This window comes from Haemorhous mexicanus, chromosome 1 (genome assembly GCF_027477595.1).
Source record: "Haemorhous mexicanus isolate bHaeMex1 chromosome 1, bHaeMex1.pri, whole genome shotgun sequence".
Taxonomy (NCBI): Eukaryota; Metazoa; Chordata; class Aves; order Passeriformes; family Fringillidae; genus Haemorhous; species Haemorhous mexicanus.
The window spans coordinates 85,383,836-85,448,966 of record NC_082341.1 but is presented as its reverse complement, the minus strand read 5'-3'; the positions used below and the strand labels follow the sequence as shown (position 1 = coordinate 85,448,966).

General features: G+C 37.7%; 1 protein-coding gene across 1 annotated transcript; it reads right to left on the bottom strand.

The window, feature by feature from the left end:
* Positions 1–25,331: 25,331 nt before the first annotated feature.
* SPMIP7 (sperm microtubule inner protein 7) lies at positions 25,332–49,446 on the bottom strand. The gene is given in 13 exon segments (XM_059842100.1): positions 25,332–25,356; positions 28,646–28,753; positions 38,918–39,022; positions 39,554–39,592; positions 40,700–40,767; positions 41,221–41,332; positions 41,334–41,357; positions 41,942–41,961; positions 46,898–46,985; positions 46,987–47,185; positions 47,188–47,277; positions 47,280–47,338; positions 49,304–49,446. Coding segments are annotated over 13 exon segments (1,080 nt in total).
* Positions 49,447–65,131: the final 15,685 nt, after the last annotated feature.

Genomic DNA, 65,131 nt, shown 5'->3' with positions numbered 1-65,131 from the left:
AGCAACAGGAATCCACATTCTTTTCCTTTTTTTAAACTACTTTCCCCAAAATTATTTTTTCATTTTGTAAATCCTCCAGTTCCCCTGGAAACAGCCTTGGCTAACAGACATTACTCCTAAACTGCCTGTCTCATACATCACATATGTTGTCAGAAAAAGGATTGCAGTGGCTGCTTGCAGCACCTGGCAGGTGTATGTGGCACTGCTGGAGTTAGTTTCTCACCCTTAACTAATGTGGCGATATTGGTAATTTTGGCGGTGATGGCTTTGTCAGCTAAAAAATGCTCCCATTGAAACAGAGTTCTGCACTAACTTGGCTGAGTCTTTTCCCACCTAAGAGTCTTCCTCTCTGCACATGGACCTTTAAGCCCCCTACTTCATCCATACACACTTAAGTGAGGTGACAACAAGGAATAAGGAGCTGTAGACTTGGGTTCTAAGAGTAACGAACCTATGTAGCTTGAGACTAAACCTTTGCCTCTGAATTCAACTCTTTTTCCTGAAAGCAAAAGCCTATATATAGAGTGTCCTGCAGACCAGAGGCATTCAGGCACAGACTTTCTCTGGAACACAGATACGCTCGGGGTATGAGAACAAGCACCTTGGTAGCATCACCTCAGTGAGCCGTGTGACAAAAGTGATCTAATACATAGGTTATGAAGCCTCATCCTTTAAAATCCAGCCCTTCCACTATTGACTGCAATAGCATTCTGGCTTCTTTAGGGAATGAATGCAAGCTATAAAATATCACTCTGGGTCAAAACTAAACTTTTTAAAGAAATAAAAAGAAAAAAATCTAATCAGAAATCATGATCAGCTATCCTCTTATAAGCTGATCTTATCAGGGTTGAGTCACACCAAGTATAAACTAATCTCCAGGAAACAAGCCCCCCCTACACTGTTGCTCTGAAAATTCTTTGCAGACACCTATTTTTTGCCTCTCTGAAAATTCTTTGCAGACACCTATTTTTTGCCTCTCTAAGTGTCACACAGAGACAATGTGAAACAGTAAGGAAAGCAAAAGCAACAGTGAGGCATTAGCCAAAGTGAGATTCTGAATTACCACCATGTTATTCTTCAAACAGATATTCCACCAACAAGATAAAATTTGCTTGGGCTCTCCACCAATCCTTTGCTTCTGCTTGTGCAGCACAGGTGGAGCCACAAGAGCTCTCTCTCCCATTTTTTGACTCAGAGAATTCCCCTCCTCGTGGGGATCCTCCACACCTGGTAGCAACTTTTCCTGTTTCTACAGCAGCTTTAATGCCTCCTGCACTGGATTGAATGCTACAAGGCATAGTGGGAGATTATAGACCAGAGAGGTGGGGAGGAAACCTCTTTAGGACGAAGCAGAAGCAGAAGCTTTTCAAGGGATGAGAAATTAAAAGGCCAGGTATCAGATCACTAGAGGAGAAAATGCACTCTATCTTTAGGTCTTTAGATGATAAAAACAAAGTTCAGAAGTCACACAGCTGTAACTAACAGTTTTCAAGGCACAGACTCACAAGAAAAGAAAATAAATTTAAAAACCTCAGGCTTTAGCTGATGTTCAGAGCTGTTTCTGACAGCTAGTAGATTTAGAAGCACTTCAAGAACCTCAACAGACTCACATATTTAAAGGGATAATACTGAAATGTTGCATGATGAGTACAGAACATTATCAATAAATAAATTTTCCATAAGAAGAGAAGACCAAGGGCATGGTGCAAAAAACTCCATTATAGCCATACACCTGAGGAATTGGCTACAGGTCAGATTTGAAAATCAGTGCTTAATAATTTTTCTCAAAATAAATTATGGCAAGAGGACATGGATGTGCCTACAAATCAATCTTACTCCCCTTGTGAAAAAAAAGCCCAGATATAATCACTATGCTATAGGTTTAAACTAGATTCATATTTTTGTGACTCTCCTGAGTATGGAGAGGAGGGCTATGATTCCCCCTTGTTTTGTCTCTTGTAAACCCCATGCAAACCAAATGCAGAGGAGACTGACTGCACCACTGTATCTGTATTACCAAATACTCGACTCTGAAACTCTTCCAGTGGACACTGTTTTGTGCCTGTGTATTTCCTGTAGTGTCATGCAGCTCTGTAGTGCCATACAGTTATAGTACAATTATGGATCCTATACACACTCATAGGAAAGTATGCATTTTTTTTTAATTAAAATCCTTCTCCAATGAATTTGCTGTCCAAGTTTCTTCCAGTTTCAATGGAGATTTTTTAAATGCAATATTTTGTGGTAATTCTCATTTCTAGCTGTACAAGTCTTCAGGAATGTGCAACGCAGGCTACTTTTAATTCTTCAGTTGCAAAGTCAGACATTGGGGGCATGTGCAAAGAAAAGTCAATACATAAAACTAAGCTGCCTTTAGTGTTAAGCCTCACTAGATGTGTGAATTTGGGCAAATATCTGCTTTTTTTTGCCTTAGATTCTCTAAAACTAAGGTTAGGCACTATTGATGAAAAGTCCTGTAAAAACAAAAAGTAATTATTTTTATTGCTATATACTAATTAACCCTTCAGGGATCTGTAAGAAAAAGCATAAGATGTGGCCTAGCTTCTCATCTGCCAGCTGGACAGACTTGAGGCACTTTGGCAGGGCAGTACAGGAAAGCTTTGGGCTAGATTCACGAGAGGCACCAGGGCACACAGTTCCAGCATGTATGTGCTACTGGTATCCTTTTAACTCAACACCAAACTCTAACCCTACTGATACTTCTGCTTCTTCCAGGCAAACCCCTGATCTCCAGGCATATCTTACAATTGCTAGAGTCCAGATCCCTCTGAGCAACTATGCACAGTCCTGCCAGTCCATGGTGGGATTCATATTACTTTATGTCAGCAGCTTTTAATACAGCCAGTCCTATGAAAAAGTAAAAATGGCAGAAGTAGGCTCATTTTACACAATGAATAAATTAAATAAATTGCTCAGCTAAAATATAGAAAATGCGAGTTTAGATCTTACCCTGAGAGATGCAGAGCAAGCACTTTGAATCCATTGCCAGGTCTGCTGAGGAGACAGTTTCCCTGGGTGTGATCTAGAGGAAGAATGAGAATGACATTTACAAATTGATCATTGCTCATGGTTTCCATACCTGCCTTACCATGGTTTAACTTACAAGAAGAGAAGAGATTTTATTAAACTCTTGAAAAAGGAGCATGGGATAGTTTCACCATGTGTTTCCATCTGGAGAGATTTGAGAAGGTTATATCAATACTAGTTTGATCTGGGTCTACAATGCTGCTTTGGCATCCATTCCAGTAAATTCTCTAGTAAAAGACAGGTAGATTGCATGAGGACTTCAAAATTACTGAAAAGTTATTTAATATGTGAGGAAGTGTGAAATCAGGAAGCAAGGCACAGTAGATGGAGGACTCCATAGCACTGCTTTTTAACTTGAATGAAGCTCAAAACTTCTAGGAATATTGTGTGTTCACTCAGTGCAGTATTTTTCCATATGACATCTCACATTACTGGAGCTGGAGTCAATTTGGACGTGTGTGGAAGCAACAGGAGGTTTGCAGTATGGGTGGTCATATGCTGCATGGGGGCAACATCACTTCTGCTGGATAAAATCAGAGAGCAGTGCTGAATGCTACATCGTCTGGGATTGACTATCCAGGTACTAATGACTGCTTAACTGGCATTTCCTAGATTTTTAGGGCAGTTGCTGTTAGGAAATCTGAACAAAATTAATTTACAGTTAGTATGTTATTTTTTTTGAAAAAGGCCTCACAAGAAAAACTTTACCGAATAAATTGTTATTAACATTTACCAAATTCTTTGCAGGGACAGTCTTTATCTCCTTGCTGCTGTGAAAAAATAAAAAAGGAAGAAAAATCTGATCATTCACCTAACCTTGCCTTAAAAAGCATGAAACAGCAGAAAGAATAACTTTGTAAATGTTTCTGACTGCCTTCTCACTGTCTCTATCAGTTCCTTTGACAGCATTCAAAGTTTGATCAATCCCTTTCCTTCCTCATCCCACCACAAGAGAACAAGCTTCTAGAACCAGAGGTGAATAAGCATGTCTCTTGTGGCCAGCAATCAGATTTGTTCCTGAAAGCTGTCCATAATTCCCAACATGGGCTGATCAGCTTTGGCAAGTGTGGAATCATTTGCCTTCCCATAAGCCATTCCTGGTCATCCTTTGCTCATTACTGATTGCAATCCTATGCCACTTGCTCTGGGATGACCTTGCTTGGACAGGGAGGTTGGACCAGATAATCCACTGCAGTCCATTCCATCCTGACCCCTTCTGTGAATTGTGATTGCTACTGATAGTAATGTGTAAATTTTTTCTGGAGAAAAAGAGTGGCACTTCTAGACTGTTTTGCAGTTAGTAAATGAGTCAGCACCTTCTTGTAAAACAGTAGTAACTTCAAGTGTGCTGAGTCACAGTTTCAAGGTACTCTAAGGTTCTCTTATCTGCACAGGCAACACATTTTCTGTTTGCTTCAGCAGGGAGGCTATTATTCTGAGACTGAAAAAAAAGGGTTTGAGGTCTTATGTCTTATTCTGAGATCAGCATTTAACTGTTTCAGTGCATTGCATCTGCATCTTCTCTTGAGAGTTTTAATATATTCTTCTGACCAAGGGCTAAAATCTTCCAGAGCTAAATGTACAGGCCACTCCACATTGTCACAAGCTTTGTTAATGAGTGTGGGGAGGGAAAAAAAAAATTGTGAAAAAGAAACAGAATGCTGAATATATATTAAAAAATCAATAATTCTTTGAAAATGAAGCATTATTTCTTTTGGAATGAAATTTCCCATTTTTCAAATGTTCCACTCCTGCAAAACCCCTCCCCTCCTATGCCACCCTGACTTTCCCATGTGTCTCTCTGTCACTCTCCCCTCCTCTTCCTCTCTTCCCACATCCTTTGCACACTTAGCTGACAAAGAGGCAGTGTACTCAGTGGCTGCCTCTGGGTGACACTTCTCGGCGGCCTGGCAATAAGCACAGGTTTCTTGGTCACCTGCCCTCTGCCATTAGTTGAAGCACAGGTCAACCTCTGTTTTCTCTCAGTTCTAACTCTTTTCTACATACAGGTACGGATTCCCTAAAATGTCTGTTAGGAACTTGTTATATCTTGTGATTCGTACAACACATCCACTTTAGCTGAAAGTCATTAAACAGTTTACCTGCTGTCTAAGGTGGTATAGGAGCACAGTCCCATAACTTTCATGTTCTTAAGAAAGAGGCCAAGAATAAAGGAAGATTGACAATAAACTTACTGCAATGGTAAACTTAGGTGCTAGAAAAAATTAGATTAAAGTTCAGCAAATGTGGTAATCTTATGTGTGCTAAACCTGCACTTAACAGTCTCTCATAATTTCCCTGATTTTCCTGATGAGATAGGGGCAGCATCACTCCACAGGAACCAAAAACAATAAGTGCATGGGCTGGATTTTTCCTCCCTCTCTACAAACTGTCCTGTTCCAAATGAAAACAAATCCAGGTTTTTTTCACCGTATGATGGGACTTCGTTATATCACAATTTGTCCTATATGAGCCAAACTCTCTTTGTTTTGTAACCACTGGCAGGAGTGACTTCACTGGGAGAAAGACATCCATACTGCCAAGTGAGTTCAGAGTTAGGGCTGTGAAGTTGTTCTCAACACCAGGGCTCATTTCCAAACTCGTGAAATCAATCCCATGCAATTTTCCCACAAGCGCATGTGTGGAAAGCACAAACGTATTTCCCTATAGAGGTAAAAGTATGCAATCACCCTAACTACTTTAAAGATATAATAAAGCCTGCACTTTAGCATTCATTCTATAGTCCAGTGCTGTGGTATTAATCATTTTGTTGTTTGCTTTTTACTCAGGGATTACTTTGGTAAAATCTTTCCTTCATATCCTCAGAGGAAATCAGAACAAACGATTGCCAAATGCCACATTTCCCATTGGGAAACAGCATTCTCAGCCATCTGAACACTTGGTGTACCACTGAACAGCAAGGCTGTGCTGCAGATAGTATTTATAGTACATTTTATGAGACCAAAAGTTGTCAGTTAAACCACTAGAAACTAATAAGTGGGCCTAGTGTCATTTGAGTTGTCAACAGGATATAAGCTGATGTAAGAGGAACACCTACATTTTTTTAGGCTTCTTTTCACGAATAAATGTACCATTGATAGTCATGCTTGACTTTGTAGGAATGTTTTGAGTAAGGAATATAGTAATTTCCTCCGTTGCAGCAGTAATGATCATCAGACCACTAAAAGACACTCACTCTATGGGCATGCCTAATTCTTGAATGTGATCTTGCTGGGAAACCTCTGTTTTATGGTAAAAATTCTCTATTACTCTAGTTTTTTTCTTCAGGGAGAGAGCTAGCAGTAGAAGAATCACAACACAGAAAACTGTTCCTATGATGGAAAGGGTGAATACTAAAGCACACAGAAGAGGGAAATATTATTTCATTTAATAAACAGAAATGTCCTCTGAACTAACTCACATTTTAAAATACATTAAAGCCAATTCATGCCATTGTCCAAAGTGTTGTGAAATTGCATTTGTGTATATGCATATATATACAGATTTATACAGAATACATATATATGTATAAAATGTATATGTACATGTGCATGTATATGTACATGTACATGTGTATGTATATGTATATGTATAGCAGAAATGTATATGTATAGCAAAGCTTTCTCTCAATAAAATAAATCAAATTCTCAATTGATGAGATTACATTCTTTGTCCCTTCACCCCTCCCCAGATCATGTGCTGTGAAAGAAACTACTTTACCCAGCTGCTTTGAAGAAGTAGGTAAGTGTCCAGAGGCAGAGGTTCTCATCGCCCTGCTATCAAAAATACAGAGTGCCAAGAAACTATGGATGAAATATAAGTAAGTCCACAAGGTTTGAATCTGCCAGTTTCAGATCAAGTACTCTAAGAATAGATATGAATCTACTTCTTTGTTGATTCTACTTCTGGTTATTATTAATACTTATCTGCATGATCAAAGAAAATCAAACTGGTTACAAATCCCTAGGACAAAATCAAGTTCAGTCAGTTCCTGTAAGTTGAAAAGTCTCAAATTTTTACTGACAGAACAGCCTGACACTCTTGTAAGTTAAAGTTTTGAAAGTTTAACACCAACACTTAAGTGTACTTCATCCCATCCTAGAATTACAAGATAATGTGCAGATGGCATCCCAAAAATGTAAATTACTATCTGCTCAGAGAACATGTGCTTTTAAACAAAGGCAGAGATTTCCCTGAAAAGGGAGGCTAAGGAACTTGCCTGTGCACACACTTATCAAGAAGAAATCTGTGCCGTGTTCTTTTCAGTTTGGAATAGGAAGTATATGTGAAAAATATGGTGGGAAAGATTTTTCCAGAAATATATCAGCCTGCTTGAAAAAAGGAAGTAGTGAGACTCTCAATAAGCAGCAGAATTTTTAATGATTTCTGCTATTAAAATTTAGATAGGGTTCTGATAAATTTTGATAGGATTCCAGTGAGCCTTTCAGCTATGCCTTTCCTCATTAATTGTCTCTTTAACAGAGAGAAAACACTGCACTGTTCAGTATGAGCTCTGAACTCATGTCAAGTTGATCTTAAAAAGACAGGCAGTTTTAAGAAACTTGTGTTTAAAGCTAGGAAGGACAAGTTCATCGTCAAGAGCCTCTACTTGCCTATAGTTTGCCAAAACAACGCACAGTGACAAAAAAGAAAGCCAAATCTCAGAGATGAAACAGAAATTTTAGATTTCTTCCACCCAGGACTTGAGATAATAAAGAAAATAATAAAAAAAGAAAACACAAGGAGTACGCTTCTTTTGAATATAGCAATGTTTCCAGCACACCTGAGATTTTGCAGTGGTATTTATCAGAGTATGGCTGGGAGCAACAGCTGGCATTAAGTCAGAATTTCTGGTAGGACAGAGCCCCTGTAATAACTCACAGGTCCTGTTTGCATTTGCATATGGAGAGGGAGCCCTCTAGCACGGACTGACTTAGCCAAGACAGCTTCAGGCCGGCAGTGCTGCAATAACAGCAGAGACTCCAGCGCAGGCTCGCTCTGGCTGCCCCTGGTGCTCCGGGCAGATCCAGCCCACAGCGACTGGCGTTTGGCTGGCTTGGTTACAGTGGCACTAGGTACTTGAGCTCACTGCAGAGCTGTGATCATGAGCAGCATGCCCCAGCTGCTGTGCACACAGTCCATACAGCTTGCTGTGGTCTTGACTGATCCTGCTGGTAGGGAGAATCTTCTTTATAAAGCACATCTCTGGCCGTGGCCCCTCTTTCACCAGACAGACAGTACAACAGAGCTACTATACTGGCTTCAATTCAACCTAGGACTCCTCTGATGTGAAGGGAACTGTTGAGATGCAGGCTTTTTTTGGCAGTCTGATATGCAGGGATGCAAACTTGATTCCATGTGATCCCTTCCTGCATCCCATGTTAAAGCAAGGTGCTTGATGAAACACCTTTATGGGGAGCCCTGTTTAGAAGTTTAGATCAGCTGTGAAGCCAGGTGGCCCTGGACTTTTGTGCTTGGCATAAATATGCAATTTTTCCACAGGCAAATGCACACAATTAGTTATCACTAAATATATTTTTTTTCTTGTCCTTTCATATTTCTTGGATTCTCTTTGCCATAAGAGGAAACACAGATGCCTTTTTGCTAGTCATCTTGAAACTAGAAATGTTCATTACTAGACACAAATTACTGATATTTAAAACTGTGTGCTATTCCTCATTGTGTACCAAACTAGAATTAGTCACTCTCTGGGATATTTATCCTACATCCATAGTCTAGTTCCTGCTTGAAAGCATGCAGCAAGCAGGAATCAGGATCACTCCAAAAACTACCTGATACCAGAAGGTATTTCTGTCCCAAGATGAAAACTTAGGATATTCAGGCAGAAAGCTGCATTTGTAGAACAAAGGCAGTGATATGTTCCCCTTGTTACCTAGCTGAGCTCACTGCTCTGACTGAGGCACTTAAATCCTTACACCATGCATGGAGAGAAGTCTGTGCATAACACAGCATCCCACAAGAATTGCTGTCTGCCAAGGAGGAGAGTACAGCTGCAGACCCAGCAAGGAGAGCAGGAGGCATTTTTCCTGCAAGGAAAAGCCTCTCCCCTTGCCCCAGAAACACACTACAGAGATGTGGACCAGGGATTTGAGACAAGCACCTTGTCAGAAGGAGTGCATCCTCACTGGTAACTAAATGCTTACAGGGCTTTTCTGAATGCAGATTTTTTTTAATCTGTGAGGTCTTACAGAATAACAGAATGGGTGAGGGAGAAGAACCACAGTGAGTCATCCTGTCCAACCTCCCTCCTCAAGCAGGGTCATCCTACAGCACATTTTACAGGATTGCATCCAGACAGTTCTCAAGTATCTCCAGATATACAACTCAAACCTCCTTCTCTGGAAAAAGTCCCTTGGTGATAAGATGCAGGTCAATTTGTATATAAATCAGTCTTAATTTCATGTTCTATTTAATGGGTTAAGGAAATACTTGTGGATCAAAAGATGGCTCCCAAACGTGGAGCCTCTGCTTCCAAACTGGAGAGAAATCTCAGTGGCTACTAAATATTAAATGTCTAAATTTACTTCTACTAGATCTTGTCTTATCAAGCTCTAAAATATCCACTTGATTTCACAGCAGAAATATTTTCATGTGCTATTAGACATCTTCAAACTGAAGACTATGATGATTCATTTTTATTTCTTCACTTGCAGGAAACTTCTTTGGAATTACAACAGATAACCACTCGTATATCTCATTTCTGCTGTAAGCAGAAGAAAGTGAATCTAAGTGTGAGTGAATTGCCATATAAAAAGGAAGTAGTAGCAGAAATAGAAAGCAAAGATAATTTCAGTAATTTTTAAAATATTTTCCTTTCTTTAGTTACAAGGATGGATTTAGTTTAAAAATAACTAATTTCCAATGGAATAACTATCCTAAGCAGTTATCTATCTGCTTTCTAGCATCTAGCTACATATCCACTAGTTTGATTCTTTTTTCACTTACTTGCACAGCTTGCAGCAGACTGAATGCTCCAGGGATTTCACTGCCTGAATTCTGTGACTTTAGTGAGAAACCAGCTCAGCAGTCGTCTTTATCAATTGGTATCATAGTGTGATATTATACCTTTGGCTCTGTTTTCAGTGCAGACATGGTTCAAGTATATGATCTATCTGCCAGCAAAACGGCCTGTTCCAAGCCCACAGAAGTCAGAAACAGCCTTTCTGTTGGCTGGCCACATCACAATTAAATAAAATTTTAACACAAAGAAATCAGAATATTTAATGGCATGTAAGAATGCTAAATTGAGACAGATATTTATTGAGGGGATTTCTTTTTGTTGTCATTTTAAAGTCATGTCTTTGAAAGAAGAGGTCAGGCTTTAGGCCACAGCATTGTATGTCTACCTTACATCCAAGTAAATGATGCATTAGTCACACAGTTTATCTGAAAAATTATTATTCCTAACTACAATACTGTAGTATTGTACACCTTAAGAAAACTGTACACCTTAAAGAAAACTCAGCTCCTTATAGACTTCCATGAGAAAGAATTAAAGAACACTTAAGAATAGCAAGGTTGTACTCAACCTACTGCTCATTCCAGCTGCCAGAGTTCAGAACACAGTAAACATGCAAGTTACTCCAGATGTGCACACCAAACAGTATGATTGTTACTGGGGCAGATGCATTCCCTCCCAGTTTTAGTCCTTATATGTATGATATCCTTTTCCTCTACCTCTTGAAGCTAATGTCCAAAGCAGAAACAAAACCCAAAACTCCAAACCAGTTCCTGTGTCTAGCTTCATAGCATTTTAGACAGCTTAGTGAGGTTGGGGCTGTTCTCTTATTCCTTTTCTCTTTTAGTTTGGGGACTGGGGGATGGACAACACACTCTTAGCATTTTCAGTAGGGCTGTCCCTAGATAATGTGTGGGGGATTTTCAGGTGGTCAGTATTTGCTTGACTCTGCAATCACTGGTTATCAATGAATTCAGTAGTAGCAACATTTCTCCATAGATTTTTCTTGGTTTTCTGCAAACCCAATACCATCTGCCATGGGAATTTTCCCTTTGCCCTTAGTAGAAAGAAACTTTTACATAATATGTCTATACACCTATCCTTTCCTAGCTGTTTACTCACCCAGACACTTGCTTCTTGTCTTTGACAAAGTGATATTTGTGGTCTGCCCATTAACTCACATTCACATCTACATCCCTTCCTTTTACCTTCCTGCTGTCACCAGTCATTTTACCCGCATTTCCATTTCCCCCAGTCATTGTATTTTCCAGCCGCATCTCCCTCTTTCTCAAAGTTTTCAAGGTTGACCACTTTAGTTGCACTCTTTCTCTCACTGTCAGCTTACTCCTTTCCTGCACTTCACCAAACCTTGATCATCCCTTACTGCTTCAATGGTATGGTGTGGAAGAGGTTTTACAGCTACTTCTGTGAGCCAGAGAGAAGTTTGATAAGAGGGTCCATCTTTACCCCTGAAAGAATTTTCTACCAAGGTCATTAATGAAGAAACCAAGAAACAAAGAAGGATAAATAAGAGAAACCTGCAATTGTCTCTTCCAATCAGCACTTTGTTTGTTTTTTGTGACCAATGAGTAAAGTGTAAACTTACGAGTTTTGTAAGACTGTATAAAAAGCATGCATGCTCTAATAAAAACAGTTTGAAGTCTTCTGAAAATGGAGTGTGTTACTTTGTATTGTCTCCGTCTCAACTACGACAGTATGGCAAGGAAAAGCTTGTCAGCCTGGCTGTGGTGATAATGCCATGAAGGAAAGCAGCAATATGTCCCAGTCTTGAGCTTTCCCAGCACTCGGGAAAGCTTCCTTCCCTCAGGCCGCCCTGCAGTCTCATTGAGACCGCCTCTCTCCCTGACCTCTTTCTCTCCAACAAAGTTAAAATAGCTGGAAAATATTCTAGCAATTTGGTAGCCCTCCTTATGTACGCATTTACTGGGAAAAGCAAATAGCAGAAAGTCTAAAGTGATGAAGTTAGGTGCATGTGTAATTATTCACAGAACAAGGCCCAGCGACTGCTGCCCCTCTGGAAAATGGCGGCGCTGCCCGACACTTCCTGGTCAAGACTACTGTGGGAGGCTCCAGGGAACAAACTCGGTTCACAGCCAAAGAGAAAAACTCAACCCACCCCTCTACTGTATTAGACACCCTCAGCTATAATAAAACATACTTATTAAATTAAACTCGTTTACTTAATGACAAGAAAACCAAAATCGAAATGGGTATCACTCGGAGAAAGCCTTAAGGAAGAATCCGTTACAGGGTAATATTTTTTAAGACTAACTTAATAGAAACTTTCAAGCAAGCTTTCCACAAGCCCATACTTTTAAAAAACCACAGAAGCAAAACAATTTAAAGCACGTACCCTTGAGCAGCTGGGAGAGCTGTGCTGCTTGGGACGGAGCCTGTGGCCCGCTGCTTCCCGGAGTCACCGCACCCCAGCAGAGACAGCCGGGGCTCGCCTGCTGCCCCACAGGGCAAGGTCACCGAGGGCCCAATGGCGGCCGGGGCTGCCCGGGTGCCTACACTGGAGCCCTGGCCTGCTGGTGTGGGGATGGACGAAGCCCATAAAGAGGCATCAGTGCTCTGACATCATTTTACAGGAACTCCCTGAGGAGGGAAATGATTTATCAGCACAGGGTTGGTCACCGCTGCAAAATGGCTGCCCCTCGGGAGAGCGGGAGAGCCCAGGGAAGGCCGCGGCGCCCCGTCAGGTGCGGGCCCAGAGGTGGTGACACGGCACTGTCATGGCACTGTCATGGCACTGTCACGGCACTGTCATGGCACTGTCATGGCACTGTCAGGGCTGCGTGCTTGTCCCAACACCTCCCAGGAGCCGTGGCCCTGTGGGTGGGATGTATGGCTGTGGCATGGCAGGAGGGTGGCCTGCCATTTTCAGGAGCTTATCCTAGAGCAAATTTGTTGTCTCCTTATAAAGAAACAAGATGAGATGCTGTCTGCCCTTCTCTCCTGAGGGGGAGATAACTCTCTCGAAGTTTCCGAAACTGCATTTAAACTCCATTTTCCATGTAAAACAGTGCTCCCTTCAGACATGCCCATGGCTGCCCACAGTGTGCAGTGACAGGCTCAGTCACATGCAGCTCTAGTCAAAGAGTATCCCGGACCACATGTTTTTATTTTGTGGGAATGTTTTCTGAACTATATCCTGATGTCTTCTAAATACCTCAGGTCTTCAAAAACCTGAGAAGTGAGGCTCAGATCTCCTAGGGAAATCCCTGGTGGTCTGGTCCCAGCTCTGCACAGGTGTAGAGGATGTCATCTTTCCTTCTCTGACTAAAAATAGTGACACCAAACTGCTCATTCATAAGAAAAAAAAAAAAAAAAAACAAATAAAAAGGAAGAAAAAATTACAAGAGCACCTACCAGTTTAAAAAATGGTCTCTGATGATGTCTCAATGGAAGTTAGGGTTTTTGCTAAATGCCAAAAGGATATGGCATATCCTGCTACATGCTTTCATTAATAAACGTGTCTATGACAGAAGTGGTACCCCCCTACGTGTCTCTGTCAACGTTGTGCAATAATTTCCACTCTAACCCACTTTTCTCAGTCACCCCCCTAAAAGGCTCGTGCAAATTTTACCCTTCAGGGTAAAAATTTCCATGCCTGACTTCTGCATGAAGCAACATATTTTTGGAATTATGAGGTAAAACTGTCTTCTGAGAATAAGAGAAAAGGCAAACACATATCTCTGTGTAAAAAAAACCAACAAACCTCGCCCCAAAACAGAATAAAAAAAACTTTGCTGCTTTTTCACAGCTCTGGGGTTGGTGTAAAACAATCATTATAAAAAGAGTCTTGTAAAAGAGCAGAATATTGCTTATGCTCAAAGGCCACTGGGTTGGACTTGACAGCACCATGCATCTGCATGCTACAGTAAACAGCTGAAATGTGGCTTTATAGGCTTTTGTATATATGTAGCATACAAAGTACATACTTTTGACACTATGTATCCTTTATGTACATGTTTATACATATATATAATAAAAATGAGCATGACTATGTGTGCACTGCTCTCCATACAGAGGCTGTAAATGTAAGTTTGAAAAGTACCTACTGCGAATCAGGTTTTTTGAGGGGAGGAGATGCAGTTCCAGGTAAAGGCACAGCTGGGATGTGTCTGTCACTCATCAGTCGAGTTCCTGTCTAGACTGCTTAAGGTAGGCAATGGTTCAGAAAGTACTGTCAGGGTCACTGACTGAGGGCCCATTGAATTTTATAATTTTTCCTCTACTTATTTTGAAAGTTTTAGGACTGTGATTTCTCAAAGACTGCAAACACCTATGAGAGGAAGGCCTTGTGTTGGCATAGATGATAAATGCAGCTTCCCCAGCTGCTTATCTCTTCAGATGCCAATGCCCCCCTTAATCACAGGAAAGCCAAGCTCAGGCAAATATCGACCAGGCAAGATATTTTCTTTCTTTTCTCAGAGGAAGGAATTTTTATACAAGCTGGTGAATCTTTGGCAAGTTTCAGAAAGGGAAACAATTCCTTTTAAACAATTGTTTTTCTATTTTAATTTTCTAAGAAATTCTGTAGAGGGATTTTGCCAGCAGAAACTTGATCATGGTTAAAAACTGAAAAAATATTTTACCTTCTAAATGCATCTAACCTCTTGGAAAATAAATTGCTCAAGACAGCATGCCAGCAGGCAATGTCTGCTATAGCCACTGCTGCTCCCTCTTGCTTCCTTGCTGTCACCCTCAGGTAAGCCATGACCTGGAGAGATGTTGACTTCAGTGACATGCAGTCCCTTCAGAGTCATCATACCCACTGTGCTTCCGGTGTTATTGACTGGCTCTTCTCTGCATTCTGGTGCATTCTTATAAGCACAGTTCTTCCTAAAAACAGCTAATTTGAAGTTAGGAGTGATGTCATTACTGACATTATGCTCTTTCCGTTTTACATCGTGTATCTCTGGTTGTAACTAAAAATGGCTCAGTTTTACATTTAATTTTAGAAATAATACTGAGTCACATAATTCTCTCCTATTTGCAGTTTCTTACCTTCTCTTCTGCGAATACAAAAAGCATGCCTTTGACAAAGCTGTTTCAAGAAAAGACTGACAGAATTTATTTTTAAGTAGATTATCTGAAGCGCCAACGACTGGTCTTAGTCTATCCTTACTAAAATAATTCTTTCTTTGGCTGTATTGTCTTTTATTTAAATAACAAAGAATAAGAGAAAATGCTATCTGAGCAGAAGTTCTCTGTACCATGCCATCAGACCAAGGGTGGTTAGGAGCCCATGAGTTTTCTCCAGTTTCAGGAGGAAGGAAAGATCCTATGTCCTGTCTGTGCCCCTAGTAGGTGTCAGTCAAAGTTCTGACCAGCATAATTCCTAGAACATCATGTGATAGGAGTTTCCTATCTTTGGAGAAGGCATTTCAATCCAGAATGAAAAGAGTGTCATAAGAGAATATTTTAAATCAGCATTAGCTTTGTTTGTACAACAGTTATGCACATGCTATTCAAATTCAATTGGCAGATCTGGCATTTTACAAGTATTTGTCAAACACCCTTGACAGTTTTGTATTTTTTGTTCTCTGACTGTACAGCCTCATGACAAAAGGAAACACAGAAAAGTTGTCTTATAATATTTAGCAAAACTTCAAACAAACAAATAAGAAAAAGAGAAGGCTTATAAAATTCCATTGCTCTAATTCTCTGGTTCAGTATTACTAATACGGAAGTTTAGTGAACAAGCAAAGCTTCTGGACTTCATATGAGAATGATTTTCAAGATTAAAAAAAAATTGTCTTTTGAAAGACTCAACCATTTGGGCCTTCCAGGCTGTGCTTTGTGTGTTCTGCTTACAAGGTACACACGCTGTATGTCAGAAATAATGCTTTCTAATGAAGAGCAAATAGTTTAATAGAGATTAATTAAATTAATCTAATTCTAAATCAAATGAGTTTCAATTAAAGTAATCAAACGCCTCAAATTAAACATAAATTAATCACCTTGTTTAATTGGAATATCCACAACTCTTTCATGGTTCTATCATTTTGAAACATTATAAGCAATTTGTATTTGTGAATAGAACTAAAGAGTTTCCTGACCGCTGGAGTTGATGTGGAGTGGGCTGATAATAAAGTATCTATTAAAACATCATTGGAAAAAGCTCTATAGTTCATACATTGGCTCAGTTAATCTCTATAGATTTTTTAATGCTGCTGCTGGAAGGCTGGTTTTGGAGAGGGAGAGAGAAAGAATGCAACCTTCTTTTCTGTACTTCATGGATCCTTAACCCTTATTTAAAGACAACTTTGGATTTTAGACCACATAACTGCTCTTGTAATTATATCAAACAGTTAAAAAAAAAGCTAGTTAATGATGTTCAACATAAGTAATCATGTTAAATAGTGAAATTTAATTTCTTAAAAACTTAAATCCTCATATCTTTTGGAATGCATTGTACTGTAGGATGTCTGAGTAAATTAAATTCTCCCCTGCACACTAAAACATCAATTTCCTTATGGTAATTATCTGCTAGATTGGATCTGTCAGTCGCAGGGAAGCATGCCTGACATTATACCCTTTTTACAAAAAATGATTACAAAAAATTAAGACGAATGAGTAAAATTAAGGCTGCGGCTGGTAAGCCAATATAAAGCTCTCATAGATCACTTTACATAAGCTGCCATTGTACTGGATACTAAGCTTTTAATGACTAGTTGCATAATGAGGTGAAGGCCATTGAAGAACAGCAGGGGTAACCGATCACAGAGATAAGAGCTAAAAATGATTTTCAGCCAACTAGAAGCAATTTATTATACACAAAAACACAGGTCTAAATGAAATGTCTGGATAGACAAGGAACTTTTGAAAATTGACAGGATTTCCTTCCTAGGAAAGTTTTACAAATATGATAGGAGTCTGTCTCTGTCATATTAGATTCTTTTTCCTCTCCTATTCTGTGATGCAAAATTGGGGTAGTGAGTTGGTTTTTTTTATTTTTAAAGACAGACGGACTGTAGTAATGCATTTCATTAGCCCACTTGAAAGGTAAATTAGAGTGAGGAGTAGCTGATATAAAGGAAATTCATAGCTCTCTGCCAGCAAGTGTTATATGGAGGCAGGTTAGTTGTTGCAAGTCAACTGACACCCTGTCTGTGCTGAAAAAAACCTCATCCATGCTACAGAACTGCCTCTAAGAAAGGTTTAGGGTTGTAAAGTATCATATTGCTCTCAGGGCAGTGCAAAAATCAGTATATAAGTAAATTCTCTTATAATGAGCAGTCACTTGGGACCAAAAGAGAAAAAGAACCCAAGTGCCTTGAAGTTAGTGGAAGGTCAAATTTTGAGGTAACCTCCTCTCATAGGGAAAGCCATATCCCTAATTTAAACAAAAGGAATGTGAGGAAGGGTGCCTAAAGAGAGGCAGGAATGGCATGTGAAGGTGAAAACCTGAAGCTGGGCTGTTTGAGGCACTTGGTGTGTAGCCACTTTAAGCTAGACAGTGAGAGATACACACATTCATATCTATATGTTAATACAGGCACACACACAAATTAGAAGATTTACCATGTCTGTATAGAACCCTATTATTTATACTGGTATAGCCTTCACAACAGGAAAAAAAAAAACATCTACAAGATGTTCTTCTAATAAAAAATAATCTGGGAAACTACTTTCCTTTCTTTCCTCCCCCCTTCTGATATGTCCTGTATGTGGTATGGGAGTTCATTAGTCTCCTGCCTTAAAGGATTCAAGTAGGCTGTAAAAACCCAAGGATGCCTGGAGACAGGGGAGGTGACTACTGACAAAGAGGGGTCTTGAGAGGAGGGCCACGGAGATGGTTCTGGGGCTGGATCACGTCATCTAAGGAATTGGTAATTGGGTTACTCTACCCCAAAGGAAAGGATGGGAAGGTGAGTAAATTACAGAATAGACAATGCCAGAGGTTTCTGTGAGGTTCAATGCCAAGTGACAGGAGGCAATGGTCACAAATGGGAATGAAGGCACTACAAGGAAAATAAGCTCAAAAGGAGAGTTGGGAAACATTGAAGCATGTTGCCCAGAGAGGTTGTGGAGTCTCCATTTTTTGAGAATTTCCATAATCCAGCTGGGCAAGGCCCTGAACAAAATGCTTTGTCTTCACCATTGGTCTCATTGTGAATTTGGAGTTTATACAGATGCTCTTCTTGAAACCATCTTATTCCCACCATAGTTGTGAGCTCTATCCATATTTCCTCTTTCCAAGGATATATCTTAATTCTCAGGGGACATGCTGCTTGGAGAAAAAGATTTTTTTATTGCTGCTCATTTCTGGAACTCCATCTGGCTTATGTATGTACATTATCAGGTAACTGTGCAAGCTCTGAAGAAAATTTCTGACATTTTGTCTATATCAGCTAATTAAACGCCACCGGCGACTGTTACTAGCTAGACAGCAGGTCTAGCTATACTATTAGACTTTTAGTCTGGTGTTCAACGTATTTTTGCTCCAAGCTGAACAGTATTCTTTTTCACATATCCAAAAATTTCTGAAAATGAATTTCAAAATACACAGAAATTATCAGTTCTTCTTATCTGTGGCACCTTTGTTTTGGAGTCTTGTCAACAGTATGGATATTGGCTTTTCCTTGACCCAAGTGCCATCAAATGGCTCTTGGTGTATTTTAATTCACCAGTATGGTCACATCCTCAGTGTTTAGGCAACTTTCAGGCCAAAGCAGCAGCTTCAGGATTTACTGGCAGTTGTGCAGCTTGATGTATATTGTGGGGAGGAGAATTAACCTCAGTTTTTCATTTGAATAGTTAAATCCCATCTGATTTCTGATTTAGGCATATATTGCCTTCCATGCACTGAATTTTTAGCCATTGGAAAGCTGCAGCCTGATTTACATAGCATTGAAGCCATTGGACACTGTCATTAAAGCTTTTCTTTTTAATCACTTGCATTTGTGTTGTGGCTTGCCTTCTACAAAATCTTCAGTAATTTCAATCATTTCTCCTTTATTCTTTAATTATTTTAAATGTAAATTAATTTGATCTACAGCCTGCTGGCTGTGTCATTATTTGAGATATGTACATACTAGCGTAGTTACTCTTTCAAACTGATAATGGCTAATACAATTATATGCTTTTTTTCACTGATATCTGATCTGTTAATTAACTGGAAAATATTTTGATTGGGGTGACTGCTTACCCAAATTATTTAATTGTTCCATGCAAGGCTGTCAGAAAAAAAAAATGTAAATGAGCCTAGGAAGTTCTATGAGATTTCACAGTAATAGCTCAGATTAGGGCTAGAATTAGACAAAGAAATAGCAAGAGCCTGCAGGAAAATAAACTAGCTCACATTTTAATTTCAATTAAAAAAATGGTAGGAGCACTTAGGTCATGTCTATCCCTTTTCCTCCTTGATTTTCTTACTTTTTTACAAAGCAAGGCTCTCTTATCCCATACTAAAGGAGTGTGTGTAGCAAATGAAAATTTAGAGGACTGAAAGCATGATGTAGGTAAATTGGAAATTAGGTATGCACCTGGTTAACTGGACAGGGCTTCTTTGTGATCTTAGGTAGGCTTTTTTATCCTGAATTTACTGGCTGTCACTGGTGAACTGAACATGATACAAAGCTGTAATTTTTTTTTTTCAGCAGAGAGCTTTATCTTTACTTCATGCAGAATACTCTGGACATTCTTTCTTCAAAAATAAAAAGGTTCTGTAAAAAATTTGGTACACTTTTGAGAAAATCTAATAATGCTTTTTTAACCTAAAAGAAGTGGACTTACTGAACACTCAAGGGTTCTTATTGAAGGAAATTCATGGGTTTAAGAAATGTATTCTTACTTATTGAATAACTGCAATATTTGAATGCTAGATTTCATACTAGCAACAAAACAGTTAACTAGCCTAGGTGATGTAGAGTGTTCTATGGGGTTTTTAGAGGTCATAAATATCAATGAGAAGGATTGATACACTACAGGATTCAGCAAGGTGTATGCTGTCCTAAAACTGAGAGCCAGCAATGAGCTGAGAGACATTCATAATTTATTCCAATTCTGAAAATGTTGGAGTTCATGACAAAATCCTAAGATAATGAGTGCATATGTAATTTAGATATACAGATTTGTTTCATACAGGATGACAACAAGAGGCCATACAATGCTTTTTATCTAAAGATGGAACCTGATTATTGTCCTTTAAATGGCTGCAAATTGTCTATGTATAAGACAGATACTGCCAGAGGCTTGCAGTATAGGCAGAAGGACCACACCTTCAGTGTGACCAGCTGCTGAATTAGTGATGCTCCAAAGCTGCTCTTGCAGGCAAACAAAACTACTAGTCAGTGGATCATAGATGCCTAAAGGCCTTGGGTTTTTAGGGCCTATATGTGATAAGCTTACTAGATATGCTCATTTCTAGACCAAGTAATGAACACACAGCAGCTGCAATGGTTTTGTTTGGTTCCATAAGCAACTGCACTTAGGCTGGCTTCCTATTTCTCTGAGAAGCCCCCAATGAAAGTCATATTTTGTAAAAGAGGGATGGTTTGGGCACTTATTTCCCTTCTCAGCCTTTACAGACTATTTTCTAAGGCTGCTCTTAGAGCTGGTGTTTTTCAGAGAAGATGTGAGGCACAGTCTTGACTTACCTCCATTAAATGTCACACACTGGTATTTGCATGAAAAGGGGTGTCCTCAATCCTTACTGCAAAGCCAGTAATTACATGTTCTAAGAACAACTGGGCATGCAGGAGGTGATAAGCAGCCATCCTGCCTCAGCACTCAGGTCAGTGTTTTGGGAGCAATCTCCTCTGGGATGGCTTGATAAATACTTTGGAGGGCTGCTTTGTATTCCTGCAAACTGGGGAAAACATAGAGTCCTGTTCTAAAGTGTAAGTCAGGCTTCTTAAACCCCATATTGCTGGAGTGGCAGAAAATACAACAAAGGCTAAGAGATGCTGAGACCTGAAACAAGGAGATTTTAGCCACTGATGAAGGGGAATACCCTAATTAAACTTTTTTTCTCCTATGCTTTGTCAGACTTCTCCAAGTAAAATGTAGTCTCTCCGTTTCTGAAAGCAACACAAATTCTCTTCTTTTTCATGATGTTTTTCTGGTTTTAATTGCACTTTATCAAATAAGAAAAACTTCCATCTACAGTAAAACAAACCAAAGTTTCCAGTTATTAAATGCTTTTGGTTTCTGACTTCTCTATAAGTACCTTATTTTCTCCAGTCATTTTCAAGATTTCAGGCTAAGATCACCACTGCCTCTTCTATAATTTTCCTACCATGAAGTTGTTTATGTGTATTGTTTACCCAACAGACATTTCTCTTTCACTTGGTATATTCATTACTATATAATTCTGTGAGAAGATACAGGCCACTGGTTTTTTGCAATTTGCATCCCCATACTCTAAGCTATGTTGAAAGCAAAGCTTTTTGGTCCTCTTGCTTTGGAAGTACATTAATATTTCTATGACCTTTACTAGATGGCAGATGAGAAGCATTAGGAATAAAATAACAAACAAACCAAAGGAAACCAATTTTTTAAAATGTGTATTTCTGAAAGGAGCAAGAGGAAAAAGAATCTAGTCTAAAAAATATGAACTTTAGCTAGAGTTATAATAATTGCTCTATTGTACCTATTTTCCCATATCAAAATGCTTCTTTATGATCAATCCACTCAGCATAATGCATAAATATATTTGAAAGGGTTTAGTAACTATGCATACAAAATATATATAGATACTATTTAGAGATATTTAGAAAGAAATAGAATAATTTAAGACATGATTATTTACTGTGCACATCGAAGAGATCATATTCAAAGCATGGTCAATATACTAACAACTACTTTACACAAAACAACTTCAAATTAACTTCCAAAGCCTGCTGGTTCTAAAGAGAAACTCTGTGAAACAAGATGTAAATGCAGTGACTTATGCATGGTATAAATCCTCTGTTTTAGAAGACTATACTTTCAGAAGGCTTTAGATGACTGTAGGAGGAAAACCAGCTAAATTCTACCCAGGAAACCATTTCTCTCACAGCAGCATTGTTTTTCAGTGGTTTTACTACACACCGGAAGCCAACTCTGTTCCTGTTCATCTAGCTGTCGATTTTTGGATCTGTTCTCAAAGGAACAGTTCCAAAAATCATTTCTAGTGACTTGAATTTTGACTGCTTTATGAGCCCCACATACAGTTTAACACCACCTATGATTCAGCAAGGCATTTAACAGCTGGAAAGCAAAAGTTGCCCCATGAACTAAAGCATTTGTTCACTGGTTTCCACTTTAGGGAAAAGAGATTAGTTATTAAAAACTGTCTTTCATAAGTTTTCTTTTTTTACTTTATATCATATGCTACAGCATCAAGTGAAAGGATATTCAGGGCAGGGGAGGATGTGTGGGTTAATTCTCTTAAGGGTAGTGTGAAAGTGTTGTAAAATAGCAATGAGCAGAATATGATACCATGAATCTCATTAACCTAGAAGGTTTCAGATTAAGTGAAGTGGTACTAGTTTACAAGATGGACATGATGGCAAGAACCCCCTTCTGTATTTACTATCAAAAGCAATGCTATTGCATCCAGTAGAATTGGGCTAGATCTTATATTGAGTGTGTCACATACTTCTTATTTTAATTACTACTCTTGTAACTTTTTCTGTATGAAAATTTACCTTCCTTGAGATTTCAGGGAATACTATATTTTAATTTTAGGGAAAAATATATTTTTTTTATAATCATAAGAACTTCTTAATGGGAAAGAAATGTTTGAAAACATGATTATTGTTGTTTTAGTTTATTTATTTGATGAGTTATTTTTTATAGTTTGGATACAAGCATTTCCCTTGCACTTGGTCTTTAAGACCTAGAGATTTTTATTTTTTACTGCAATGTTCAGAGAAACTGAAAGTAACTAGAAACTAACTTTAAAAATATGTTTCCTCCTCACTGTTTAGTTATGGGGTTTTTTTCTTAGTAAATGTCCTCCCTCACCTTGACCTATCAATATGAAGTGCAAAACATCCTTACATTTTTTTTTACAATTTGGATTTCTCTAGAGGATTTCTAAGAAACAACTTCCCCTCATTAGAGCCAGAGGTTCTGGCTTTTAATCAGTCCATAAAACCAGACAAAACTATGCTGAGTTATCCAACTGAGAACACACCTATTTTAAATATAGTTTCCATATTCATAGATTATTGTCCATTAATTATGCCATGTGTAAAATATTTTTATACATAAAGCCACCAATCTGAACTTACTGAAGCAATGGCATCTGTCTTTGCAATCAATGTTCTCAGCCTGGTGCTGGTTTAAAATGTAATCTGTTTTCATCAGCTAGTTTGAATGGAATTTATGTTTCTGTTCAAGATACAGCAGTGATTCTGCTCTTGCATTGCACAGACAGTTCCTACATTTGTACCTAATGTCACATCACTCTGCACTGCACAACTGGGGATCTGAAAGATTTAATTGGAATCCTTCTCAAGCATAGAACAACACAGCCTTAGTAACCAGTAACAAATCTGCAAATATTTTTAAATAGTACATAATAATTTGATAGGACATAATAAGCCAAGTTTGCAAAAGAGGCTATGTTTTCATCTAAAATATTCACTGGCTTGTATACATGTATAGCTCCAAATGGAGAAGAGCAAAAGGCAAAAGCAGGTTGCAACCTTCCCCCACCTCAGCATAAGTTAAAATTTTGCACATGTACATGTTAGGTACACATTTAATGCATACAGAGGAAGTAAATAGATGAATGCATCTCTTAAAAATCTGGGACTGGTGATTTTTGCACATGGAAAATAAAGAAAGCTGGAAGTGTAAAAGTTTCTGTGTAAGTCTGATATTTCAAGAACTGGTATCCTTCTGCCCCACTTCTGGATAAACAGCTTTCTACAATCTTATTAGGGGAAATGGTATACCCTAGTATCTTAGCTGTCTTCTCACATTCCCTAGGGGGTTGTATATCCTCTGTGACTGAGATTGGCACAGCAATGTCAGGGATTTGGATGCTTAGTTCCCATTATTGTTGCTGAGGATCTAATCCCTTTGTTGAGGGATGGTAATTCATTCTGCAGCTTTTGTGCATTTTGGCTCTGTGGTTTATTCTCTCTACCTTTCCAAAAGGGTAGTTCATTCTGCAGCTTTTGTGCATTTTGGCTCTGTGGTTTATTCTCTCTACCTTTCCAAAAGTCTTCAGTCTACTCTTGAAAGGGTCTCTCAGCATTGGTGCACTTTGTAATCCTTCACTGAAAGCCCTTAAGTGGCTGCAAAAAAGCTACTTCTTACAAACCTTTGCACACATGTATGTACCTAAAAGCCTGGAGAAGCCTGTACTGGAGAAAAACAAGCCTCAGAGGTAATAGAGAACGAATATAGATTATGCAGATGATACCACAGAGCTCAGGACAGAAAATTCTGAGCAATCTGCAAGGCTGTCTGAATTAGAATAACTATTAGCACTATCTGGCCCCTGGAGTTCAGTAGAACTTCCTGACTGACAAATTTGCATTTGATCTTCTCTTTCTCTGGCATGTTCCTTCCTTATATTGTCTACACCAGCATCAGAAAATAAACAGTAGCAAGACAAATGCTCATGTAGAGGTCCTCCATCTTCCATGTTTAGGTTTTCCCTATTCAGATTAAGCATTAAAGAATTTAAGCATGGGTGTAAGGCATACATTCTTAATTAGCCCCTAAACCAGGGAACATATCTTAGCTCCTGTTATTCACTACACACACAAAGCCAGTTAAAGGTTAAAATCTCATTCTGTGACATTTTACCTTCTTTGCAAGGCACACTCAGAACAGCTTGAGAAGGGCTGCTGCCCTGTAATGATTTCATAGTTAATAATACATTAACATATGTGTGTCCACATTTTTGTGTCTGTGTGCATACACAAAATGTTCATGTTAATATATGGAACAGCTACAGCATCTTTTTCAACCTTACTTAATGAGGCAATCTAATACAGACAACAAGTTTCAAGACTTTGAATTATGTCTCTTCTTGTTCTTAGTATGGTTTTAACTGTCAATGTTAGTAAGTCATAAATATAAGAATAATGTAATAAGGACTACCACAAACACCCACTTCTGTATTATTTTATTTTTGTTCTGTATTTAAAGTGTCTGCACATCTTCATGCATTTCCTTCCTCCTCCCTGTCAGACACTGGGGCTCTAACTTATCTAGGTAAAAAGGACGGGCATTCTCTAAATTGTAATAGGTTTTTATTCTGCTTTGAAAGAAATCTGAGGACCAACTGGAGTGGAGAAAAAAAGTCCTAGGTGCTTCTACTGAGTCAACTTCCATGTTTTGCAATGTGTCTGCAGTCACATAAAGACAGGGGAAAACAGAATTTTAAAACATGCTCTCATATTCCTAAACATTCTCTCTTTTTCCTTCTCACTGCTTTCTTCACAAACACATGCCAATTGGCCACAGAGAATATTAATAATTTCCAATATTCCATAGTGTTAGAATGAGCCCCCTAAAGATCAATGGTGGTAAATTTTCCTGAAGAGCTTCTCCAGCCTTTCTTTAACACAGACACACAGACAAGACCACAGAGACAAAGACACTCACACACACAGTTGTTTTACAGCTGACCCACACAGTACATGTGCAGACCTGCCATGACCATATCAAATGCCCTCAAGCACCTTAGGCCCGTTGGTGCCTGAAGGTCATGCTGGAGATTTGGCTTTCAAGCTTTCTGAAAATACTTTGCTGGCACTGTAACCTCTGCTTTAGATGCCCAGTTGTCATGGCTGACACAGAACTGACCACAGACATTTTTGTTCACTCACTCTCCATATTAAAAAAACATGTTTTTGACCTAGAGATAACTTATGAGATCTTCAAAGCAACTTGCTTTAGACTGCTTCTCAATTCTCTCAATAATCAAACAAAATCCAACACATCTAAGATTAATTATGGTGAAACCAATGGGTTCCATGCAACCTGAGATGCAATTGGATTTTTATTTTCCAGGTAGCAGTGGACACAAGAAAAAACAACACATAAAGCATTCCTTCCTATGCAAAAGTTAAACAAATCTGCCAGAATTTGAATGCTCTAAGGGGACTTTAAAACATAATTTTCTGTCTGCACCTTGGGATTACCCAGAAACAAAAATAGATTTAAAGTACATCAATAAAGCTTGACTTATAAAAACATTATTCATGTTCAAAGATGAGAAAACCATATTTCTACTGTTTCATATCCTATACAATTCTGTTGACTTCAGAATGCTTGACACTGGTGTACAGGATTTTGCTGCGCGTCCTGTAGCTTGTCACTGGTGTACAGGATTTTGCAGCACATCCTGTAGGAACACCGTGCAATAGAAACTCCATGCAGAAGTGGTTGCATGCTGCCTGGTCTGTCTGATATTGCTGATACTTTTGACAGGAATACTTATTGGACCAGGTTAGCAGTACACAAGGGATTCCATTTGATACCTTCAGAACAATGATCATATATTGTAGACAGCAGTTATAAAACATCCACCACATGCTATCACTTGATACTTCTTGAGAAATTAATACAATCATTGCTTGAGAATGAGCAAAGAGACAAAGAAAGGGGCCACCCTTTTAAAAATGGTAAGGATGAGATCACATCCTAGATCAAAAGTACATGAGGCAAATTGTCTGACCCCAAATTAAGGGCATAATCTCTCTTCTCTCCACTATAGTCTAGTTTGACCTGTGATCCCTGAAATCAGCAGGAATTCTTATAATTTATTTTATAAAGGGAAGGAATCAAATGTTAAGTGTGTCTCTTTTATGGGCATCAGAAACTAACATTGAGGGGAGATTCTCAGCATTCATCATAGTTCTATGTAGCAGTTTCATGGAAGACTAGAATGTTCCATCTTAGCTCAGTGAACACTAAGAACTATGGTCCTACTCCACAAGTAGGACCATACACTTATTACAATTTTGCTATCAGGGATAATATCTCATCAGGGAAATGTACCATATAGGTACATTTGCTCAGGCTCAGGCTAAGGGTGGCAAAACCTGCTCTGCAATCTCTGGATGTGATTATGCTCTCTAGTTTATTCCTGCACAACCTACTTCAAAAAGGTCAGGAGATTCTGTCCTGATTCTGGAAAGTATCCATTAGCACAGAATGATAATCCTGTTCTTGCTATACATTAAGAAAATTCCTCCACTGTGAACTACACCCACAGCAACATCTGTGTAAAGTCAAAAAGTCAAAGGAAGTAAGTGATGTGTTTTCTTCAGATCACAGTGATGCCTGTCATTTTTGCTCTTGAATTCTGGCACCAGAATGAAGTCCTTAAATGATTTTTACTAGGATGCATTTGTCTTTTTTTTTTTTTTTTTTTTTTTTTTTTTTTTTTTTTTTTGTGACATTTATAAGTAATTTAGAGTTGCATGAGACTGCTTTGAGTTCAGCTTTATCATGTTATGGAGACTCAGGATGTTGTTGCATCTTTCCATTTCCTGTCAACAGCAGCCCATAACTACAGGTGACTGCCTATTTTCCAAATGTAATCACAAGAGAAAAAGAGCAGAAGTGACTGGATGGAGGGCAGCAGAAAAGTAAGTTAGATCATTCATCAAAATGGTGAAACTCTTGAAAAGGTGAACTCTTTAAAAGCCATGCAGCTCCTTGAAAAATCTCCTTGAGCCTTTTCTGGATACTTTTCATTGACAGTGCTGAAAAAATGTGATGTGCTGTGGACAGAATCTTAAGGCAAATTAAAAGTTCTGTTAGAAGATAAATTTCTCAGGAAAACATGGATGTTTTCACCATATCCTAGTGTCGCCATATCCTAGATCACTACAGGAAACAAGAAAGAAGAATCTAAAGCACAAAATCATAAAGGAGAGAGAAGAAACAAATAGTTACTAACCTATTACGGAGAAAGGCTAAGTTAGTTCTTTGCCAGCACCTGAAACTTTTCATGCTAACAAAAGGAAAAGAATTTTTCAGTGATTTTGAATGTCCAGATCTTTTGAAATCAATAAGTTAGACATCTAAATACTTATATTGGCCCACAGGTTTAACCAGCCTTTTATGGAAGAGCAAGTGAGAATAAAGATTATTTATTCACCTAATGGGGCAGCCATGATAGTGATGGGGAGCTGTGATGATTTCACAGGGTCCCAAGCTACGTCAGTGTGGTGGCATGGTATTACTCTGCTTCTCACTGCCTTTTAAATGAACCCACCCATTTCCAACAACCATTTTTTCATATGCAAATGAAAATACCTATTTCTTAAGTCTGCCAAGATCAATTGAGAAACTCCATACAGTTTTCTTTTGGGAATTGATAACTTTTACATTCCTGGGTGTCTTTGAAAAAAATAAAGGCATTTGTTATTAAAAATAAATAAATAAAAAAGAAGTCATCTTCCCAAGACATAGCATAAAATGTTTCAGAAAAATTCTAAAACCTCAAAAGGACTTCAGATTATCATGACAATAATGTAGTGGGATCCAACCCTTACTGTTCTGTATTTTTTAAGTCAATAGAATATAATGTGTAACACTTAATTGTTCTTTAACTAAATAAATGCAATTATGATTTTCCCAGTAATTTTTCTGAACAAGTTGAAAAATATACCTCATACCTACCCATGCATTCCTGCAATTACTGATGGGGATGTTGATGGAAGATTAGAATTTGCTGGGTGAGTTGCTGACCAATGAACCTCACCAGTGTATCCAGGAATATTTGGAGTGCTAAAGGAAACAGTTAAAAGGGAGATGGGGTGGAGAAAGGATAAATTAAATTACTATAGGCTTGAAATATGACTTATAGATAAGTTTTAGAATGGATGGGATTTATCAAAGATGGATGGAGTAAAAGCTCTTAATAATAAAACGAGAAGTGCTTACAATATATAAACTGTCATAGCTTCTTTAAAGTCAGGGAAACAACTTTATGATGATCTAGCTGATGATCTGGGCCAAAATCTCTGGTTAGACATTGTAAAGGTGAGCTCTTTACAGAATTATTTTTTCTTCAATCTGTTTAGGTTTAATATCTATGTAATATTCATGATTAGAAGCAATATTAAATCACAAAGAAAAAATGAAATCACAGAGTTTGCATAGAGCACAAAAAGCAAGGAAATATTCTTTAAAAATATGATACAGATTTATCTCATATTTAGTTTCCAGCTTCAAATATGGAATTTACATAATAGATTTTAAGCCAACAGGTGTGATTTCTCATGGGCTAAAATATAAATTATTTCCCAAATTATTCTAAGGTTCTCTAAATTTCCCTTTAGAATTTATTAAGATGTAGTATTTACAACACTGCTTAGGCACCAACTTAAATTCTAGTGTGAGTGAACCACTGAACTGAGATGATCTGCACCACATCTTGGAAAATGAAAGCCTTTTGTTAATTTTGATGCTGTTTTAATGTGAAAATGAAAAGCAGAGTTCCTTAAATGTGTGGAGTAAAAAAAACCCTCTACTTATCTGAAGCAGCACAAAGAAAATTTTGATAACAGTTGTTGCAAGATGAAGCAGAGATGGACAAAATTAAAAAAAAAATAGGTAGCAATATGAATTCAGATAATCCATGAGTATTAGAAATAAAACAATATAAAACTTCAATATAGTACCTTTTTTTGCAACTCAAAGCTTTTCAGAGAGTATCTTTGATATTGTTCAGTATTGACATCTCAAAGTAGGATACTGTTGGATTATACAATTAAACATAGGACACACATGAAGTATGCATATACATCCAGACTGCCCATGCACATGGAGGTAAAGGCGTACCACAAGCTGTTTCATCTGCTGAATTAACTAAATATTTGGGATTATACACCTTGCCTCTGTTAGTCATTTGTGGGTCTTCACACCATATAACTGATAGCAGTGCTTCCTTTCAAATAATTCCTCAAGTATTCTTCATTTTCCCTGAACTCTGTGTAAAAATAAACAATTTCTTTTATTATTAAGTGCATAGAATTATTAGCAACATGCATGTATTGCTAGTATAAAGCTCCTTCTCCACAACTATGTTCAGCACAGGATGCAAAAATGGATACATGTGAGAGATACAGTTTATCAGATTTTGCATATCTCTGACTTTTGCAGTGGGAAACTTGGCTCTGAAATTCCTCACAAGAATTTCAGAGGTAGTGACAAAAAACTGTATCTACCTAGAGATATAACACAGAACTCTGAGTCAACTGTATTTGGCATGGTAGCATTGGTGGTATGTGTTGTAGTCCTTGCATCCATAGTTAGCAGAAGGACCACCTAATTCTCCATCTCAGTTTGGAGCAACCTTGCACTAACCCATACCTCCATACACTGCTACACTCTCTATGCCATCCTACAGTCTACAACTCTCCAGAGAGGATGGCTTTGTAGAATCTGTACAGAGGTTTCATAGCACTTGGGAAGCTGTTGCCTATATGGAATCACTAAGTAGTTGGCTGGGCAAGGAACAAATTTGCTCTGTCTTGACAGCAGCTGCACAGGGGCAACAAGTGGCTTGAAAACCTTTTACAGTAGTAAAACATGTTTTCAGAATTGGCCAAAATGAGTTGCATTCAAATTTGCTTTTTCATGTCAAAGTAGACAACTGTTAGGTCAAGTGCACATTAGGTGATTGTAGAAAATTCTGTCTGCATATCAGGATCCCACCAAGGGACACAATGGATATTGGGTTGTTGTGACTGTAAGCATGTGAATTCATCTAAAACTGATACTACTCTGAAGGAATCAGTCAAATTGTGAGCCCAGGTTTATTACCCTGGTAATGGGCTACATAGCAAGATATGTCTGCCATATGTCATGAAATTCCAGTGATTTCCTTGGAAATGTATGGGAGTCACAAAGAGAATGACAACAGGTAGTCCTATACCTGTTGTATAGGTAGGACAACAGGTTGTCCTATACCTGGTAGTGCTTCCAGCACTTTATAATCCTATTTGAAGTTAAATCACATAATAATTTTGCTGTTATATTATCATAGTTTTGCATATTATAATATTAACTATATATTTTAATATTATATAAAATACTTTTAATATTTTATATGACAATATTTCTATATTAATATATTAGGTGTATTATTATACAGTTGCATTACTATAATTATAATAGTATAATTATAACTATATAACTGTGAGGAATCTGATTGTTAAAATCTTCTCACCTTTGAAACTTGCAAAGTAGAAGAAAAGATAAAAGCATCATAAATGGGCAAACGTGACCCAAAAGTCAATCTAAAAAATGACCCAAGATGAAGACTTGTTCTAGACTCTCTGTTAGAAACAATTGACAGAAGTTGGTACATTCATAATATGTGGGATGACTGTGGATCTGTAAAAGAAGACAGCTGAACAGAAAGAAGCTAAAGGTACCAGGAAAGCAAGCAAGGTTACACTACAGCAAAGCAGCTGCTCTCCTGGGAACCTGCAGAGAAGATGCAAAACTGTGCTGCGGTTATGTAGGTGATAAAGCAGAAGAAACTGAGGTTAAAAAAGTACCCCTTTGCGTTTTTGTTTTTTGGATCATGCCATCTGGCTCTTGTGTGCTTTCTCTGGTGAGCTGCTAACCCATTGCTGCTGCTGAAGAAAACAACTAAGTGCCAGCCTACCACTGGGCAACACACAAAACTCCTCTGTGGTTATGCTGCCGTCATCAAGCTTTCTTTCTGTAACCATGACATCTTTCTTGTTCATACACTTCCTTGTTTTCATCCTAGCAGCTCTTAGTCCCAACAGTAACAAATATATTGTGCTGACAGTTGAATCTGTGCAGGCACTCTGATTTTTCAAGTGAATTGTAGTGATTCTAACTGTCTCTGCATCGGTGTGCTTCTGCTTTCTATGTCCATAGAATCATAGAATCACTAAGTTTGGAAAGGACCTCTAAGATCATCAAGTTCACTGTTAACCCAGGACTGCCAAGTCCACCCTAAACCATGTCCCCAGGTGCCACATCTACATGTCTTTCAAATATCTTCAGGGATGGTGACTCCTTCTCCTCCCTGAGCAGCCATATTTTCTTGTCTTATTGTTTGTTACCTGGGAGAAGATACTGACCCCACCACCCCTCCCCGGCCTTTGGGTAGCTGTAAAGGGGGATAAGGTTCCCCCTGAGCCTCTTTTTCCCCAGGTGAAACAACCCCAGCTCCCTTAGCTGGTACTCACAAGACTTGGTGCTCCAGACCCTTCACCAGCTCCATTGCCCTTCTCTGGACATGCTCCAGCACCTCCATGTCCTCTTTTAGTGAAGAGTTCAGAACTGGACAGTGGATTTGAGGTGGAGCTTTACCATCTTGGGATGTCTTTGTAGATTTCTATTTCCTGTCAATGGTCAGGAAGATCAATATAGATTTAATTTAGTAGGCCCTCCATACTGATATTTAGAGCTATTTGAGAACTCTTAATGTATCTGAGATAATTCCCTGTAACACAGGACTCACAGGGGATACATATTGTTCAGAAGCAGTAGCTGGAAGTGATGGTCTAGAGTGCCTCCAGGGTACTGGATGCTCAGGTTTGCCATGTAAATTCCACATCACCTGTTTGTATGGGAGTAAAATCTAGATTTCCCCCAAATAATCTGTAATTACTGAAAACCTTGGATCCAGCACTTCAGCTTGAGCAATGGAGGTATCCAAGCTCTTTGTGGAAAAATTCTATCTAGTATTCTTTCCAGTGAGATACCCAGTAGATTCTTACTTTAACACTTACAAGCAAAGAGTTGCTAACATCTTATTCTTTCTTATAAACACCCCTGCATAAATGCAATAGAACTAAATCACCATATGAAGTCATTGTGCCTCTTTTGGTTATTGCTACTATAAAATAAGCCTCTCAGATCTCACTCACAGTATATAAAGCTCGCAACTGGCTTCCACCTCAAATTCTCTTCCAAATGTAACATATTTGTGCCCTTCTAAATCCTTTTTGCCTCTGTGATATTATTTGCCAAACAGAACAACCTGTGGCAGAAATGTCTCAGGCATGATCCTGTGTCAGGAAATTAAGGCACTCCTTTGTGTTGTGAAAGAACATACCTAAGATTACTTGTGAAGACAAAACAAAGTGCTTTAATGCAGAGCAGAAAATAGGACCAACAGCATTCTGGGTTTCATCTCACATCCATCTCCCTCAGCCATCAAAGCACGATAGGGAATGGGTACTTAAAAATGGGTTTTGGGTTCCTGAAAAGATAAAAACATCAAATGGCAACTCCCTCAAATATTTTGAATCATGTTGAAGTGGAAAACTTTTTTTCTACAATTTCAAACAATTTTATTCTGCTTTCAAAATTTTCAGTCCCCCCTTTGTAGTATGGGACACTATTTTTCAGACACAATAAAGCATTTCAAGGCAGCAAGAAAATCTCATTTGACAAATGCCAAAATAGGATATTTCAACACACACTTGCCTCCACAACCACCTGAATGAGTCAAACTGGAGAACCACTACACAGGCATGTATGGTAGACCAGCTGTCAATTTCTGAAGAAAGAATACTTTGTGAGAAAGCTCTACAGCAGGCCTTGGAAATGACTGTGCAAGGTGCAAGACAGCAGAGGGTCCTGTCCCCAGCTAATTGTGGCCTGTGAGGTTTCTGATAACTTGAATTTCCAAGAGATGCATGCACATAGACAGTTGGAAAATGACTACACTGAAGAAATATGTGAAGCCACGACAGATGTACTGATGTGATAGTAGCATTTTGCTCAATGTGCTTGAGAAACCATAAGTAAAGGGTAGCTTCAGAGAGTATCTTTGTGCAAGAACTGCAGGACTTAAAACACTTAGGACTTTGTCTTCCTAGCAGCTGCAGGTTTCCCACATCAATCAAATGCTTTTGATCTGATCCTGTTGTCTTCCTCACACACACAGCACCTATGGCACTGGACAGGTCACTGCGGCCTTGTCGATCTGTACCTGTCAAAAACCAGTATTGTAACCTCTTTACCAGTGTTCTGGCTATGCACTAGCTGATGTTTCAAAAGCGCTGCTATGTAACTCACACTTGGTGAGAATGGGCATGCATTGTGTAAGCACTGCCCTCTACCGTGGAATCGGAGGGCTGAGGAATGAGTAGAAAGTTTTGAAAAGCTAATGACTGCCCCATTTTTCACTTAATTGAGGAGGCAGAGGCTTTTACTGTGGAACAAGAAATCATAATCACTGTCCTAACTGCTTTTGTCAGATGTCAAGAGGTAAATTCCAATAGGCACAGCAGTGAATCAGGAAGTTATTGTGTTATAACACCAAAGACATTCTAAAGAGAAAAGCACAAGTCAGATATAGGAAATAAACCTGGATTAAAATAAACTGTTGCTGTGTATGCTGGAATGCACTAAATGTGCTACACCGTTACTACATTAAGTTCTACCAGCTCACTGAAGTTGAGGGAGCTCTAACAATACCAGGAAGAAGAGTTTTTGTGCTTGTCAGAGCAGAGCCCAGACCCAGAATGCTACAGAGGAAATCCCCATCACCAAAGCGTGGGAGGCTTTTTTCCATTGACCCTTAAAACACCTGCAGAATCTAAAATACCACATAGAGCATAACCTTGTTTCAGTAGCCTATTGGGGAAGAAGTCAATAGAGGAAAAAAGCTGGTGGCTAGGGGTGAAGTAGAATTATACAAAATAAAATATGAATATAAATATTTTTAGGAAGAAAAGAACATTAGATCATTATGTTGGAAACCCATATGATCCAATAAAAACAGTTTCTCTACAGTTTTCAAAATTGTTGAGTTGAAAATGCACTTCTACATAAGAAAGACAGTATTTCAAAGTAGTTGTTAATAAAAAAAAAACAATGATTTTGGTCATGACTTATTTTCACTTTTTAATAACATGGCACCTCTCAAAAGTGCTAAGAGAATTCATCAGTCTGAGCCTCTTGGAAGTCACTGTAGCTCTGCTGCAGAATTTCCTCTAAAAACACAATGTTTTTCCAGTGTTTGGGCTGTCCTCCTCTTCCTTGGTGCGTATGTGGGTTGGAGCAGCAGTTAGACACAGGAGATCAGATTGTGGTGTTTGTGGCCAGATTTTTGCAGGAGCGTAGCGATCAACGTGCACCCAGAATGTGAGCTCTTTCAGAATTCTGGTTTTCATGTGTGGTTGCTGAGCTATTTTTGAAAGCCTGGCTAGCTGCACAAAACATACTCATTTAGCACTCAGTTGCTTTCCTAAATAATATATGGGTAGTTATGTGGCATATAAAGCCAAATGCTGCAATCATCTTCCACAAATAAAATGAATATTATAAGGGAATTATTAACAACCAAACGACTAAGAAACAAAGAAAAAGTAACCAAGGAAAACAGACACAATCAATTCAGAGTTTAAAGTCTTGTAAAATAAATCCTAGAGGTCTCAGTTCTGCGAAATATGTGAACAGATTTTCAATCCTATCCCTCTTCAGGAAATCTTGTTAGACAAATACCCTTAATTCACTGATTCCAATGGAATTTACACTTCATGGGCTTGAAAAAACAAGAATGTGAATGCAAAAGAGTTTACAGTTGGCAGGTTAGTAGAGAAGGTAAGGAAAAAAATTAAGAAAAAAAGTATGCACAAAAAAAATGGTGCATTTCAAAATACCACAAAAGCCACTTGAGCCACTGGGCAACTGTTATCCAGTATACCTAAAAACATCACACAAGCAATGTACATTGAAAATACAAAAAATTATCAATGCATTCAGCTTGGAAGTTCATTAATTGTTAGGATAAGAAGATAAGTTTCAAGCCTACACCACGTGTTCTGACAATGTAGCCTACTCAAGCACTGAGCTGTACATAGGGATTTTAAGTTTTTTGAAAAATTTTATGAGGTCTCTTGGTGAAAGAGGACTGCATCAGAGAGAGATTTTCAGAATGCTCTTCCACAACAGCTTCCTAATTTTTTGACTGTCCCTTTAAAAAAACCCCAAACTTATTTCTATGTTACCCTTGACAAAGAAATGGTAGAAGATTCAAGATTCCAGCTTTTAGGCATAGATCACAGCATATCTGGGGATGAAAAAGAGCAACAAGTTCATTCTAAAGCATATTCAGAGTGCATATACAAACCATGGATATTAGGAATGATGCTACATTCCTGGGCTGGAACAGGCCTCAAAAGACTATGCCATTCATGATTCTTCCCAAAGACAGGTTTTAATGAAAGCCTGGAAGAGAATGAGAAAAACTGCATTATGATCCAGGATTTTTGGTCACGTGTATAGATGAAGAGTCTGACCCAAAGAGCACATCCATAGCTCTCTTTGGGAATTTTCACTGATTATTCTAGACTGCCACCAGATTACCCTCACAGTTATTAATAAATTCATATACATAAATTTAGCACTTCTAGATGAATCACATTTATGACATGGCTTTTTACATGTGCTCCCACAGTTATTCCATATCTGAACCACCGAGAAAAGCTGGAGAACACGATTATGATTCTTAAATTTTCATTTTTATTTCAGCCTAATTTTCAAGATATTTGACCATCACTTTGTCCTAGTTAATATTATACAAAACCAAGTTTGAGCAAAGAAATATTTTAAAAGCCTAAATATAAGAGTTCAGTTTTTAAAATAGCACATTCTTGGGCTCAGGATATGTGAAGTTTCATTCCTAACTACAGACTCCCAATGGAAATTTAGTGAATGACCTTATCACGTTGCACCTGGATTTACATCAGTAAGACTTCCAATACGCATGGCAAGGACTTCACAATACAATCTGGAGTGCTGGTTATATGCACAACAGCTCTTCACAACAGTGATCTTGTATTAGGGGCTTTTAGACTCAACTACAGCTCAGGTCAAGACTTTTATCTTTTTTCTAATTCCTTAAGAAAAAAGAAGAAAAACAGAAGATGGTTTCCTGTTCTGCCAAAAGGAAGAGAGGGTGGGTGCAAGGCTAACACAAAAAACATGCCCAGGTTCACCACTCTTCCTGTTTGTCTCTGCAGATACATGACAGATGACTCTTAGTTACTTTCAGCTTTGCTAATAATTTGAATGGCAACCACTTTCTTGCATGGTTTGGGGAAGAACAGTGTCTCACTCTGGAGTAATGCCCTGGCACTGATGCTGCTGCCCAAGTGCTGCAAGCAGGAAGTGCTGCTGCTATTCTATGAGAGTGAAAGTGACTATTTACTAAGAGAGCTTTACCCTTTATACTTAAAAATCCTATTTAGGCTTCTCAATCCAAAGTATATATCTGACTTTTCAAGGATTTTGGTTAAATTTATTGGCCTTTGCACAACTTTCGAAAACTACTGGCAAACACACAAAGTGAGAAAAACAAATTATAGGCAAAGTTTTATGCCTTCTGACTTCCTTCTTTCTTCTGCTTAAAATCATAGCAATCTTGATGTCTGACAGTCATGGATGGATAACAAGTGTGAAAAACTTAATAAAATTTTCCAGACGCAATTGAGTTTATTACAACTGAGATTTTTTGAGCTTTGAGATGTCAGAAGCCTTTAAATCTCAGAGATCTTGGGCTCCCTGTTGCCAGAAACCAATGAAATCCATAGCCTCCCTCACTAAAAAACAGAAAAATGAGATGCAGAATTCCAGAGAAGGCAATACAGAATGACTTGCTCAGACTTACAAATCCTCCATGTGATGCAAATAGACCCAGATAGGATGTCTGCCTGCAGCAGGGTGCACACATCTGCTTCTCTTCTTCAAAGTTCCACCATAATGGCAGTAACCTAGCAGAACTAAGGGTTAATGACCCTTTAACTTCACCACAACCCAGACATCCCTGTTCAGCACTGTGCTGTTTCTGTTTGTGCTGTATTTTGAAAACACAGCCATTTCTCAATAACCATTTAAACTGTTCTTGTCATAATTCAAGCAGAAAAGTTAGATGCAGGCTCTGAGAAACCAGATGACTTGTGCAGAAGGTAAGATAAAATAATCAGAATCGTGGATTATGTAAAAAAAACTTGGAATTAATAGGCTTGTTTGCAGTAATATGGATCAAATGTTACCTTACAACCTTACAATGATCAGCACATCGCTTTACCTGTGAAGCTGCTGCTGTGTGAAAAAATGATGTGCTGTTCCCCACACAGGTAACAGCACTGCAAAAGGATATACATTCACCCTGAAACAGATGTAAGAAACATAAACGAACAGATCTAAGTTGTAGCTCAAAAATTCCAGCTACTCACAGGGCAGCTCCCAACAACCAGGAGTGTTTAGCACATGCTCTGATGTGAGTAACACCCAGCATCAAGTCTTTCTTTCAGAACAGGGAGGGCAATATTTCTACAGCTTCTGACCCTCTGCTTTACCCAGTGAAGTACCTTTTCTGTACTTTCCTCACAAATGTGAGCTGGAGAAAACCATTTCAAGGATGCACAGGAAAGGCTGATGCAAAGAGAAATTCTGTTTAAATAAAAAAACTAATCTAGTTTCTCTTTTGTTTTATCATTTTAATTCTTTTCATTAAGCTGTTACTTTTACCATTTTCCTTTCTCAAAAGTTTGCAAATAAGCACTTAATATCAGCTCAAGCTACTAAAGACACGTTTAGGAACGGCTTAAAATGAAAACCTTCAAAGTTAATGATCTAGCTAAAAATATAGTTTTCCAATAGCATTCAGGGAGCTTTTGCACACTCAAAGGCCATCTAGTGACTAAAGTTAACAATCACACACTTTTGACATGGCGATATTCAAATCATATTACTCATCAAACCTGCAACAGACCATTAATAATAAAGAACAGGAAACATTTGAAGTATGAAAGTATGGTATAGTGTGAAAATAAACATGTTTCCGTTCTTTCTCACCAAGATCATATTTTTAACAGTTTTTCCCTTTTCTCAAATAACAATCATGCAAGAGGCAGTGTCAAAATCATGCTAAGAAGTGAGACATAGTGTGCAATGTTTGTGTAGTGAGGTTTGGAAGTTTGAACATGGTTAAGTAGGAATAATTCTACATCAGCATTGCCTTCAAAATTTACTGCACCAACACAGCAGATAGAAAGTAAATCAAAGATATGTACATTATTTATAAAACAGCTGGTGGAGGCAGCTGAACCATACGCTGCATGCTCCAAAATTCTAGTTATTTATTAAAATGGTCCACAAGAAAAGAACACAGAGATGAACGGCCCTGTGTGCTTGGCATATCCCAAGATGAAGGCAATCATCTGCTGAACTTGCAGCACATGAAGACTGACAGCTCTAAAACATATGTTCAGAGAGGCTTGGGGAAAAATGGAAATAAGGTAGAAAAGTGTCATCTCTTGTCTTTTTGGCTATTCTTATCATCAGACTGGGATACTCTTACAAAGTGGACATAACAGATTCTGAGTTCTAGTTTACAGGTAAAAAGTTGGAGATACCCACATGCAAAGGAGACTCAGCATACACTCTGGCACCAGAAAATGCCTTAAGATTAAATAACATAGTCCAAATACAATTCTTGTTTCAGAAAATGAGAGAGGGACTGCTTGGGCTTAATCAAAAATGGCAAAAGTTGAAACAACCCAGGGATACTGTACTTACATATACAAAGGGATATGACAGGATTGAGAGCTTTGGCTTACACTTTTAAATACAAAATAGATCAATCACTTTTTTTTTCACCAGACAGAACATTCTGATAGAATATTTATGAGGTCCCAAAAGACAGGGGGTGACAAGTCAAAGTTTACCTATTGGAATAATACAGTGCTCATTTGAATTTGGTAAAAGACTGTGGCAAATATTTAGTTTGGCATATATGCTAAATGAGCCAGCTCAGCAGAATTTCTTTTAACCTCTGCTGATATTAGGACTTCAGTAAATTTCACAGGACAGTATAAGCAAGTTTTCTTTAAAATTTAACTACTTGCCTTAAAGCAACACTTATTTAATTGAGTTCTTGAGAACACAGGACAATTTAACATCAGGTCTGAATTTCTCTCTTTGTCTGTCCCTGCAAGCAACTCTCACTGTCCACAACTATATCCCCTTGAAAGAGTATCATTCAAGAAACCACAACAGCATTATCTATCTATCTATCTATCTATCTATCTATCTATCTATCTATCTATCTATCTATCTATGCTTTTCTTCCACCCTCCTGAGGTACCTGTCTCTCCCACTGAATGCCTGACTCTGCCCAGCAACTCACCTATCCATTGAGTTTGCCTGAGCAAACCTTCTGGCTCAAAGTCTGGAAGACATATTCCTATTTTTCTATCATACTTTGATCAACTTTTCTTTCTTTGTCTCAACTTAGCTCTTATTTGACCCCTTTTAACATTTCTGTGACTTTTTACTGGACATATCTAAAGTATTTCACTCTGAGATAGAATTGAATAGATGAAATACAGAATAAATAAAAGACAGCAGTGCAGAAGTGATTGTTTTGGACAGACAGCAAAAATCCCCCTGAGCTAGTGCGTGGGTATGGTGTTTTCATAGATGTCATGCCTTAATGCAAACATCAGATGTATGAAATCATGACAATCATTCCCTTTGCATGTTTCTTCTGTTCTGCTTTTTATATTTAACTCCCACAGGAGAAGCATGCAGAAAATATTTTTGATACAGTTATTAACTGACTATCTTAACTTCTCTAGTTATAGTCTGCTGAGATAATTAACTGTCCACAGACTTTGTAAAAGGACTGTTCAGGCAACTCCAAGATTCAAAAAACCTGAAATTTACAAACCACCAGATCTCTGTGGAAAGGTAAAAGATCTTGTTTGAAATCTGTCCCAGAAGTCTCCAACAACCTAAAATCATAATTGCTTCTTGTATGCAACATTAGCAAATTAATCTGACTTAATAGTTTCTTCAGGCAGCAATCAGACCAATTGTAAGAATGAATTTTAGTTCTATTAAAAATAAAACTTGTAACAGTTAATAATCACACATAAATTAACTTGAAGTGAGATTTATTAAGGTAGATTATTCCTATCAACCAATTTTTTATCAACATCCTTGTACTTGGTTTTGACATTCTGCACGCATGTCTTCTGTATCAATTTACAGAGAGGGCCAGGGAAAAAATATGAAACGTGAAATAGTTTGAGCAGTTACTGGCATGTGGTGGTGACCTTTAATGAGCACTTGAGACTATTTTTACTTGAAATATTTTTGTGGGTTTATGTGGATTACCTACACAAATTTTAGTCTCCCTTTCATTAGCAAATCTAAAAACAGTAACTAAGAAATTGTTCACTGACTTGGCTTATTTTGGGTTTGGGATTGTATCGTCTTTTTGTGAAATACTGGGAAATAGGATCATCCAACATCTCCCCTGTTGATTTTGGAGGCTGTATTTTGGAAGAAAACATTATCCCAAGGATCTCCTTTGTAAGCTCTAGATCAACAATTACAAAATAAAAAAAGTAGGGAAAAAGTTCCTATATAATCATTAATGAATGACACTGGTGGATAGATATAAGGACTATGAGATGTAGATGTAGAAAGTAACAAAAGTATCGATTTCTTTTTTAATGGGAAATGAAAAGCCGAGGATTATGTTCTTCTTGCTGGGGAGCCAGTAGTTACTGCACAGGATTTTTCACAGGATTATCTTCTTTAAAATGGTCTCACTCACTAAGTGAAAGAGGTAGCTTCGTCTTCAATAAGCTTAGAGTGGTGAAGGGATTTATTTTGTCCGAACTTGAATAATCAGTAAAGGGAGAGGAGACATTAGTAGGGACTGGACACCAAGCACATCATGCCCCTGATAGGTGCTGAAGACAGATGTACAACCTTCTCTTTTGGAAACAACTGTTTCTCTTCACCGTCTACAGGAGAAGTGGAGATGAAAGGCACAGACTGGATACAAGCTTCTAGATAAGAAAAAGTTCATGAGATAAATCCGATGCTAAACGCCATTAAACAGCAGAAATTCTGATTGCTAGAAAATTTTTTTTGTAGTCTTGTATATTCTGCTACCTAAAAGTGCTTAGTAGCACCTTAGAAGATAAAAAAAATGAAGTAAATACAAAAGCAAAAACTGTTTTAAAAAGAAACAGCTAGTATTTGACTTGTAGACACTGTGCACTGTTTTTGACCCCTTATATTTTAAAATTAGGAATATTAACTTTAAGCAACAGTTAATACCAAATAAAAGATTTTCAAATGACTTTTCCAGATTCTTTCACTAGATTCTTTGGTTAATTATTCTATTTCTCTTCATATACAAACGATAATGATAATACCATTACTTCTTGTCTCTCTCTTAGTCTTTTGATAGAAAAGGCTACAAATGACTCCCTGAAAACCACTGGTAACTAAGCATAAACCTCACCAGTTTATATTGGAGAGGACGTGCATGGCAAAATAAGCAACAAAAAAAGCTTAAGTTGTTTAATTAACAATGAATTATTCTGCTATTGGGCAAGGAAAAACAAATGCAAAGTGAAATACTTTAACTGTAAGCATGATAAATAATCTAACCCTTAGTGAAACAACAGTTGTTTTATTCAATGGCACTCAGCCTTAAAGAGATTATTTCAAGTTTTTTTACATTATTTCCAGATGACCTATTAGCTTATTAGGCAGTATGCTATTACACATTTCATTGTTTTATGGGTATTTAATAGCACAGATATTTTTGAGTATGCTGTAGGCCATTTTTCACAGAATCACAAAATAAACTGACTTGGAAGGGACCCCCAAGGATCATCAAGTCCAATTCCTGGCCCTGTACAAGACCACATCCAAGAGTCACACCCTGCGCCTGAGAGCATTGTCCAATTACTTCTTGAAGTCTCTCAGGCTGGTGCTGTGACCACTTCCTCGGGGAGCCTGTTCCAGTGCCCAACCACCCTCTGGTTGAAGAACCTTTGTCTAATATCCAACCTAATATCCCCTTACTCAGCTTTAGGCCATTGCCTCAGGTCCTGGACCTCAGCTGCTCCTCATATGGTTTCCCCTCCAGACCTTTCACCATCTTTGCTCCCCTCATTTGGACACTCTCTAATAGTTTCATGTCTTTTTTATATTGTGGCTCCCAAAACTGCACTCAAGGGGAGGTCACCTCTGTGCAGAGCAGAGTAGGACAATCCCCTCCCTTGTCTGGCTGGTGATGCTGTGCCTGATGCTCTCCAGGACACTCCTGGCCCTCCTGGCTGCCAGGGCACTGCTGACTCATGGTCCTGTTTGCCATCAAACAGGATCTTCAGTTTCCTTTCCATGGCACTGCTTTCTAACATCTCATTCCCCAGTCTGTTCATGCAACCAGAGTGCAGATTCCATCCCTTCACCTTGTTGAACTTAATTTGGCTGGTTGTTGTCCAGACATCGAATATGTCAAGGTCTGAATGCCCATAAATTGTTCATTTGTTGTTTTTAAGTTGCACATATCTTTTCACTTTACTTTACATTTTTTGCTTTTGATTAAACTTTCTTCTTTCTATTTCTACAGGCACTCAAAACTTTTAACTTACTAAGTACCTAAATACTGCCTCAGGTAATTTTCTATCAATATTTGAAATGGAAAAGAGGATGGAATCCTACCTTGAGATAGCTCTCAGTCAATCTGATGATTGCTTCTCTAGAGTAATGATTACTGTGGAGAAAATGCTTACTGCTTCAGCAGAGGAACCACTGGGAAAGGAACTCTTCCTATACAAAGGCACAGATAAATTAATATAAGGTGACCACAACTATTTCAGTAAGTAATGCATTAAATTCTCCAACTGAGCATCTCAAAAATACAGTAGAAGAAAGATAAGATCTTCTAATGCATATATAATTGGTTAGAAGATCACAGACAGAATGAAGGGATGAAAAAATCAGTTTTCTAGGTAGGGAGAGACCACTGGTAGAGAGACCTCCAGATAACCCATCTGGGCCTAGGACATTTTTGCGTAACATATTCACAAATTATCTGTAAGTAGGGAGTTGGAAGGTAAGTGATGTGCTCAAAAAGCAAATGTATATATTCATGAAGACAAATCTGTGAATCCATGGCTATTAAAACACATAATCTCCTGGTCATGAATCCCCTGATCAACAAATCATCACATGATTGGAAAATATTTGGAGGAAGGATGATGACTTTACTCACTACGTACAGTCTTGGATGAAACGCTGGACTACATGGGCTTTTGGAGAAATTCAAAATTCTAGTAGCAGCATGAGTAAACTATTTATTTCTTTAAAAAATTATTACTACCAAGTCTATAAGTTAACTCTATAGTATTTCCTACTTCTCATTTCCCAGCTTTGGAGAAAACTGTGTCCTCAGATGTGTTAGCTTTCAGCAGAGGCAAGAAATCATCTCTGCTCTTTATCAAACTTCTCAGATAACCTGGTTCATTCTGCAATCCCCATAACCTATCCTCTATGTTAAGGCCTACAAATAGAATAATATTTACAAACTGGGCAGGGAGACTTAATCACCAGGTCCTCAGTACAAATACACCTGTATGGTCAAATTCTGAGGTCATTCTCCTTCTAACCACTGCAAAGAAAACTTGAGACCACAGGGAAAAGGGTAGAAAATTCTGTTGTCATATGAGTGAGAGAAGGGGACTCCACAGGCAAACACTATTAAGTCCTGTCCTTCTAGCACCGAGCACCTCCCCTGTATGGAATACATTGGAGAATAGCTCCTCAGCTGTCATCCTTTCTCTGATTCTTCAGTCTTAGAACAACCTCCTTCACCAGCTTCTCATAGTTGCTTTGCTATTACAGAACTTCACAGAGTTTGCTTTGCTCAGCAGATGCAGAAGTCTGCTAAAGAAGTTCAAAGTTGTGGACTGCCAAAGCCACAGTGCTACATCTTCTCACAACAGAGAACTGTCTGCTGCAGATGTTTTATATACCACAGCTCATCTGCCTCAAAGGCTGCTTCTCTCTCTTTTTATGCTCATCCCAGACACAGTGGAGAAAGTGACTGTAGAATTTGCTTACAAAATGCCTGACTGATCTCTCTTTCAGCACAACTTCCCCAAATGACTTAGCTGTGGAATGTCTTGGGACTGGTATCTAGAAAGGTTAGTAACTTAGATCACATGCCTGGGGGCTGGTAGTAGGGATCTGAATCATACAGCTAAAATCTGGAATTATTTTATGCAGTCTCATTAAAAATAGTACCTAAAAACTCATCAACTTTTTCTATTAATATTTACACATTTGAAGGTAATACCTCAGCATCACAAAAAAACTTGTAAATGCATATTAGGTTTGGAAGAACACTTATACCACTTCCTTAAGAAATTTATGCTGAAATTTATCTGTTTCAAGGTTTGTCCCTGAGTTCAGTTTGACTTTTCCTGACAACTTCAGCAGGATCAGCATTTTAGTCTAATAGTGAACTTTCTGAACAAAATAACATCAGAAAGCCACCAGGCAGTTTCTATCTGCTTCCTGGAACTGCTGTCCCTTTCAGAGCACTTTCTTGACTGTAACCCAGATTACTGACTTGATGTCATTCAGTTTCAGGTTTTGTCTGTGTTCATTTCAGGTGTGTGTTCATTTCAGGTGTGTCTCTATGTGCCAGACTATGTCTCTCTCTGCCTGCTTTTCTTTGCATTGGAAAAATTATTGGGAAGATAAAATTGCTTATCTCAAATCTTCTTTCCCCTTCACTTTTCCAGAGGCTTGCAGAAAAAAACAGCTGAACATTTCTGACTGATGTCTGTACTCTAATTTTCATATGTAAATGAAGAAAACAGTAAACGCGTAATAAGAGTGAAAATTACATGGTATGGGCAAGAAAAAAAAAAGAGGAAAATAATGTAGTATATTTTTTTATCCGTTGTGGTTTCTTGGGTTCCCTACAGTTCTTTTATATGGCTGCATTAAGCAAGAAATCATTTAAAATGCAAAGTTTGAACAGAAACTGGGAACCAAAACCACTGCCAGAATCTATGGTACTTAGAGACTTTTTGATGACAATAAAGTGCATAAAGTGTTGTTAACTGTGCAGTAACTGCACTGTTTAACTGTGCAGTGACTGCATTATTTCATAGCAAAATGGAACTAGGAATTTATTTACATTTTGCTACCATGTTCTAAGAAATGCCTCCCCTCATCTATGAGCATGCAGCGTGAGATACCATAAACTTTTGTTCTAGCTATAATGAGCATTTCTCTATGAAAGTCCCTGAAATTAGCTTCAAACATATTGCTTTTTGTTAATTATGTCCATCCTTATAAGTCCTGGGCTGGTATTTCTGCTTTCAACAATTTTTATCAAAAAATTCTGAAACCATCAAGCGAATTTTACTCTATGTTATAAGGAATGAATTTCCATTTTGGTGCTACAATCACTATAAAATAATCAGATTCAAATTTATGTGTAAGACACCGATATAAAGTAAGAGGGTAATGTTGTACTTTGGCCAATATGTGATAGCAGTCTTAAAAAGCTACAGTTCTTTGATCAACCAGACACTGAAACAGTCTCTAAATGTGCTGCACAGCAACTTGTCAGGAAATACTAAAATACACTGAAGTATCCAGGGGATTTCCTAACTTTGGAGTGATTTGAGTTTCTTAGTTTGCATTAAAGTTGGTGTTCATTAGAACTACAGTAAATAATTTCCCATTTTACTTAAATAGATTTTTTGAAAAACAATAATTACCTTAAAAGTTGTTTTGTTTTGTTTTTTTTTGTTTTTTAGCATTAGAATTCTCATTAAAATTTGCTGACTGGTATCTCTTTGCTACAGCAGGGATAATGAGTCATACAAACTGCAGAATCATCATACTGCAGTTGTTCTGCTCAGTTCAAATATCCAGGACAAATGTAAGATTGTTCCTTTAGGATTGTTCCTTAAACATAAGATTGCTCCTCTAGGACACTGGGGAATGGAGTTCTGAAACTAATTTTATTTATTTGTTAAGCACCACCAGTTCCTACAGTGATTAAAAAAATGGTTTACCTGTGAGTCATACCCTGGACTTCCCCTTTCTGTCCTGGCTGGTTTCCCCCAGGAGGTATCCATGTTCAAGCTGGGCACTGTCACCTATGGTGGGGACTCTGGTGAGGTTCTCTATTGCTATAGTCTGCCAGAGATTCAATAGCTCTTCCAACATTGGGCTGCTGTTCAGCACCTGCTGCTGGACTCACAAAACCTGAGCAGGGATCTATTAAAGGCACAACATCCTGGTGTGGAAATAAAGGGTGATTTGCCCCTACTGGAGGAGTGAATAGATAGCATTTAAGGAAATAAGTACTGTTCTCTCTTCAAAGATGGCAAAACTGTGATTGCTCCCAAGATCCCTCATAGCAGACACACACATCTCCTTCAACAGACTTGGATACCCTTGGTGACCATCTTGTGAACTGGTTCAACTGGCAAAGCAGTTGAGGACTTCCCAAAGGCACTTTCCTGCCTTTCAGGTCAATCAGAAAACAGTTATTCTCTTCTACTTTTCTTGTGTGCAGTAAACTTAAAAGATGCAACTTGCTCCTCTTTCTTCAAGATTCTGAAGTCCCAGCCAATAAATCACAGTAAAAGCAGAGGTCATTCTCCAGAAAAAAAACCGTGTACAGAAAAGCATGGCAGTGTTCAGTACTGAATTCTTTACTGAATTCTCTGAAAGAGGATGAAAGGGGTTTATCAAGTATGGTAGAGAAAGGACAGGGCCTTTGCATGCTCAACTTTTTTCTGTTGCTTGGTAACGATGGAAAACACCTCTTAATGTAATTTCTCCTGGTGTGAAACTTAGTTCATGCCTACCACTGCAATGTAGTCCTTCAAGGGGACACACATAACAAATTGCAGTGACAGATGAGAATGTTTCATATGCAGTGTGGGCACTGTAAGGCTAAGCCAACACACTGAAAACACACAACTCTGTCTGATACATCCTGTGTCCAATTTTTAGCATAACTCTACCTGAGTTATGCTAAAAATTAGCATACTGAGTAATTAGTTACCTGAGTAAAAAAAAAACTTCCAAAATTTGACTTCTACTAGTAACAATCTTTAAAATGCCATACTGGTGTCTATATTTACTGACTCTCAGTAATTTCCATATCAAATATTATCAGTTTCACACTAGAAATTACATTCAGTGGTGCAGACTGACTTTTTCCTCCCTACCTTCTTATGTCCTCCGGGAAAGTTTTAGAAAAAGATGACAGGAGAGGTAAATACATGGGACCTAGGTAAGGCACAGGATGGAAGACATCACAAGGATGGCTCTTGTTTTTTTTTGCATTCATCTTGTAGAATGAAATGCAATTTAAGCTGTCTTGGATTTTATTGACAGGAATTCTATCCTGTTTATCCTCATAAGTGAATTGGCCAAAGAAGGCTGAATTATTTCTACTGTCAACATTGTGAAGTGATCCATGCCTAAAGAAGCACATGGATGACTTGGTTTTGTGTCCAGGCTAGTCCTCTCTGCTACGGCTGCCTTTTACTTTGCTTCAGTATTCCTGTGGATCATCCTTGGTTCTTTGACATAAAGAACTGCTTTCATTCTCTGGAAAAGTAACAATATTCCAAATCTTCCACTAATTTTTTTTTTTTTTTTTTTTTTTTTGTCAGACATTATTTGCTCCCCAGAGAATTCCTCGTGTCTTTCCGCTCTTTTCCTTGCCTCCATCTTTCAGAAAATCCCTTCTCTACTGCAGCACAGATTCTAAATACTCAGATGCCACAGGAACATGCAAACGCCCTCGGATTCCTGACACTTTAATTGTCGTTTTGTAGTAGTGCAATGAAGACGGAGCAGCAGAGCTATGGATGCCCACGACAACGTCTAGTTTAGCACTTTAGTTCTTTAGCTCTGCAGCCAAGACTTCCCTGGTTTCTATCTTTTTAAGGAAGAGCTGCAGGGAGCGCGGTTCCCCGTGTCTCCGGCCGGGCGCAGCCCGCGCTGCCGCACGCCTGGCTGCTCCCGAGGAGCTGCCCCAGCAGCGGGCACGGCTTGGGACAAGTTCAGTAAACCCAGCTGCGGGACGATTTCGGATGGCAGAGCGGCGGAGGCAGCAGCAGCAGACGCTTTCCTGGGGTTTGAGGATGTGAAAGCCTCTGCTCTGCTCCCCCTCCCTGCTTTCGCCAGAGGCGAAGGCAGAGCTGGGCGCTGCGGCCGGGAAAGCCCCAAGGCTTTCCGCCCCGGGAGCTCCAGGGCAGGGCAGGACGGTGTGCCTGCCCTGAGGTGCCTGGCGGGGCGCGGGGCCACCTTCCTGCCCACCCTCTCCTCCTCCACCTCCTCCTCCTCTTCCTCCTGCCCACCCTCCTGCCGGCAGCCCGTGCAACCTGTACCAGCACCTGACAGCCCTTTCAGCGAAGGCATTTTCCCTGCCATCCCATCTGAACCTCCCCTGATGCAGCTTGAGGCCATTGCCTCTGCTCCTGTCGCTGGTTATTTGGGAGCACCCCTTGGCAGGCTGGCAGTTGAGTTGGTGTTGCAGTCTGGGACTCGCTGTTCCATAATACAGGAGCTTTTCCCTGCGGGTTTTGTTTTACACCTCCCAGCGCTTTACCCATCTAAGATCACCCAGTGGGATTCAACTTCCTTTCCGTGTATGAATTTGCAGATGGATGCAGGAAAGCTAAAGGATTATCTAATTCGGTTCCTTTCCCCCACAAGAATGAAAAAAGGGTGCTGGAGAGAGGGGTATTTTGCCTTCCCATGTGCCAAAGAAGTTGCATGCCAGGGTGGGGGTAACAGTCTCTGCTTCCTAGTGAGGTTTGGAAATTCAAACACAGTAAATTGCTTAAGCTTTCTGGTAGTATTTAGCTAGGTAATGTAATCAGTGTACATATGTGCTAGATCTTCTTATTCTATGGTCTGGCTGTGATTAAAGATGAAATTAAAAGTTATACTTTCTGACAAAAAAGGGAAACCCACATGCAGTGTTTTAATACATAGTCACAAAAATATCAGAGTATTTTTTCTGTCTTTGGTTTGAGTAGGCATTATAGACAATGTCTGCTCCAGAAAAGACATTTCCATTTTATTGCATAAAGTCTCATTAGTACAGTCTGAGTTTAAGACTAATGTAAAGAACATAGGACTTTTAATTTTGGTTTGTTTATTTGTTGCTGTTTTGTTGATTTTTGTTTGTTTGCTTGTTTCCCCTAGGGTTTTTAAAAAACTTACAAATGTTGACAGTTTTGGTACTATATTTTACCCTGATTAATAAATTTTTTTATGACAATGTAGAGCATGTTTCTTGAAGTGTCTTAATTACATTTGAGTTTTCTGAGCCATCTAAAGGAAGTTTTGGTCTTACTGAAAAGACACTGCATTTTTAACTTTGGCATGCTATATGATAAAGAAGTTTCTTTTTGAACTTTGGAAACACACGAGTGGTGTAGTTGTCAGAAAGAAAATATAGAGACCCACTTGCAAAACATAAAAGAGTTTATATCTTGCAGGCTTTTTCTCTAGAGGGTTACACTTAAATGTGACAGATTAGAAACTGAAATTATTTCTCCTGTATGACTTTAAAATAACAAGTAATAGAAATGGTAATATTTCTGCACAACACTTATCTTGAATAGGCAGTTTAGAAATGCCAGCTGTCCTTAAAATACTTGGATCTAGAAAACCAACCTTGACTATTAGCATGATTGAGAAAAATAACTTAAGTAAATAGAATTGCTATTAATATAATCTTTTGGTTCAGAAATCTCTTTACTAAAACTATCTCAAAATATAATTACTTTAAAAAAAACTTTTGGCAGTTACCGTGACGTAAATCTTTTCCTATCACTTTATAGAATTTTAATTTCTAAATACATGAATTAAAACAATGCCAATTGAACACTCTAATATAATAATACAGCACTTTATTAATTAATAAACTGACTCTTTAATTATTTAAGGCTCATTCTAAACTGTTTCCTGCCAGTGCAAGAGTCAGAATAAATTTAATTTTATGATAAATTATTGTGAAGATACTTGATTTTGAAACTTTAATGCTGATTTTAAGGTGGAAAGATTCAGAAAAAAATATTTTATGAAATAGTAGGATGTACTTGATGTGAAACTTTAAGGGGGTGAATGACATTTCCTTTCAACTCAATGGGCATAGGAATAATGTTAATTTGGTCTAATATACCCTGGTTCCTCCTTTCGACAAGGAGTGGGAAGAGACCCTTCTTTACCTGAGGCTGTTGTAACTCTCTCCTCAGGGTGGAGCAGGAAGGTTTGTTTTCCTGTGTGGGAACAATCCACCTACTCTTTCTCATTTTGAATCGAGACTCTTCTCCAATATGCAGAACCCTTGGAAACACAAGAGCTCGATTTCTCCATGTTTCAGTAGTGTCTGCACTGCTGCCCAAGTAGATTTTAAATGCATTGAACTGGATGTTATCCTTTTACACTTGACTTTAGCTCACTGCAGGCTCTTTTGGCCTGTTTCCATGTCATAAATTAGTAGCAAAACTGTTGAATTAACTCCGTCTGATTTTAAAGTTGAGCAAGGGATCCTCAACAAACAGACACTTTATATGTCAAATGAACCTTTTGAGGGCATGGTCACAACTGGGAGGTTTGAACTATCCTGAGCTTGGGGGTGAATTGCCCCAAACTTCTATGTGTCTGATCACTATGTAAACTGTTTTTCTTCATATGTGTTCTTCTGCAAAAGGAACTGTTGTTCATACTTTGTATAATGCCTGTAAAAAGCACAAGCCAATGAGCAATCAGACTCTATGTATTTCTGGTGTATTTGGTTGATTAAAAAACTTAATTAGGGAGTTAATTTAGACTTTTTTTTTTTTTTTTTTTTCTCAGAGAGTACTGAAACAAAGGATTTTTCCCGCTGCTTGTTAAAGATAGGTTCAGACAGAAGAGATGGAATAATATATTTAATTACTTTAAAATGCGGTTAAAGCAATTCCCTTGTACTTAATTTTCTGTGGCTCTTTCTGTGGGACTTACTGACTTCTTGATACTTTACTTTTTCCCTATGGAATGGGAGTCATTAACCTGGTCACATTCACTCTTTAAACAGAGAGAGGGAATGGGAAAATCATTTGTGCTAGACCCTGCTGCAGCAAGCACCATTTCAATTCCAAAGGAATTTCAGTAAGATATCTAAACAATAGTTTTAAAAATTTTTTGAAAGATTGTCTCAAATGTGAGGAAAGGAGTGTTTGAGAGCTGGAATTCATCTGTGGACAGGAAGATTTGCAGAGTGAAATGGCTGCTATGCAAGTGAAATGTGTATGCACATGAAAGAGAATTTAAACTGATTTTCTCACAGTATAGCATGCAATGCCATTAAAGATACTAAGAAAGTAAATCCAGAAGTTCCACAGTATGTTCCTTTGGTAACTGTATGGCTTTCACTTTTTCTGGTTCTTTTAAAATAAACAGTTCAAGAGCTCCATCTTCGGGTTTAAGCTGTTATTGTAAAAAAAAGATTTTTTTTTTGCATTAATTACACCTAAATCTCCTACAAGTTATGTTATGTACATCTTCTCATGTCTTGTCAGTTTGTAGCGTTTAACATTTCTAGATACATTTATTCCATTGCATTTTGATAAACTTTGAACACTCTCTTTTTAATATCATTGTTTTCAGTTTTTATTTCACTAACTCACCTTGTTTTGGTGCATTATGTTTTCCCCTTTCAATTATGATACATAAATCAATTTGACATTTCATAAAATATTTATGGACCGTGACAGAAAATAGTGGCAGATGGAATTTTAAACAGGCTGTTTTTCAGGAAGGCTTTGTTATTTGTTAGGAATTAGTATGCTTTTATTAAAATGAGAACATATGCTGATTTTTGTCAATGGGGAATCTGTTCTTTTGGGAACAGAATTTTAATGAAACAATAATTTTGTTTCTGCCAGTGTAGCAGGGCTCTAAAAGACTTAAATATTACAATGAAAAAAAATTTAATCCATTTTATTTTTCAATAAAAAGCCTCTGATATTCCATGAAGTCTTTGGGGAAAATAAAGTTATTAGAAAAACTTTGCTCCTCAAACAAAGTTGTGAAAGTGGTACATAACAAAAAAAATATCATTAAGTAAATTAAACTGTTAATCACAGAAATCCACCACCTATGAGAAACTCTTATCACTATTTTCTTTTTTTTTTCCTCTCAAGTGACATTTTATTTCTTCCTGCTTTCTAGGTACCTTCAGTGGCATGCTCTGCTGACATTCTGACATGACAGGTACAGGCAGTTCTTTTACTTACCCTGATTGTCTTGTCCTTAGAGCCAGAGAATTTGCCTTGCTTCTGTTTTCCATAACAACACTGTAGAGAAGTACAATTGCAATTTTTGTAATGGAAGGGGTGACTTGGTGGTTACCAATTTTTGCTTAAATTATTGTTTAAATCAAGATAAATCAAATTCAAGTTGTGATTTGACCCCATATTTCTTCTTGTCCCCAGCCAATATCTCAATCTGTAACCAGTTCTTGAGACTATTTATTGTTGCTATTAGTTTTTGACTACTGAATCTAAGTTAGCAACAAGCACCAATCTGGTGTCACATAACTACTTAGCCTGTGTTCTTGAAATAATTGCTAATACGTTCAGTATTTTATTGTTGCCTTTTGTATTTGAGAGGTTCTCCTCCATTGCCATTTATTTTCCTTTCCAGATTTTTCCCAATGAATTAGAAATCACAATGCCTTAACTCCCCGTAACTCACATTCTTTCCAAGCAGAAGATGGAGACAAAGAACACAAAATGCTGAGAGGCTGAAAGCTGTCCTTATCTTCCTGCTGGCTCCAGTTCTGTACCTCAGAAAACTCTGTCAGGGAACTTCAGATCTGACTTGTACTAAAATGCCACCTGATCAAAATGTCAGTTTTCTTCCAGAAGCCTTGAGCATCTTGCAAATGCGGAATACAATCTTTATGAACGTTTTAAAATTCTATTTAAAATAAACAGAAATTACAGCAAAAATAAAATACCTTGTATTTAATCTCATGAAGAAATTAATAAGGTCACAGTCATGACAGAACCCAAATTCATTGCTTCTTTGAGGGTTGATATATAAATGGATTGACCTGCTGACTGAGGGTATTGTAACAAGGTATCTGAATTTTATCCATGTTTTGGACAGTGCTTTTTCCCCTTTTCCTCATTATGGACAGCCTTAATTTAAAATGTGACAGGTCTTTCTTAAAACATGAATAAATTCAAAACTAAATTTAAACTGAAGTGCTATTTAGAATCAGAGTGCTTTTCTGATATTAGACCATTGTTTTTGGTTGCAATGAGTCGTGGTTGTAAAGATATTAAGCAGATATTGACTGAATACCCATTGAAGAAAACAATTATTAAAGAGTGTAGATTAACCTAAAGGATGCTGGTAAGTTTTTTCTTATAAATTCAGTAGGTGTATTAATGTCATTGTTCTGTCTTCCAAGTTCAACTCCTAAAGAGTTTTTAAGTGTGGCACAAAAACGAAACCGCTTAAAAACAGACAGATATGCTTTATTTCCACTATTTTTCTTAAAATATAAAATAACAAATTCAGTGAAAATATTTTCAAAAGAAAAGGCTCTTCTTTATCAAATCCCTTGTTACTGAGTGGTTTTAAATTATTTTAAGTGTTTTGATTAATTACAATTCCAGACTGACTGATGTATGCTTTTTAGGTCATTCAGCAGAAATTTTTTTTTTTAAATTATTTCTTTGGATTCTTGCTCGTAATTTTCATGAAACCAAGACAATTATACTCTGTGATTGTTTTAGCAATAACCTTCTCTCTACTCTTCCACTTGTCTGTAGAACTGTTTACTCCAAAATATTGCTTTCTTCTACAGTAGGTATTCCAACTTCATCTAATTTGTTATGTTCACAGAACATAAAAAAAGGAAGAGTTAAGAATGTATTGCTTTCTAAGTTACATGTATCTAACTTCAGAATAAAAAGTTACCACTTTATTTTCTCATTAAATGAAACAATTACTGGGAAATCTGAGGGTTAAATTTTTCTCTAAAGGTGAAACAATTCTGGAAAATAATTTAAAGATTTTTTTTATTAGTTTGTATTATTATTTAATGTTCAATAATGACTCTGGGTGGTATAAAGGCTTATCAGTGTATTTTTTGCCTCTTCTGACTTTAATACCTGTAAACATGACTACTGCTTGAATGGGTCAGTGAAATCTGAAAGTTAAAAGGTAAGATGTAAATGTTTTATCCCAACTCTGTTTCTAAACAATTTAGTATTAAGAAAGAATATTTTCACTATATCTGGGACATACCATTGTGAGTATTCTAGGCTTGGCTCCAGCATTCTTTTGAGATGCAGGGCAATATCTTTATTTTACAGTCTTTTTTTTTCTTTTTTCCCCACAAAAATTTGGTTGAATACAATCCTGCACTTTTTAAATCCTCTGATTTTAAAATACCTGATGTCAATATTCTATTTTTGGGACACTATCTAATCTAAGATAAATATTTTTATGATGGAGAAAATATGAACAAATAAGAACAGTAGAAAAGAACTTTAATTAAAGAGTAAGGCTTTATTTTGAAAGGAAAAAGAAAAGGTTGCAGTTATTTGTTTCAGCCTTCATTTTCTATCAGATGCCCTTCTGTATCCTATGATACATGCTTGCAAAACTGTCGTGGAAATTTACAGTGGTAGGACAGAATTTACCGCCTTGGCAGGTTATGATGATAATGACACGATAATTTTGTTACTTATGGATACATAGGGCTTTTTTGCCATTCCTCCAAGAGAGAACAAAGTGACTTTGAGGAAATAAAAAATTGTGAAGAGGGAAACGTGCAGCATATAAAATTTTTGCCCCAATAAACTAATAATAAATCTACTGGTTACTAAACTTTGAGAAAAAGTATTAAAGATTTGCGTTGGACAATGACTAATCGGACTGGCAAATGAATTAACATGTACAATTCCTAGTAGTTTTCATGCTTCAAGTTTAAAAATGGACACCTGCAAATGGCATTTATTTCCATTATACGGTATTGTACAATTGGAAATATGTAGTATGCTGTTTTCTGCATTACAAGGTACAGTAAAAAAATCTGAGTTTTAGCTAGGATGGCCTACTGATCTTAAGAATATCAAGATTCTTTTTCAGAAAGATGCCTTTAATGATGTCATTGTCTGAATAATCTAGTATGGTGTGAAAACCCCATATCTTTGTTTCTACATGGAGTATGTTGGGTTACTTGCATATTTGTTATTTTCTCACATAATAAGAAGATTGCTTAGAGATCATGATTGGCTCATCAACAGTATCTTTTGAAATCTGAGCAGGGAATCCAAGTTTTGCTTTTTTGTTTCCTTCTATGCATGTTTCAATTATCCTTTGGTGTAACTTCATTTTTTACAAAGAATAAGAAGAATGTTATTATTAAATTATAAGCCTGTTTAATCTCTTATTAATTTTACAATTTAGACTGTGAACCATTAATCCTTTTACAAGGCAAATCTTATCCTATTTGCTTCCCTCTTAGTCTATACTAGCATCTATCAGAACTCTGTCCTTGGTCTGATATTTTCCTATTACACAATCTGAAATACCATTTATATCATCGTTGTTATTCAGTCCTAATCCTCTACATGCCAACCTTCATGGTAGAGCATCTCTCATTTCTGTGATTTTTATCTCATACTGCCCTGTGTTTTTGCTCTCAATCTGATGAAGGACTTTGCCTTCTGAACTTTTAGCATGCTTTGCCTCAAAATGGTTTTTTGTTTATATTTAAGGCTGTGGGCAATGTCCTTGTAGTTTAGGCTGCTAATCTCCCTTTGGATGCATATCCTCTGGTTATCCGAGTGCCCTGTAGCACTGTAACTGATATATTTTGATGCCCAGTCTGCGAGGCATGACAGACGCAGTCAGGAGCGTTGTCATGCATCTAAGCACTGAACCTTATCTGATCTGACAGAAGAAAACTTCTGATTCACAATTAACAAAAATTGCCCATTTCACTCCTCTGGCTTCTGTTTACTGAAACTGCAGTTTCGTCTGTGTAGAACAGAAAACCATGGAGACCTCACACTTCTTCCAGTAGACAGGGCTAAATCCCTTAGGGAAGATTACTTGAGTAGTATCCCAAGTTGCTATGTCAGCCTTGGTTCAGCAGGAAAAAAACCCTATGGTGGCAGGGATTTTTGGCTCTGTGGCAACTTCAGGTGTGTTTGCAGTCAGCAGCAGGAGGGCAAAAAGCACTTCAGTAAGAGAAAAACTTATGATTCCCTGATTTAACTTTGTATGGGGATGAGTTAGGTTTGGGAAAAAGTATTTTTTAAAAATGTAGATCAAAGGACTTCATCTTCAGCCATCACAACTTGGTAAATACCAAGGAGACACTCCTTATTTTAGAGCTTTTATTAATTTTTTTATTATTCAAAAAAAATATAAACAGAAAAAAAGCTATTTAAACTTTTAGCTCATTAAATGTTTGCTGTGTAAAAAGAAGAATCTGATAATTTGGGCTCCTTAAACAATGGGCGTAATCCTCTCTACACAGAAAAAATATCTGGGTTTTTGTGTGCCTACCGAGTCTTCTAATACCTGTCATGGCAAGTATCCCTTACAGTAAGAAATTAGGATTCATAAACTTTGCTTGATACATAATTTTATTTTCAGTGTGTTTGCAGGAAAATAAAAATTGAAACGATGAATTAGGAATCAAGTTTTAGGAAAGACTAATAAAATACATCTTCTTGGGATGCTTTAAAATAAATAAATGCAATTGTTAAGCATAACATCAGCAGGCAGAGAGCCTATCCTTCATTGCACTATCTGTCAAAATTAGAAAAACCAGCTTCTCTCTCAGACACCTTAGCTCTTGACACACACACTCCCCAAGAAGATGTTTTTTGCCCCAAAAGTCTGTCTAGCTGCATGCATTCAGACATCATGACTGCAATAAAAGCCCACAAAATGCAATAAACACTTTTCTTTCTGTAGCATTAAAACCCAGTTGTTTTTTGAACAAGCAGCTTTGTTCACAGATTGTTCCAATCCATGTATAGAGTTATGAAAAATTAAATACTGCATGTAATTTAATTTAAAATCACTAGAACTTTAAAATTAGCTAACCATTTTTCTTCAGCTGGCATAGTGGCTCTCTTGTACTGAGATCTGGAAATTGTATTTTGAAGTTTTTGAGCAGCTTTTGAGCTGGCTGAGAATAAGAGGTTTTTAAAATACACTTTGAATGGAGGAAAAAAACTTCTCAAAATAATTGCTTCTTAAGTTCAGGATCTTAAAGTTTTACTGCATTAACCAGAATTTTTGATCTTCTAAGCAGCCCAAATAGAAGAAAGAAAAAGACAATATTTCAATTTTTATTACCAAATGCAAAACTTGGAATAGGCCTGTTCCAACTGTGTGAAAATGAACATAGGAATTTAGATTTACAGCAAAGTAACTGCTTTTCATGCACATCACCCCTTAATATATGCATAGAAGGAATACATGTGTGGCAAGATTGTGAATGTCCTTTCATATTGAAAAAAGAGCATCCTAGAATTTTGTAAAACAAAGCAAATGAATAACTGAGAAATCAAACACCTGCAGTCAGCCTCTCAAGTACAAGCCAAACCCCAGACATTCTAAAGCTTTCTATTGGTACATAAAACAGTTCTTCTGTGGATAGGAAACAAAAGAGAATCAGAAAAAAACATAAAATAGCTTATAGTAGATGGGTCTATCTGTATACTCATTTTATCCTTCTAAATGGTACATGAGTTATTTCCTGATAAGACTGTCAGAGTCCTACAAAACAGAGTGTATTTCATCCCTAAGAAGCTTTTCAGTTAACTCAAGTTTATTATATATGTACATAAGTACATATATCAATATAGACACACATATAAGTTTTATATGTACTTATGTTACTACATATGTTACCTTCTGTTTCTGTACATGAATAATTAATCACTGAATTCGGACATCTTTATATATTGATTATTTAAATTTAAGCATGCACAATAGTTTAATCTGAATTTATGGTTTGGATTGATAGCTGTTTCTAAATGTCTAAAAATTCTAATTCTGAAAAGCCCATCAGCATGATTCTGTTGTCATTTAATTTTGTCCTTATTGTATAATTCCAAAATACAGAAGTTGATCTACTGTAAAACTGGTCCGAATAAGAGATGGGGTGAAAGGATGGGCAGTAACTTCATCTTTTACACTGAAAGAATTGGAAGAAGAATCAATCTGTTGGTTTTAAATTAAGTAAACAGAGAAACTAAAAATAGGGACATTTGCTTCAAATAAAATTATACAAAGTTAAGGGATTCATAAACCTTGCTTGATACATCATTCATACTTTTTCAGAGGGATTTAGAATCCGTAACAGAGTTCACACAGAAATAGCTCTGCTTTGCATCCTTCTAATTCCAGAGGGTCCTGGAAAATGGTCTAGCTCCCTCTCTATCATTAATTTAAAAAGAATTTCAGTTTTAAAATATGCCAGTTTCCACCGACTCCAGGGAATCTCTGAGTTTGCTTTTGGTCCACGGTGCATGGTGAAAAGCATCCTGTGTAATACAGACATATTCACACAATCACAGATTCACAGAATAATCTCAGTTGGAAGGGACCTGCAAGGATCACCAAGTCCAGCCTCTGGCCCTGCCCAGGACCATCCCCAGGAATGACACCATGCACCTGAGGGCATTGTCCAAACCTTTCTTGAGCTCTGTCATGCTTGGTGCTGTGACCACTTCCCTGCAGAGCCTGACCAGTGCCTGACCATTCTCCAGGTAAAGAGCCTTTTCCTGACATCTACAGCAAATGAGAGGCTACGTGTAATCCCAAAATCTGCAAGACAGGTTTACCTAAGAGAACTGCTAGAGGTCCACTTCTAGTTTTGTTTTTCTGTCTCTGACAGTAGCATATAAAGGATTGCTAGGGGGAAAATGTAAAAACAGACCAAAAATGGAATAAAGTTTTCATGGTGTTGACTCTTGCTCTTGGCAGTCTGCAGTTTAGAGACACCCTGAACCAAAGTCGGTGACATTAGTCTCTGACATTACTTTTTTAATTTTTAACTGTTTTTAAAAACAAAACTCTAACAAAACCAAAAACAAAACAACAACAAAAACCAACCAAACCAAAAAACCAAAAAACAAACCAAAATAACAAAACAAACCTCCCTCAAGTATGTATAATATTAAAAACCAGTGGGTTTGGTTTGCTATCAACTTGTTTATTTTTCAATGGGTATCCCTCTTTTCGTTATCACTAGTGCTGAAAAATTGTTTCCTCAACTCCCTTCCTCATTTAGTTTTACAGTTAATACAGAATCACAGAATAAACTCAGTTGGAACTGCCCCTCAAGGATCATCAAATCCAAGTCCTGGTTCTGCACAGCACCATCCCCAGGAGTCATGCTATGTTCCTGAGAGCATTGTCCAAATGCTTCTTGAACTCCCTCAGGCTGGTGCTGTGACCACTTCCCTGGGGAGCCTGTTCCAGTGCCCAAACACCCTGTGGGAGAAGAACTTTTCTCCAATATCCAGCCTAAACTGCCCCTGACACAGCTTCAGGCCATTCCCTTGGGTCCTGTCACTGGTGACCACAGAGAAGAAATCAGTGTCTGCCCCTCCTCCTCCCCTCAGTTTCCTCCAGGCTGAACAGACCAGGTGACCTCAGCTGTTCCTCATACAGCTTCCCCTCAAGGCCTTTCACCATCTTTGCTCCTCTCCTTTGGACACTCTCGAATAGCTCAATGTCTTTTTTACATCGTGGCTCCCAAAACTGCACACAGGACCTCAGGTGAGACTGCCCTCATGCAGAGCAGAGCAGGACAATCCCCTCCCTTGCCTGGCTGTGATGCTGTGCCTGATGCACCCCAGGAACTACCTGGCCCTCCTGGCTGCCAGGGCACTGCTGGCTCATGTTCAACTTCCCATCAAACATATTGATTAATATTTAATCAATATTCACATCACAAACCTGCTCAATTGTCTTACTGAACCTACTGCAGAGAAGTAACATGAAAAAATGCTAGATTTCAGGGAAGGGTGGATAACTTAGTCACTTAAAAAAATTTGCTTTAGAAATAACTGCATGTGAACAGAAATTCAGCTGAGTAGGCAGTACTCATTTAGATAATCCCATGGAGTAAGGCGTTTTAGGTCTGGTTTCCTTTATAGAGCTGGGGGGAAATAACCACATCAACCAACAATATAACAGGCTCATAATTACATGATCTGAAAGGAGATCCCTTACACTCAGACATACCATAAAAATAATTAATGGTTCCCATGCAGAAATTCTGATCTTTTCTGGTATATGAAGCATTCACTGCTTCATATAGGTAGGATAAAAATTCTACAATAAAGTCAGGGACTCAGTCCATCAGAAGAACAATTTACTTTTATATTGCTGATGCACATTGAAAAAATATTTCTGATCCCTTCACAGGATTTCTAAGGTTTTTTTTTTGCAGACTTCTTGCCATTTTTGCAGTTCAGTAACATGTTATAAGTACAGCAAAGCTGTCCTTGATACATCTTTAAGGTGTTCCAGCCATCAGTCAACTAACAGTGTTCTTGCTTTTGGCTCACACAGGACAGTTGTGGATGTCAAAGATCAGAACTACATGTAGCTCTCAAATCTGTGCAGTTTTTCTGACAATGTGAATCTGTCTCTTAGCTGTTGCAGCACACAAGAGAAAATGATGTCTAGTTCACAGGCTAAAAACCAAACCATCATGCAAAAAATGAAGGACAGTGCACCATTATTGTAAGAGCCTAGGGAAATATGGAATCCCAAACTATTCTTGCCAAAGAACTTGTATTTTCTTTTTAATAGTGCTCCTTTTTACTAGCATTTCAGTTTCTTTGAAACACAGTCATCTATACAACAAAATTAATCAAAAGCTCAGTTTCTTGTGGAACAGAGTTGTCCTATATCCTCCTGCAAAATACTCTAAGAGATGCACTTCAATTGTGTTATTTTTATTCCTCAATATCTTTCTTAAAATCACAAACCAAGAAAATCAGCATGTGTCTACAGTTACAAGTTGTTTTGAACAGGAGTGTGACTTTGAAGTGAATTGCTTGATTGTACCCACTTGCCACATTTTGTTTGCATCATTGTCTGGTTTCTTGAGTGCACAAACTGGAATCATTTCGGATGAAGCTTATTGAAGAGGTTTGCTTCAAAAAATATGTGCTCAGCCTGTAAAACCGCATTAGGACTGGTCTGAAGTAAAAGCCCTAAGATACGTGTGATACAGATATTTCATTGACTTTTTTTTTTTCAGTCTAAAAATAGACTGCTTTTGCACCACACTAACTGTCTGAGCTTGTGTTGTCTACATAAAAGGTCTGAATTATTTAGATTGTTAAAAGTCTTGGGTGGGGTTTGGTCTGAAAAATGGAAACAAAATCTTTTTTCTCAAAATATTTTATGAAAATGATAATTTTACCTTCAAATCTATTACAACTGACTCCAATATAATCTAATATAGGCTTTTTTCAACAGCAAGATGGGCTGTTCATATCGTTGTTATTAAACCCTTTATTGTTACTGCCTGAACACTTTGGAGGAAAGGACCCAACAACTGTCATCAAGTGACCCACATGCATGGTCAGTGCTCAACCCAGACCTTCAATAGTGCTTCTCCTTCAAATTAAAGACTCAGTTTAAGAGCCATGCTCATGATCTGTCCTTTGAAGTAGAGCCTAATTCCACTCTGCCTTGAGCTAGGGAGATGTGTTAAGGCTTTGACCAGCATGACAATGCATAGCTTTCCGTTCAGAAGGATTATTTTACAATATTAAACACATTTCTTATTTTGGCATAGAAATACAGGTTTTGAAGGTGCATTGTGCAGTACTTGCCTAACATAAACTTCCTGTCTTGCTTACTTTGAGGTTTACTGCATGTTAAACACCATCAGCAGCTAGCTCATAAAGCTGTTCTGAAGACTTAAACTTTGCTAATCTGTTTGTCTATACAAAGGTATAAAGAGATTTTTCAAACATTTTGTCCTTTTTTCCAGTAATTTTTTTGAGTGGAGTCTGCATTTTTTTCCATTATTTAGAAACTAACAGCAGTTAAACCTGATAGAACCCTCGTTATAAACTACTTCATTTATATTGAGTTGTCAGTCCAGTTAAGTGAGGTGGTCTTGCCTTGATAGAGTTTTACTTTTTAAAATATGTCTTGCTAATTTAAAATAAATGGGCTTATTCAGACTTTAATATGCAGAGATAGGAACATTTTGTTTCTCTGGGAAATAATTTTTAATATTAGTCACTACCAGGCAGTTCATTTAATGCTATGTACACAGACTTTAGTGAAGCTCAATGGCTGGCTGAGAAACTTATGATAAAGCTCTTGACTAAAAAAAGAAAAAGAAAACATTAAATGCAACAAACTGAAAAGGCAGCAATCCTTAATAACATTAAAATACTATAATTTTAAACAGTTACTCTTTAGGAGATTAATTTTAGCACAGCCACATGAATTCATTTCACACATGTTAATGCCTTGATTATTATCTGATTGTGTTTTTAAAGAACATATAATTTATTGATGTAATACTTGTAGCTTTTTTTTTCCTGCTCTGATTAAATTTTCTTCTGTCAGCAGGTAAAAAGTCCTTGATAAAGTGAAATACTGTAAAGGCGTTGTACATTAGAACATTATTTATTAATTACTAGCTCTTATTTTCTTCTTTAAAGGATATTCTGTACTTGGGGAGATGTAGGAAAGAGCCCCTGTTGCCCTCAGCAGGAACTACATCTGTTCTTTAATTTCCAATGTATACCAGTGCTCATTTAGAAACACAGCAGAGCCCAATAACTTCAGTTAATCTCTGAGGAAGTTTAACATTTGGTCATGTAGCCTTCACTCAGAATAATCATGATTTTAGCATCTGGCTTCCTTGACAGAACAGGAGAGGAAAAGGTTTCTTTGAAACAGTTTTGACAGAAAAGTTACAGTTTACATATATATAAAAAAAAAAATCTGAAATATGCAGCAGCATATTTCAGATAAAGGTTCTAATAAGCTGCCTTAATTTGGTACTATGTTTTTGATGTTCTGCCTGTCCTTTTAGTTGATTTGTTTTCTTTTCCTTTTTTCTTCCTTGACACCCCTTCTCATTTTTGTGACTGTACCCACACCATGGGTACAGTCACAAAAATGAGTCACATTACAGTCACATACCTCTTCTTCACTTCCTTATTTCTATTTTCTATTTAACATTGTGTTGGTCTTCAGCTTTGGATAAGTAGAGTGGTTATCCTGAAATAACTACAAAAACATACATGGTGCATTGGATTATTTGTAAAAGATGCTCAGCTGTGTATTTAGCTTCACAGTAAATGCGAAATAGCCAATCCATCCATAAAAGTAAATTTCTTACCTATACAAAACCAGTTTCAGTTGCTCAAAGAGAAGGAATTCCTGTTCATCTATTAGTTCATCTAGTAGTTCATCTTCTTGTTCTCTGGGGAAGAGGATTTAGTTTTTTCACCACTGAAAATACTTTTTTGATAATTGACTAAAAATATGTATTATAACTGACCAAAATATATGAGATTAAATATCTTGCCACATATGAAAGTATATTTTGCATGTTTCTTAACCTTAGATTTCATATTCCTGATTCTCTTACTGTAATCTGCTAGTTTAAATACTATGAAAGAAAAATTACAATAATGAAGAGTAAGACTTACTTATGGATGTAAACAAGAATGTTGAATTGTAAAAATCTCTTTAGTGCTTCCAACTGGCCCAGCACATGCTATTTTATCATTTAAAATTCTGTATGGATGAAAAATAAGTTTAGTTTATACATTGAGGACTTAAACTGGAAATTTTGTCTTCAAATATGCAAATATTTTTCTTTTTTTGATTTTATATTTGCTCCTCATCATCTTCCACATTTTTTCTTGAAGCTTATTCTGATTGTAAAAATTACCATGAGTTCATGGCCTGGTATCAAACAGCCCCCTGCAACAGTTCCCATTACACTTCTGAGGAAGTATTGCTTCTGATACTAAGGAAAGTGGTTTCTGAACTTTGTGAGTGGCCATTAATTAAAGTGAACTTGCCATCATATAGAAATGCAGAGGAGAGGTCTACAGAATCTTACATATTCAGGTAAAAATCTGCCTTACTTTGAAAACATGATTAGAATTTTAATTTTTAACAGTATTTACTGCTTACATGCAGAACATATTGTAAAGATTTAATAATAAAGTTTCTCGATTCTACAACTACATCCAA